General features: G+C 41.9%; 3 protein-coding genes and 1 pseudogene across 5 annotated transcripts; all 4 read right to left on the bottom strand.

The window, feature by feature from the left end:
• Nucleotides 1-515: 515 nt before the first annotated feature.
• Nucleotides 516-5,573, bottom strand: LOC311136607 (collagenase 3-like). The gene is made up of 10 exons (XM_084170798.1): nucleotides 5,447-5,573; nucleotides 4,822-5,066; nucleotides 4,297-4,445; nucleotides 2,684-2,812; nucleotides 2,330-2,491; nucleotides 2,006-2,141; nucleotides 1,709-1,842; nucleotides 1,352-1,511; nucleotides 1,122-1,225; nucleotides 516-907 (listed from the first exon to the last, which is right to left on the bottom strand). The coding sequence occupies exons 1-10, from the start codon at nucleotides 5,546-5,548 to the stop codon at nucleotides 807-809; spliced, it is 1,422 nt and encodes a 473-aa protein (XP_084026924.1). The 5' UTR covers nucleotides 5,549-5,573; the 3' UTR covers nucleotides 516-806.
• A 14,681-nt stretch (nucleotides 5,574-20,254) lies between these two features.
• Nucleotides 20,255-25,357, bottom strand: LOC311136037 (collagenase 3-like). Its single transcript, XM_084170102.1, has 10 exons — nucleotides 25,229-25,357; nucleotides 24,604-24,848; nucleotides 24,079-24,227; nucleotides 22,449-22,577; nucleotides 22,016-22,177; nucleotides 21,692-21,827; nucleotides 21,395-21,528; nucleotides 21,038-21,197; nucleotides 20,808-20,911; nucleotides 20,255-20,593 (listed from the first exon to the last, which is right to left on the bottom strand). The coding sequence occupies exons 1-10, from the start codon at nucleotides 25,328-25,330 to the stop codon at nucleotides 20,493-20,495; spliced, it is 1,422 nt and encodes a 473-aa protein (XP_084026228.1). The 5' UTR covers nucleotides 25,331-25,357; the 3' UTR covers nucleotides 20,255-20,492.
• Nucleotides 25,358-43,828: 18,471 nt separating this feature from the next.
• On the bottom strand, nucleotides 43,829-45,981 carry LOC311136292 (protein BTG3-like; annotated as a pseudogene). Its single transcript has 2 exons — nucleotides 45,957-45,981; nucleotides 43,829-44,402 (listed from the first exon to the last, which is right to left on the bottom strand). The product of its transcript is annotated as a protein BTG3-like (transcript).
• An 829-nt stretch (nucleotides 45,982-46,810) lies between these two features.
• On the bottom strand, nucleotides 46,811-70,835 carry LOC311136708 (alkaline ceramidase 3-like). Of its 2 annotated transcripts, XM_084170954.1 has the most exons (12): nucleotides 70,460-70,742; nucleotides 57,825-57,950; nucleotides 54,706-54,816; nucleotides 52,249-52,301; nucleotides 51,949-52,001; nucleotides 51,524-51,605; nucleotides 51,391-51,426; nucleotides 50,341-50,399; nucleotides 49,992-50,093; nucleotides 49,785-49,889; nucleotides 49,489-49,534; nucleotides 46,811-49,375 (listed from the first exon to the last, which is right to left on the bottom strand). In XM_084170954.1, exons 2-12 carry the CDS (start codon nucleotides 57,925-57,927, stop codon nucleotides 49,322-49,324), a joined length of 804 nt encoding a protein of 267 aa, XP_084027080.1. In that variant the 5' UTR covers nucleotides 57,928-57,950; nucleotides 70,460-70,742; the 3' UTR covers nucleotides 46,811-49,321. The 2 variants fall into 2 exon arrangements, with proteins under 2 accessions (XP_084027080.1, XP_084027079.1); XM_084170953.1 differs by lacking the exons at nucleotides 46,811-49,375; nucleotides 49,489-49,534; nucleotides 49,785-49,889; ... (6 more) ...; nucleotides 54,706-54,816; nucleotides 57,825-57,950 and adding an exon at nucleotides 64,320-66,074 and having other exon boundaries at nucleotides 70,460-70,835.
• Between the last annotated feature and the right edge of the window lie 1,254 nt (nucleotides 70,836-72,089).

Raw genomic sequence — 72,089 nt, 5'->3', positions numbered from 1 at the left:
GTAGCGTGAAAATAATAAAAGACCTAGCAGTCTAGGCAGACCAGATCAATGTCACACACCATATAATGTTCTTAAATAATTAGTTTAGTTATACCTTGTGGTATGCTACATCAGTGTGCTGCATGTAGGAGATTGAAATGGGTGTGCCACAGGATTTCTTCATTGTTATTCTCTATCTATCTTATTATATTAGCCATTCCATTTGTTATGCTTTCATGTACCTTAATATAGATACACATTCTACTGCAAATGTTTGTCTGTGGAGATTGAATAGCTGTGTGATCAATTGTATACACTTGTCAGCAACGGGTGTAACTGAAATAGCAGAATCCACTAATTTGAAGGGGTGTCCACATACTTTTGGCCATGTAATGTGTCTGTTGGTTGTGTATTTGTTTAAGTGAATTGTTTGGTAATGTCGTCTGAGGTTTCATCAGAAATGGGTTCAAATTAACATCTCTGTTTCATAATGTTTCCACCATAAGTCCACCATAGTAAAAGCCAAAACAAAGAAATCACTAAAACTTGGAATTTATTTGAATATGCAAAGTGTACAAATATGTTTGGCCTACATTCAATACATTCATTTTTTCAGCTTATTTAGGTTACAATTTAGTCAAGAAAAATATAAAATAATTTAGATACATAAATAGATATTTAAATAGATATGTGGCAATATTAGTTCCTAGAAAACTAATACAATCTCACAAAAATACAACAACTTCATGTTAGAAACAACTTTGTCATTTGCCTAAATTAATCATTGTTCACAGCTGCTGCTTAAACGTCTCATTATGGTCGATGGTCTAACAAGGCAGGAAGTAGCTGTTTCCTAGCACACGGAGCTGTCTTCTGGTCCCCATGTTGTATTCAAACACGTAGGGGCCACTATAGAGGTAGGTGAAGCCTGTAAAACCATATAGGGTAGAGAGGTTAGCAACATGCCACACTGAGAACCTATCAATGCTCAAGAAAATCTAAAATAGGACTTAATAGGACTATTCAGGGGATTTTCTTATATTCAATGAAAACTTTAGAAGGTAGAAAATAATATTTTTTATATTTACGTCTCCTTGGCTTGTAATGCACAGTTGTGTGCTTAGATGCTGTATCACGCTCACCTCGGACTTGGAAGGCTGCAGTCACTTTGCTTGTCATGCCTGGGAACTGTTCATCCACACGCTTGGGGAAACCTCTGTCCATGCTTTTCATTTCCTCATCATAACTATGATAAAATAAATATTAGTGAGATTGTGATGCTCTTGACATCAATATCTAATGGCAACATACAGTACATAGAAAAGTGACAATACATTTTATAGCTTGTAATGATAAACTAGTCTCCACAAACCTGTAGTAGTAGTCGCCAACGAAGAACAAGGTCTTGCGAGAATCTTCATCGTACAGTGCGGCGTCAACTTTCTTCACAGTCCTGGGCAGACCCAAGCTCTTCAGGTTTCTGGGATACCCGGGGACGATGTCATAGCCATAGAGAGCCCAGACCTGACGATCTGCAGGGACAGTGACAGAGTATTACTGAGATATGACTCCAATTAAACAGGTTAATGTATTCACACAGTATTCATTACAGGCATATAGGGAGGCTAGTGCTGATATGGTTCTAGCCTCCACAGTTGTTGTCTAGACACCATGTGGAGACTACAGCCATACAAGGGCTAATTTGAGGCAATTGGTGACTCTGCAATACCTTTAAAGAGGAACACTCTGTCAGATAGCATGCTCTCATAAGCTGCATTGATGTTGTTGGGGAGTTCGGGCCAGAAAGTCTTGATGAGGTTCTGCTGTGGTTTGCTGCTCTGAGGGTAAATACGCCAGAAGAACCTGAAGATGGAGGGAGGACATCAGGACGTTAGAGCTCTGGATCACAGATTACACGGCAACCATTTTGTTTCTCTGGGAAACAGTGTCATTCATTGGCTGTGTCTGAGCTGTAGGTTACCATAAGTCACTGAACATCTGATCTAGGCTATATGATGTACTGTACCTGCCCTTGAAGAACATCTTCTCCCCACGCAGAGTGGTGACAGCATCCAGGACCAGGGTGGGGTCACAGGCATCAGGGGTGGAAGCGGGTGTAGGGTCGGGCTTATCTGGGTTAGGGTTAACATCTGGGTTTGGGCCTGGAGGACACAGATACTCATTAGTTCCAATTCCAATATTGGACAGTCTCATAAATGAGTTACTTGGAGATCAATAATATAACGTATTTTGCATGAGCCTTTTTGTTAGTCAGTCAAAAGAAGTGGAATACAGCAATATAAAGCTAAACCAAACAGGGCAGAAAGAGAAAAGATAATTCAATACTGACCGTATATGTACTGGATGCCGTTGACATCATCACGAGGCAGAGAGAAGGTTCTGGGCTCTGTGTAGCTGTACACTGGGAACATCAGCGCTCCAGGGTCGTCGGAGTGGCTGAGACCCAGGGAATGGCCAAACTCATGGGCAGCCACCAAGAACAGGTTGTACCCTATATGATGAAAATACATCATTCTTCTACTATTTTGTGGCAATTTTCATGACATTTACATTTTAGCAGACGCTTTTAACAAGGACACATCGATATATTTTTCACCAAGTCGGCTTGTGGATTCAAATCAGCAACCTTTCGGTTACTGGCCCAACGCTCTAGAGGGATAGAGGTAGAGATAGAGGGTCTCACCTCTGGTTGAGCTGAAGGTGAAGTACTCGTCATCGTCAAAATGAGCATCTCCTCCAATGTCAGCGCCGGGGGCGAAGGCATGGGCCAGGGTGCCTTCAGGGCCATCGAAGGGGTAGAAATCACCATGATCTACACAGACAGGAGAAATAATAGTATGAGCCATCAGAGATGAGGTGGTCCTCTGTAGCTCAACTGGTAGAGCACGGCGCTTGTAACGCCAAGGTAGTGGGTTCGATCCCCGGGACCACCCATACACAAAAAATGTATGCACGCATGACTGTAAGTCGCTTTGGATAAAAGCGTCTGCTAAATGGCATATTATTATGAGGACAAATGCATAATGTATATAACAAAATGAATTATTAATGTTTGTTTCTCAAACCGATGCACTTACATGGGCCCAATGTAACACCCCAGAGGGTGACATAAGGCAAAATGACTCTAATAACACCCTTTCAACTCATCAAACTGTGTAAAGACAGATTACAGTGAGGGGGACAAGCAGTGTTATGATACTGATGCCATTGTGGATGTGTTTGTTTATGAGTGGTGTTGATGTTGGTTATGTAAGTGGTATGGGGCGGAGGGTGCCCCTCTGTTCAATGGCTTTTAGCCAGGGAATACTGTCATAATGTCTGAATATATCTGCACTGTGCTCTGACAGGAGGAATGTAAAGAGTGGATCCTCCACAGGTATCTCCCTCCCTCCCTTTCTAACCCTGCTACTCAAACATCCTGAGAGCCTTTTAAGTGTCTGTCTGTCTTTCATTTTTCAGTTTTGAAGAACAACTCCAGCCTCCCTAGCACCTCATTTATCACCTGATTTACCTCACAAAAGGTGCATTTTAGTAGCTGGTGCAGGGCTCCTAATGAAATGGCACAAGTTGGGGGGTGGGCCTTTCCTCTTTTACATTTACATTTACGTCATTTAGCAGACGCTCTTATCCAGAGCGACTTACACAGTTAGTGCATACATTATTATTTTTAGAATATTTAATTTTTTTATTTTTTTATTTTTTTTCGCCATGCTCTACCAACTGAGCTACCTCCCTGCCGGCCATTCCCTCCCCTACCCTGGACGACGCTGGGCCAATTGTGCGCCGCCCCATTGGTCTCCCGGTTGCGGCCGGCTACAGCAGAGCCTGGATGGATGGGTTACTGAACCCATCCATCCAGGCAAGGGGGGAGGCCGATGATATCAGAGTGCACCGATCAAACCAGCTCATTTAATTGCCAACTCGTTGAATTTAGCAATTGTCTAAAAAAACACTATTTTGCTCAAAACATATTTTTTCACCCTTAAGTGTGTGTACTTTACTGTACTTTTTATACCTGGAATTATGTTTTTCCAACAGAGAAATTAATATATATATATACATGGAGTGGATCTTTAAATGTGTGCATTCTTAGCGTACATGTACAGTATGACATGTTGGTGCATCAGACCTATGGTCTTGTACCAATATTATTGTTATAATAGCTTATTAGTAGCTTTGACAAACATATTCAGTAACCCATCCAAGTACTTCCATGTTACACTTTCTAAATATTTAAGGAATTCTGTTTCAGTAGGTCACATTAACATTGTGTTAGGTAAGATACAAGTTTCTTACTTCTGTTGCCGAAGGAGATCATGATGTCAGCGGTGCCGCTGTAGATACGGGTGAACCTCAGGGGGGAGACCTTGGCCCACACCTGTAGTGCTCTCTCTATGGAGTTGTCCACTTCAGCCACAGACATGTCAGGAGTGTAGTTCTCAATTCTGAAGAAGACAATAGACCAACAGTCAACATTAGAAAAATATTTCTCAATGTAGAAAATGTTTTTTGGTTTGTTCAGCAAACCCTGACTTTGGCCTATCACTCATAGTGTCTCTGTGTATAATTTGATGTTTGCCAATACAAAACCTTTGATTGACACATTATTTTTTTTTTAATTTTAGTCATTTAGCAGACACTCTTATCCAGAGCGACTTACAGTGGTGAGTGCAACAAACAGTTTGGTGTAGTTGAGTGTTTTTCTCAAAATGTAAAGACCACCTAATTGGTATTGCAACTAACTAAATGTTATCATTACAAACCCTACTTTTGCTAAGTGTCAATTCACCATGGTCAACTTGTTTTTCTCACTCTTCTCACCTGTAAGTAAGCTGGTTTGTCTGCCACTTAAGGTTATCGAAGGTGGTGAATCGGCTGAGTTGGACGTCAGGTACCCCGCAGCGTGGCTTCTTCATCATCGTCACGGTCTCAGCGTCCAAGGTTCCTGTCACCTTGAGGCCAAAGAACCTCTGCATCTCGCTGACTTTCCTGCTCCGCTGGCTGGGCCCCCGTCTGAACATCGGACCTGTCTCCTCCGTCAGGTTAAAGAACCTCTTTAGGTACGTCTACAGAAAACACAGCAAGCATGAAGTTATAATGATAGTACATTATAGTGCCATTTACTACAGTTATGCATTTAATCTCCTCTGGTATGTGTACAAGGCTCACACAGCAAGAATTCAATTACAGAATGACTTTATTGTGTTATGAGTATAGCAACTAACTAAGCAAGGATTTCAATAGTTCTTGCTCTTCAACACAACCAATTATAATATATATATATTTTTTTTTTTGTTTTCCTTTATTTAACCAGGTAAGTCATTGAGAACACATTCGACCTGACTGATCCATATGAAGTAACATGAACACATCTGTTCCATCATAATATTTTCAGTTGTGAAACCCATAAAGACCCTCCTTCCAAAATATTTGACAAAAAGCATACCTCTGCTAGGGCTTCATCTTCTTCAGTAGGTGGCGATACTGGCAAAGAGTAAACCACTATTGCCAGGCTGACTAGTAGTAAGCACAGATTTAAAGTCTTCATGATGCTTCTTCCTTGAGAGCGTCTTGTTTGTGTGGTGTGTGGCCAGGGGTTGTCTTATATAGGCTTAAAGCCTGGGGAGTTGGGTAATGTCTCAGTGAGTAATCACTGTCAAAACCCTCATCATCAAACAAGAGGAAGGAAATCAAGGTAATGTAAAAGGTGATGACAGATCAGCAAACACATTTTCCATAACAAAGGAATTATGACAAAGACAAAAACACTGCCTTAATCTACTGTATTTACACATTGTCATATTTGTTATTTGTCACATAATCAAGTCATTGATTGATCGTTATGTTAATCATTTATGTCCCAATGGAAATATGTACTTTTTTTATCTAGATCTAACTGATCATTATGTACTATAAGTTGGAAGAAAGAATACTGCCAAAAATGTATTCAGACACAAAAAAAGCTTTAAATAATGCTTTAACAAGCTTTAAATATGCTGACATACCAATCTACAGTATTTGATATTTCACATTCTACATTATCACCAAGTGTGTGTGAATTTTTGTTGTTGTACTGGAATGTATCACTCCCTCAGAAAGGTGTGTTATTGCATGTATAAGAAAGAAGGATTATTTCGATCATCTAAAGTTCAGACAGGAAATGACACATATTTGTTTAATCATTTATTAGAAAAGATTACAATACATGCAATACATTAGTCTTGGCGTTAAGGTCTCTGCTCCTTCGTAGTATCTCCCCTGCAAACAACAATGAGTCGTTAGGATGTCACGAAATGGTCGCCTAAAGTCATCAGGACGTTGTGTCATGGTCCCCTGGAGGTTTTGTCTAGTTCCCTGTTGGTCCCAGGGATGTCCCCGGGGACGTTGTAGGAAGTTCTTGGGACTTTGTGTCATAGTTCCCTGGAGTTTTTTGTCTAGTTCTCAGTTTGTCCGGAGGACGTCACCTGATGGTCGCAAAGAAATGCCCCCCCACCCCACCCCCATCCTAGTTTAGTAACACATTACCCCTTGTTACTGTTGCAAAGCCCATCAAGGCCCTGATTGGTGAACCACTGATCCAGTCACAGCTCTTAAAATCATATCAAATCAAATTGTATTGGTCACACACATATATTTAGCAGATGTTGTTGCGGGTGTAGCGAAATGCTTGTGTTCCTAGCTCCAACAGTGCAGTAGTATCTAACAATTCACAACAATACACACACATTTTAAAGTAAAATAATGGAATTAAGAAATATATATTATAATATATTATAATGTCTGGGTGGTATTGACTAAAATACAGTAGACTACAGTATATACATAGGAAATGAGTAAAACAGTATGTAAACATTATTAAAGTGACTAGTATTCCATTTAAAGTGACCAGTGATTCCATGTCTATGTATATAGGGCAGCAGCCTCTAAGGTGCTGGGTTGAGCAACCGGGTGGTAGCCGGCTGGTGATGGCTATTTAACAATCTGATGGCCTTGAGATAGAAGCTGTTTTTCAGTCTCTCGGTCCCAGCTTTGATGCACCTGCACTGACCTCACCTTCTGGATGATAGCGGGGTGAACAGGCCATGGCTCTGGTGGTTGATGTCCTTGATTATCTTTTTGGCCTTCCTGTGACATCAGGTGTTGTAGGTGTCCTGGAGGGCAGGCAGTGTGCCCCTGGTGATACATTGGGCAGACCGCACCACCCTCTGGAGAGCCCTGCGGTTGCGGGCTGCAGTTGCCGTACCAGGCAGTGATTCATCCCGACAGGATGCTCTCAATTGTACATCTGTAAAAGTTTGTGAGGGTCTTAGGGGCCAAGACACATTTCTTCAGCCTCCTGAGGTTGTAGAGGCGCTGTTGCGCCTTCTTCACCACACTGTCTGTGTAGGTGGACCATTTTAGATTGTCAGTGATGTGTACGCCGAGGAACTTGAAGCTTTTCACCTTCTCCACTGCGACCTGTCGATGTGAATTGGTGCGTGCTCTCACTGTTGTCTCCTGAAGTCCACGATCAGCTCCTTCGTTTTGTTGAGGGAGAGGTTATTTTCCTGGCACCACTCCGCCAGGGCCCTCACCTTCTCCCTGTAGGCTGTCTCGTCATTGTTGTTAATCAGGCCTACCACTGTTGTGTCGTCTGCAAACTTGATGATTGAGTTGGCGGCGTGCGTGGCCACACAGTCATGGGTGAACAGGGACTACAGGAGGGGGCTGAGCACGTACCCTTGTGGGGCCCCTCTGTTGAGGATCAGCGTAGTGGAGGTGTTGTTTCCTACCTTCACCACCTGGGGGTGGCCCGTCAGGGCCCCGAGCTTAATGATGAGCTTGGAGGGTACTATGGTGTTGAAATCTGAGCTATAGTCAATGAACAGCATTCTTACATGGATATTCCTCTTGTCCAGATGGGATAGGGCAGTGTGCAGTGCAATGGCGATTCCATCATCTGTGGCTCTATTGGGGCGGAATGCAAATTGAAGTGGGTCTAGGGCAGGGGTGTCAAACTCATTTTAGCTCAGGGGCCACATGGAGGAAAATCTATTCCAAAGTGGGCCGGACCGGAAAAATCATGGTATATATAACTTAAAAACAACAACTTCAGATTGTTTTCTTTGTTTTAATACGATCAACATACAACATAAAGATGGAGCCTGAGGACAGTGTGTCCAAAATAGTACAAGCACAACATCACTATTAATCATAAAACACGTCAAGTTTATTTGAAAATTCGAAAGAAAAAGAACACACAAACACACAATGCCTCAGTGATTAACAGAACTGTTTCACAGATCACAGAACTATATCAGGGTGTCATTTCTCAGGCAGAAATGTAGATAAAAATAATGAAATCCTGTTCCCCCAAACAAGTGCAAGAACCACAGAGTCAAGAATAGGTTAAATATACAAATAAAATAAAATCAATTAAAAACAATAGCACATCAACATAAAAACATATAAACATAAAGCTGGAGCCTGAGGACAGTGTCCAAAAGCACAACATCACTATTAATCATAAAACACCTCGTTATTTGAAAGTTCTGAGGACAAAGAACACACAAACACACAATGCCTCAGTGATTCACAGAAGTATATCACAGATCACAGAACTATATCAGGGTGTCATTTCTCAGGCAGAAATGTAGATAAAAATAATGAAATCCTGTTCCCCCAAACAAGTGCAAGAACCACAGAGTCAAGAATAGGTTAAATATACAAATAAAATAAAAACAATTAAAAACAATAGCACATCAACATAAAAACATATAAACATAAATCTGAAAGCGTTGCTCAAACTCCCGTAACAGTCCAGTTATTTTATAAATAAATAAATACAGAAATTGGTCATTTAGCAGACGCTCTTATCCAGAGCGACTTACAGGAGCAATTAGGGTTAAGTGCCTTGCTCAAGGGCACATCGACAGATTTTTCACCTAGTCGGCTTGGGGATTAGAACCAGCGACCTTTCGGTTACTGGTACAACGCTCTTGTCTGCCACATGTTGGGTCGCGCACACATTTTTCAGACAGGGGAAGTGAGCTGCATCACCACCGGCAAGTTGCATCTCCCACAATGACAGCTTCAACTTGAAAGAACGTATGCTGTCATAATACTGCGTGACAACTTTGTTGCGCCCTTGCAGCTGTTTGTTCAATTTATTCAGGTGCTATGTAACATCCACCATAAATGCAAGGTCCGGCATCCATTCTGCGGAACGAAATTCTAACACTGGTTTGCCCTTTTCTTCCATGAACTGTTCAATTTCTTCTCGTAAATCAAAGAAACGCCTCAGCACAGCACCTCGGCTTAACCATCTTACCTCAGTGTGGTATGGCAGGCCATAGATGTGGTCTTTCTCTCTGAGAAGGCTGTCAAACTGACAGTGATTCAGGCTTCTGGATCGGATGAAATTAACAGTTTGGATGACCACCTTCATGACGTTATCCATCTTTAATGACTTGCAACACAAAGCCTCCTGGTGCAAAATACAGTGAAAAGTCAAAAAATCACGTCCTCCATTTGCAGATTGCACTTTCTCTCTGAACTTTGTCACAACGCCTGCTTTTTTCCCGATCATTGAGGGCGCACCATCTGTAGCCAGGCTGACAGCGCGGGACCAGTCCACTCCGACCCTGTCCAGCGCGCCAACGAGTGCGGTAAAAATATCAGCTGCTGTCGTTGTATCTGTCATCGGCACCAACTCCACGAACTCCTCGTGACGGTCAATGTGTCATCAACTCCGCGGATGAAAAAATGGCCAGTTGTGCAACATCTGTAATGTCCGTGCTTTCATCAATTGCAACCGAAAACGCAATAAATGACTTTACTTTTTGCTTCAACTGGCTGTCCAAATCCACTGAAAGATCGGAAATCCTGTCTGCAACTGTGATATTTGCAAAAGCCTGCCGCTTTTCAGGGCACACAATCTCCGCTGCCTTCATCATGCATGTTTTTACAAATTCACCCTCACTAAATGGTTTTGAAGCCACTGCGATTTCATTAGCAATGAGGTAGCTAGCTTTCACTGCAGCGTCACTGATGTCTCGGCTGTGAGTAAACACAGACTGCTGTTTCTTCAGACCCGCCAACAGTTCATTCACCTTCTCTCATCTCCGCTGTCCTTGAAAGTTGTCATATTTGTCGGCATGAAGACTCACATAGTGGCGACGAAGGTTATATTCTTTCAGCACTGCAACATGCTCTGAACACACCAAACATACAGCTTTCCCATTCAATTCCGTGATTAAATAGGATGACCATTTTTCTTGGAACACTCTGCACTCTGCGTCCACTTTTCTCTTTTTTGACAGAGACATATTGGGGCAATGAGGGTGCCAAAGCACATAATGTAAAAAGTAGAAGCCGTAATAAATATCGCGGGCAAAACAAAGTAGCTCATTGGCTGCACGTGCTTGACCTACTTGCTCTGCCCCGGTATAAACAGTTTGCTTGCTTAACACAATTGCTATTTCGCCATCCAGTGGACGCAATTGGAACAGCAGTTTATTTTATTGAAAAATTGCAGCGCATTTTTATACTTAAAAAAAAAAAAAGTTATTATTATTATTATTTATTTTTTTTAAATCATCTCGCGGGCCGGATTAAACCCGTTTGCGGGCCTGATTCGGCCCGCGGGCCGTACGTTTGACACCCCTGGTCTAGGGTGTCAGGTAAGGTTGAGGTGATATGATCCTTAACTAGCCTCTCAAAGCACTTCATGATGACAGAAGGGAGTGCTACGGGGCGATAGTCATTTAGTTCAGTTACCTTTGCTTTCCTGGGTACAGGAACAATGGAGGCAAGTGGGGACAGCAGACTTGGATAAGGAGAGATTGAATATGTCCGTAAACACTCCAGCCAGCTGGTCTGTGCATGCTCTGAGGACGCGTCTAGGTATGCGGTCTGGGCCGGCAGCCTTGTTAGGGTTAACACTCTTAAATGTCTTACTCACGTCAGCCACAAGAAAGAGCCCACAGTCCTTGGGAGCGGGCCGCGTCGGTGGCACTGTGTTATCCTCAAAGCGGACGAAGAAGGTATTTAGCTTGTCTGGGAGTAAGACGTCGGTGTCCGCGACGTGGCTTGTTTTCCCTTTGTAATCCGTGACTGTCTGTAGACCCTGCCACATACGTCTTGTGTCGTTGAATTGCGACTCCACTTTGTCTCTGTACTGATGTTTTGCCTGTTTGATTGCCTTACGAAAGGAATAATTACACTGTTTGTATTTGACCATATTCCCAGTCACCTTGCCGTGGTTAAATGCGGTGGTTTGTGCTTTCAGTTTTGCGTGAATGTTGCCATCTATCCACGGTTGCTGGTTTGGGTAGCTTTTAATAGTCACAGTAGGAACAACATCCCCCGTGGCCGTGTATACGTCAATGTTATTCTCATAGGCAACCCGGAAAATATCCCAGTCCGCGTGATCAAAACAGTCTTGAAGCAAGGATTCTGATTGGCCAGACCAGTGTTGAAATGACCTTAGCACGGGTACTTCCTGTTTGAGTTTCTGCCTATATTAAGGGAGGAGCAAAATGGAGTCGTGATCTGATTTGCCGAAGGGAGAGCCGGGGAGGGCCTTGTAGCCATCCCAGAAGGGGGAGTAGCAATGTTCGAGAGTTTTTGTATCGTGAGTACTACAGGCAATGTGTTGATAGAACTTCGGTAGCGTTTTCCTCAAATTTGCTTTGTTAAAATCCCCAGCTACAATAAATGCGGCCTCAGGATATGTGGTTTCCAGTTTGCATAAAGTCCAGTGTAGTTCCTTTATGGCCGTCGTGGTATCGGCTTGAGGGGGGATATACACGGCTGTTACTATAACCGAAGAGAATTCTCTTGGGAGGTAATACGGTCGATATTTGATTGTGAGACATTCTATGTCAGTATGAAGAAAAGGACTTGAGTTCCTGTACGTTATCACAATCACACCATGAGTAGTTAATCATGAAACATACACCAACGCCTTTCTTCTCCCCAGAGAGTTTTTTATTAATGTCTGCGCGATGTACTGAGAACCCAGCTGGCTGTATGGATGGGGACAGTATATCCGGAGAGAGCCATGATTCCATGAAACAGAGTATGTTACAGTCCCTGATGTCTCTCTGGAAGGAGATCCTCGCCCTGAGCTTGTCTACTTTATTGTCCAAGGACTGAACATTAGTGAGTAAAATACTCGGAAGCGGTGGATGGTGTGCACGCCTCCTGAGTCGGACTAGAAGTCCACTCCGAATACCTCTTCTCCGCCGGCGGCATCTTGAAGCAGCCTCTGGGATAAGTTAAATTGCCCTGGGGGGTACGAACAAAGGATCCAATTCGGGAAAGTCGTATTTCTGGTCATAACACTGGTGCCGCTCTCATATCCAAAAGTTATTTGCGGCTGTATGTAATAACACAAAAAAACGTTCTGGACTAATAATGTAAGAAATAACACAACAAAACTAAATACGGCAAAGTTGCTTAGGAGCTAGAAGCAGAGCTGCCTTGTCTGTCGGCGCCATCTTCTTTGTCTTTTGGCAATGCTAGAGACACCCACACAAACAGTGCTTTTAACATAGTGTTTTCAACTTAGATATTTGACACTTTTACATACATGATTACATTATGTATGTTTATTGTCACGAGAATTTCTATCTCTAATTAATCAAACTGAATGCTCTGAATAATTCCTAGAGGGTGTAAGGCTCTGGTTTAATCATGAATTAAACAAAGGTCCACAACCGGCAAGAATGATCTGTATGTTTAATCATGGAGAGCTCTGCCGCCAAAAAACACATATACAGCTTTTATACCACTTCACACACAAAGGCACTTTGCTCCGCCCACCTTTAGGAGGCCTTTAACCAGTTTCTCAGTCCCCTTCATCCTGGAATGTTTGTCTCAGCAGTTTCTAACTCACCCCCTCTGTTAGTGGGTTTATAATGATAACTCTAACACAGTTCACACAGTCATCATCAGTAATGGGGTTAACAATTTGAGTCATAATCATAATGCTTCTATCATTTATTCATACAGTAATTATTATTTAACATGTCCTCACCTGGGATTTTAACTCACAACCTCTTGGTTCACGGCATTCCGGTCTTCCTCCTACGCCACCATGTCTGTATCAATGACTGATTTCACCTGTAGGCCTATTCCTACACTTTGCACTTCAAAGTAAATATCAGCTCTGTTAAAAATACACTGAAGACAAATGATTGTATTTATGATAATGATTCAGGAGTAACATTAAAATAGAATAATATGCACCACTAACATTAGACAACTATACTGAAAACCCAAACTCAAATGGCTGAAATAGTCAGTTAAATCATGCAACGTTCTTAGAAAGTTCTCAGAACATCAGTGGGATAATCGTCGCTCTAATACCCTTAAGGGACCTAATGGGAACGTCACCCAAATGACCTCAAGACATCCAGTTTTCTGAGTAGGCTGTCAACACCTCATTTCATTTTTACGCTGTTGGCTTTCATTCATTGTTAGCTGGTATACAATCTAGCTGTGGGAAAGTACACTTATGTTTCAGTAAGCATCTGCAATCTTCGGGCAACGAGAGGAACTATCCTTCCCACATATGTCTCAATGGTCTCAGCAGGTGATGGTGACAGGCAATAGCATCAGTCAACCTTATAGACATTATTTGTATTGTATGCTCCAATGCAATAATGATGCAAGTCATAACTCTTCCAGTATTTGAGTGACTGACTGAGATTGATCAAATCAATATCGATGGTTAAATGGTTCCCTAAAGTGTTTGGGGGGGGGGTGGGTCAGTGACACAGACACAAGCAATCCCGTCATTACAGTATGACACATAATCATGCAACACCTTTCATCAGACAGCACCCCGTCAATTCAACCCAGGATTTCAAATCAAGTGTTTAATCGCTGACAGCTGTGGGAATCTGTAAAAAGACATTGCCGAGTCTATTTAATGAGAACCCTGTGAATGGTATAAGTTTCCTGTGATGTAAACCAACTTGTTGTGATTTTCACCAGAACAGAATGACACATCTATTTCATGCGTATGACTACGTTCCTCTATTGAGTGTTCCCTAATTTGGATAACAGTCTCTGGGGTGAAGCCAGGTAGAGTGTAAGGCTTTGAGCAGAAGATGGATCAGCCATCTCCCCTCTTTAGTGTGTTGTCATTAACTTGTCCTGTACAGTCCAGCAACTCATTGGCAGGCCCCGTGGCAGTCACATGTTTGCATTTGGGGTCATATTTATACTGAACGTTCCCCTTGAAGAAGTAGATGAAATCTGTTGGAAATAGAAAAGGTAGTTCAGTATGTGGAGTGTGATGACATTCAAAATCAGGCAGAACTCAAGTTCTATGGTATGTATTTATGGGTTCGGGAAGGACTTAGAAATGAATCAGATTTTCATGGATGCAATTTATATACAATAGCTACCTTCATATACAATGGCTGCATCCAGGGGTGTATGTATGCCTGGCCACTGTTGGGCAGTAGGTTAGGGAGAGCCCTCTTTTATCCTTCTCTGCTCCTCATCGTACCTGAATATCATTCAGAATCAGAACTGCCCCCAGGTTATGATACATAGTACATGTAGCCTAATATCCATTATGGTTGAAACCAAAATGGTTCCCTCGTCGAACACAATAAACTGACGTATTCTGTGAGTAAAGAGTTTCTTGATCCATTGTTCCAGATGATGCAATAGAATTGTTATTATATGTTGTGACTATATTGGACATTACCACGTTACCCACATATGTTGAATCAGTATATGTGACATTGTTAGTGGGCAGATAAAGAGGAAGTCTAAGGGGATGTCTCTCATGGGAGCCAAAGTAAAGTCAGTCTAAAGGGAGTCAGTCTTAAAGGAGTCAGTCTATGGCAAGTCTTAGATAGGTCTAAGGAGTACCTCCAGCACTCGTGCCCAGTGAAGAACACTGTGAGGCAGGCAATGTGAAAGTGAAGTGCAGCATCTATAGCCTTCATCCTGGAGGGGAAGCCAAAGTCTGAGATGTTTCTGCGGTAGCCCTCTAGGAGATTTAGCTGCTTCACTGCCCAGTACTGGGAGCATGAAAGATACAAAAGTAATTACCATTCACTACATAAAACAAACATGTCATGTGTTAATTCATCACATTATAAAGTACATACACACAACGCTCTTGTCAATTACTGTCACTCTCCTATTATTGAGTTGCAACAGCAGGATATTTATTGACCCATCAAAGCACCTGTTGTCTGGACCAGTTAATTTGTTGCTAAATTATTCCTGTGCAGTGCTAAAGTACCTTTGAAAAACAGCATGTTGTTCATCTCAGTGTTTTCATAGGCAATGTAAGGAGGCACTGTATATCTGACCACAGGCTGGTGATCTGGGTGATGCCTGTCTCATCAAAGTGAGGATACCTATGCCACATAAATCTGACAAAACATTGCTTTGAGTTGTTATGGGGTGTCTGCCAGCACAGCAGTATCTATCAGCAACCCAATTAATTTTATCTCTGGGATGTCAACCAACATATTATGTCAATCTACACAATCTCCTCTGTCTTGCCAGACTCATAAACATACCTGACCTTTTCTGAAGACAAGGTTTGGGAAGGTACCTTGTAGTAAATTTATGCATGTCTTGCAAATTCAGAAACACTTATGTGTGCTAGTTTTGTGCTTTACTTTTGTGCAATCTCTATACCATATTAAACTAAATTCTACTACAGCATTTGGAGTTGCTTCAGATGGTAATTTATGAATGGCAGTTTGACTTTAAGTTTGAAGTTGTGGTGGTTCTCAGTAAGTACCTGTACACAGCTTCCCATTGCAACCCAAGCAAAACATACTGAGGCAAAAATAACCTTGTTTTATGCTCAAATAAAAGTTAAAGGGCAACTCCCCCACTTTTCAACTCATTATTCGTTGCTGGTTTTGAAAATAACAGTTTTTCTTCCTTTTAATTCTATGTCACAGAAAAACATTTTTTTGTACATTTCTTCTTATCTTTTTAACCACAGATCATAGAAACGCTCTGTTTTCACATATGTACACTGGTTTGGTGCTGGAGATAATGAACATGTGTTTGAAAAGTGGCAGAATGGGGGAGTTGCCCTTTAAGTAGAAGTCAAGTAGAGCAAAATGGAAAAGAACAAAATTGCAGCCAAATGCTGTCTATACAATACAATACTTGCTTTATTGGTCGATTTGCCCAGATATTCTTTATGCTGCCGAGCAGCGCCCCTGGAGCACTTAGGAGTAAAGTGCCTTGCTTAAGGGCACAAAAGCATTATGTAGGTTACAGGATATTGAAGCCCTTTCGCTCACTCCCTGCAGAATTCCCTGCAGGCGGCTTTTGAATTCGAACCAGCAACTCTCCAATTACCAGCCCACCTTCCTAACCTCGAGGCTACCGCTCCACTTGAGGTAGTATCCAGCGCCAAAGCGTTCAACGTGACATTCCAAGGCAATCTAAAATGGGACATGCAACCATCTTCACATGCAACCCACCCCCCGACCCTCTGACAGTCGACGTCTGCTTTGTCCGTCCAGTGCTCGATTATGCCACTCCGGTGTGGCACCCTGGTCTCACAGCCCCCCAACATAACCTACTTGAAAAGATAAAAAGGCATGCAAACAAAATCATCATGGCCCCCACCTACACGTCCCACAAATCTGCATACAATGAACTGGGCTTGCAATCCTTGGAGTCACGCCGCACCCACCTCTGCAGATCCTTTCCCAGAAGATTGCAAAATCCCAGGATTTAAAGCAATAGCTGCCTCCTCAGACGAGAGGACATGTTAGTGGCAGATCCACATGATCCAGTCACAAACTAAACCTTCCCCAACTGAAAGTCACGAACACAATCCTATTGGTTGTCTGATGTAGGCTGGGAACTGGTAACTGGAAGAATGTCGCCGGAGGGGATGGCTGCCGTTTTATGGGCTCCTAACCAATTGAGCTATTTTATGTGTTTTTTGCTTTGTCTGTAACTTAGTTTGTACATAATGTTTCTGCCACCGTCTCTTATGACCGAAAATAGCTTTTGGATATCAGAACAGCGATTACTCACCTCGAACTGGACAAAGAGTTTTTCTTTAACGAGTGGGACGCGTAGGATTTACTAATGCTATCTGACCAGGCACAAATCCCCGTCATTCGCATGAAAAAGAGACGCCGATCCGGGTGCCTTGTGAGAATTCATCGGCGAGTGGGTAACCCGCCTCTACCATCTGTCCTATTGGCCAACGCGCAATCATTGGAGAATAAACTGGATGAGTTCTGTTCGACACTATCCTACCAACAGGACATTAAAAACTGTAATATCTTATGTTTCACAGAGTCGTCATGGACGACATGGATAATATACAGTTGGCTGGGTTTTCCGTGCATCGGAAGACAGACCAGCTACCTCCGGTAAGACGAGGGGTGGTGGTCTGTGTATATTTGTTAATAACAGCTGGTGCGCAAAATCTAATATTAAAGAAGTCTTGAGGTTTCGCTCACCTGAGGTAGAGTACCTCATGATAAGCTGTAGACCACACTATTACTAAGAGAGTTTTCATCTGTATTTTTTGTAGCTGTCTATTTACCACCACAAACCGATGCTGGCACCAAAACCGCACTCAACGAGCTGTATAAGGCCATAAGCAAACAAGAAAATGTTCATCCAGAGGCGGGGCTCCTAGTGGCTGGGGACTTTAATGCAGGAAAACTTAAATCCGTTTTACCTCATTTCTACCAGCATGTCTGTAATACCTACATTTTTCAAGCAGACCACCATAGTCTCTGTGCCCAAGAATGCCAAGGTAACCTGCCTAAATGACTACCGACCTGTAGCACTCACGTCTGTAGCCATGAAGTGCTTTTTAAGGCTGGTCATGGCTCACATCAACACCATCATCCCAGAAACCCTAGACCCACTCCAATTCGCATACTGCCCCAACAGATCCACAGATGACGCAATCTTTATTGCACTCCACACTGCCCTTTCCCAGCTGGACAAAAGGAACACCTATGTGAGAATGTTGTTCATTGACTACAGCTCAGCGTTCAACACCATAGTGCCCTCAAAGCTCATCACTAAGCTAAGGACCCTGGGACTAAACACCTCCCTCTGCAACTGGATCCTGGACTTCCTGACAGGCCTCCCCAGGTGGTAAGGGTAGGCAACAACACATCTGCCACGCTGATCCTCAACACGAGGGCTCCTCAGGCGTGCGGTATCACCAACAAACTATCATTGTCCAAACACACCAAGACAGTCGTGAAGAGGGCACGACAATGCCTATTCCCCCTCAGGAGACTGAAAAGATTTGGCATGGGTCTTCAGATCCAGTTTGGCAACTGCTCGGCCTCCGACCGCAAGGCACTACAGAGGGTAGTGCATATGGCCCAGTACATCACTGGGGCAAAGCTTCCTGTCATCCAGGACCTCTATACCAGGTGGTGTCAGAGGAAGGCCCTATCTCCATCACAGTTTCATCAAAAATGGTGTCATATTGGCTTAGATGTGATGTTAAGAAGATGTGATGGTAAGAAGATTTGAATTTAACATTAGCATTGATCAATGCCTACCTACAACACAAACCAAAACGACGAGTGTAAATGATGTATACCAAAGTCGGATGCATACCAAATTTGGTTAGGGTTAAAAACCTCAAATCGAGTATGAAGAACTTTACTTCACTCTGTGATCAAACAAATAAACACAAGTTAGGTTGGTGTGTTTTAGCTGGCTATTGCCATTAGGAAAGTACTGTAGTGCTGTGAGAGAGGGGGTGCTGGACAACAACATTGGCCAGGAAATACGTGAGTCAGTTGTTAGATCTGGATTGGAAAACTGTGGGGAAAATCTGGAATCCCCCAAATGACGTGTATTCAATCTGACACCCACTCCTAAACAAGAGCCCTGTGATATGCACGAGTGTCAATCTAAAGTAGTTTAAGTATGCTTTGAAGGACAGGCTAAAGTACAAGAATAGCCAGAGGGGAGAGAGGTTTCCCTACAAATGTTTGCTCATGCCCAGACAGGCAAGACTAAGGATGCATTACCATTATACTGTATGGCTAGCTTCTGACGTCCTGATGCGGAGTACAGTACATTTGCATACAGCCTCTAACATACTGGATGCACACTGAAATGTACACAACATGTATAAACATTGGAAAAGGAGTGAGAAGAAAATGATTATATTGTTCGCTTATTAATTAAAGTTGCGGATTAATTAAATCCAAGCAAGCATTCAGAAGTATTCCAAAATCTGGATAAATCACTGTGGAATATTTTCTTGTGGGAGAAACTTGTTAAACTGATCTTAACCTACTATAAGTAACTTCCCAGATGAGTACAGTGTGTTTCTTTTGAGTTCAAAGAGCGGAAACAGGGGATTACGCAATTCTAAAAACTTAATTGACAAGAGGATATTTCTTATAAGGCAGGATCTTTGCTCCATTACCTTGCACCTGCATCGTCAGAATGCCTTATACTGATGTGACAACTGATAACCTGTTTCTAATGTTTCGTAACATATAATTGGTATCTGTGCAACATTTACCTCTGATTTTCTCCTGTGTCACTTGACTATAATGGTGGTTAGACCAAGCAAAGCAGTGCATGGGGTGGCTGATTCATATCTAGAAAATAGTTTTCTCTAGCCTGGGGACTGTCACGCAAGTTCATGGTTTCTTTCCACTGCTCATACTCATTGGCCTTTGTATTTTATTACAAGAGGGACATTGTGTGATATGGCCATAGCAGTTCTGAGTTTTCTCATAGAAATTGTAGCGTGAAAATAATAAAAGACCTAGCAGTCTAGGCAGACCAGATCAATGTCACACACCATATAATGTTCTTAAATAATTAGTTTAGTTATACCTTGTGGTATGCTAAATCAGTGTGCTGCATGTAGGAGATTGAAATGGGTGTGCCACAGGATTTCTTCATTGTTATTCTCTATCTATCTTATTATATTAGCCATTCCATTTGTTATGCTTTCATGTACCTTAATATAGATACACATTCTACTGCAAATGTTTGTCTGTGGAGATTGAATAGCTGTGTGATCAATTGTATACACTTGTCAGCAACGGGTGTAACTGAAATAGCAGAATCCACTAATTTGAAGGGGTGTCCACATACTTTTGGCCATGTAATGTGTCTGTTGGTTGTGTATTTGTTTAAGTGAATTGTTTGGTAATGTCGTCTGAGGTTTCATCAGAAATGGGTTCAAATTAACATCTCTGTTTCATAATGTTTCCACCATAAGTCCACCATAGTAAAAGCCAAAACAAAGAAATCACTAAAACTTGGAATTTATTTGAATATGCAAAGTGTACAAACATGTTTGGCCTACATTCAATACATTCATTTTTTCATCTTATTTAGGTTACAATTTAGTCAAGAAAAATATAAAATAATTTAGATACATAAATAGATATTTAAACAACAACTTCATGTTAGAAACAACTTTGTCATTTGCCTAAATTAATCATTGTTCACAGCTGCTGCTTAAACGTCTCATTATGGTCGATGATCTAACAAGGCAGGAAGTAGCTGTTTCCTAGCACACGGAGCTGTCTTCTGGTCCCCATGTTGTATTCAAACACGTAGGGGCCACTATAGAGGTAGGTGAAGCCTGTAAAACCATATAGGGTAGAGAGGTTAGCAACATGCCACACTGAGAACCTATCAATGCTCAAGAAAATCTAAAATAGGACTTAATAGGACTATTCAGGGGATTTTCTTATATTCAATGAAAACTTTAGAAGGTAGAAAATAATATGTTTTATATTTACTTCTCCTTGGCTTGTAATGCACAGTTGTGTGCTTAGATGCTGTATCACGCTCACCTCGGACTTGGAAGGCTGCAGTCACTTTGCTTGTCATGCCTGGGAACTGTTCATCCACACGCTTGGGGAAACCTCTGTCCATGCTTTTCATTTCCTCATCATAACTATGATAAAATAAATATTAGTGAGATTGTGATGCTCTTGACATCAATATCTAATGGCAACATACAATACATAGAAAAGTGACAATAAATTATATAGCTTGTAATGATAAACTAGACTCCACTAACCTGTAGTAGTAGTCGCCAACGAAGAACAAGGTCTTGCGAGAATCTTCATCGTACAGTGCGGCGTCAACTTTCTTCACAGTCCTGGGCAGACCCAAGCTCTTCAGGTTTCTGGGATACCCGGGGACGATGTCATAGCCATAGAGAGCCCAGACCTGACGATCTGCAGGGACAGTGACAGAGTATTACTGAGATATGACTCCAATTAAACAGGTTAATGTATTCACACAGTATTCATTACAGGCATATAGGGAGGCTAGTGCTGATATGGTTCTAGCCTCCACAGTTGTTGTCTAGACACCACGTGGAGACTACAGCCATACAAGGGCTAATTTGAGGCAATTGGTGACTCTGCAATACCTTTAAAGAGGAACACTCTGTCAGATAGAATGCTCTCATAAGCTGCATTGATGTTGTTGGGGAGTTCGGGCCAGAAAGTCTTGATGAGGTTCTGCTGTGGTTTGCTGCTCTGAGGGTAAATACGCCAGAAGAACCTGAAGATGGAGGGAGGACATCAGGACGTTAGAGCTCTGGATCACAGATTACACGGCAACCATTTTGTTTCTCTGGGAAACAGTGTCATTCATTGGCTGTGTCTGAGCTGTAGGTTACCATAAGTCACTGAACATCTGATCTAGGCTATATGATGTACTGTACCTGCCCTTGAAGAACATCTTCTCCCCACGCAGAGTGGTGACAGCATCCAGGACCAGGGTGGGGTCACAGGCATCAGGGGTGGAAGCGGGTGTAGGGTCGGGCTTATCTGGGTTAGGGTTAACATCTGGGTTTGGGCCTGGAGGACACAGATACTCATTAGTTCCAATTCCAATATTGGACAGTCTCATAAATGAGTTACTTGGAGATCAATAATATAACGTATTTTGCATGAGCCTTTTTGTTAGTCAGTCAAAAGAAGTGGAATACAGCAATATAAAGCTAAACCAAACAGGGCAGAAAGAGAAAAGATAATTCAATACTGACCGTATATGTACTGGATGCCGTTGACGTCATCACGAGGCAGAGAGAAGGTTCTGGGCTCTGTGTAGCTGTACACTGGGAACATCAGCGCTCCAGGGTCGCCGGAGTGGCTGAGACCCAGGGAATGGCCAAACTCATGGGCAGCCACCAAGAACAGGTTGTACCCTATATGATGAAAATACATCATTCTTCTACTATTTTGTGGCAATTTTCATGACATTTACATTTTAGCAGACGCTTTTAACAAGGGCACATCGATATATTTTTCACCAAGTCGGCTTGTGGATTCAAATCAGCAACCTTTCGGTTACTGGCCCAACGCTCTTAACCGCTAGGCTACCTGACACTTCACCCAAGATTGTCCTACAATTGAAACAGGGTAAATGTAGTAAATTAAGTCATGTTCCACATTTATTGTTGTGATAGAGGGTCTCACCTCTGGTTGAGCTGAAGGTGAAGTACTCGTCATCGTCAAAATGAGCATCTCCTCCAATGTCAGCGCCGGGGGCGAAGGCATGGGCCAGGGTGCCTTCAGGGCCATCGAAGGGGTAGAAATCACCATGATCTACACAGACAGGAGAAATAATAGTATGAGCCATCAGAGATGAGGTGGTCCTCTGTAGCTCAACTGGTAGAGCACGGCGCTTGTAACGCCAAGGTAGTGGGTTCGATCCCCGGGACCACCCATACACAAAAAATGTATGCACGCATGACTGTAAGTCGCTTTGGATAAAAGCGTCTGCTAAATGGCATATTATTATTATTATTATGAGGACAAATGCATAATGTATATAACAAAATGAATTATTAATGTTTGTTTCTCAAACCGATGCACTTACATGGGCCCAATGTAACACCCCAGAGGGTGACATAAGGCAAAATGACTCTAATAACACCCTTTCAACTCATCAAACTGTGTAAAGACAGATTACAGTGAGGGGGACAAGCAGTGTTATGATACTGATGCCATTGTGGATGTGTTTGTTTATGAGTGGTGTTGATGTTGGTTATGTAAGTGGTATGGGGCGGAGGGTGCCCCTCTGTTCAATGGCTTTTAGCCAGGGAATACTGTCATAATGTCTGAATATATCTGCACTGTGCTCTGACAGGAGGAATGTAAAGAGTGGATCCTCCACAGGTATCTCCCTCCCTCCCTTTCTAACCCTGCTACTCAAACATCCTGAGAGCCTTTTAAGTGTCTGTCTGTCTTTCATTTTTCAGTTTTGAAGACCAACTCCAGCCTCCCTAGCACCTCATTTATCACCTGATTTACCTCACAAAAGGTGCATTTTAGTAGCTGGTGCAGGGCTCCTAATGAAATGGCACAAGTTGGGGGTTGGGCCTTTCCTCTTTTACATTTACATTTACGTCATTTAGCAGACGCTCTTATCCAGAGCGACTTACAGTTAGTGCATACATTATTCTTTTTAGAATATTTTATTTTTATTTATTTATTTTTTCGCCATGCTCTACCAACTGAGCTACCTCCCTGCCGGCCATTCCCTCCCCTACCCTGGACGACGCTGGGCCAATTGTGCGCCGCCCCATTGGTCTCCCGGTTGCGGCCGGCTACAGCAGAGCCTGGATGGATGGGTTACTGAACCCATCCATCCAGGCAAGGGGGGAGGCCGATGATATCAGAGTGCACCGATCAAACCAGCTCATTTAATTGCCAACTCGTTGAATTTAGCAATTGTCTAAAAAAACACTATTTTGCTCAAAACATATTTTTTCACCCTTAAGTGTGTGTACTTTACTGTACTTTTTATACTTGGAATTATGTTTTTCCAACAGAGAAATTAATATATATATATATATATATATATATACATGGAGTGGATCTTTAAATGTGTGCATTCTTAGTGTACATGTACAGTATGACATGTTGGTGCATCAGACCTATGGTCTTGTACCAATATTATTGTTATAATAGCTTATTAGTAGCTTTGACAAACATATTCAGTAACCCATCCAAGTACTTCCATGTTACACTTTCTAAATATTTAAGGAATTCTGTTTCAGTAGGTCACATTAACATTGTGTTAGGTAAGATACAAGTTTCTTACTTCTGTTGCCGAAGGAGATCATGATGTCAGCGGTGCCGCTGTAGATACGGGTGAACCTCAGGGGGGAGACCTTGGCCCACACCTGTAGTGCTCTCTCTATGGAGTTGTCCACCTCAGCCACAGACATGTCAGGAGTGTAGTTCTCAATTCTGAAGAAGACAATAGACCAACAGTCAACATTAGAAAAATATTTCTCCATGTAGAAAAAGTTTTTTGGTTTGTTCAGCAAACCCTGACTTTGGCCTATCACTCATAGTGTCTCTGTGTATAATTTGATGTTTGCCAATACAAAACCTTTGATTGACACATTAATTTTTATTTTATTTTAGTCATTTAGCAGACACTCTTATGCAGAGCGACTTACAGTGGTGAGTGCAACAAACAGTTTGGTGTAGTTGAGTGTTTTTCTCAAAATGTAAAGACCACCTAATTGGTATTGCAACTAACTAAATGTTAACATTACAAACCCTACTTTTGCTAAGTATCAATTCACCATGGTCAACTTGTTTTTCTCACTCTTCTCACCTGTAAGTAAGCTGGTTTGTCTGCCACTTAAGGTTATCGAAGGTGGTGAATCGGCTGAGTTGGACGTCAGGTACCCCGCAGCGTGGCTTCTTCATCATCGTCACGGTCTCAGCGTCCAAGGTTCCTGTCACCTTGAGGCCAAAGAACCTCTGCATCTCGCTGACTTTCCTGCTCCGCTGGCTGGGCCCCCGTCTGAACATCGGACCCGTCTCCTCCGTCAGGTTAAAGAACCTCTTTAGGTACGTCTACAGAAAACACAGCAAGCATGAAGTTATAATGATAGTACATTATAGTGCCATTTACTACAGTTATGAATATAATCTCCTCTGGTATGTGTACAAGGCTCACACAGCAAGAATTCAATTACAGAATGACTTTATTGTGTTATGAGTATAGCAACTAACTAAGCAAGGATTTCAATAGTTCTTGCTCTTCAACACAACCAATTATAATATATATATATATCTTTTTTTTTCCCCCTTTATTTAACCAGGTAAGTCATTGAGAACACATTCGACCTGACTGATCCATATGAAGTAACATGAACACATCTGTTCCATCATAATATTTTCAGTTGTGAAACCCATAAAGACCCTCCTTCCAAAATATTTGACAAAAAGCATACCTCTGCTAGGGCTTCATCTTCTTCAGTAGGTGGCGATACTGGCAAAGAGTAAACCACTATTGCCAGGCTGACTAGTAGTAAGCACAGATTTAAAGTCTTCATGATGCTTCTTCCTTGAGAGCGTCTTGTTTGTGTGGTGTGTGGCCAGGGGTTGTCTTATATAGGCTTAAAGCCTGGGGAGTTGGGTAATGTCTCAGTGAGTAATCACTGTCAAAACCCTCATCATCAAACAAGAGGAAGGAAATCAAGGTAATGTAAAAGGTGATGACAGATCAGCAAACACATTTTCCATAACAAAGGAATTATGACAAAGACAAAAACACTGCCTTAATCTACTGTATTTACACATTGTCATATTTGTTATTTGTCACATAATCAAGTCATTGATTGATCGTTATGTTAATCATTTATGTCCCAATGGAAATATGTACTTTTTTTATCTAGATCTAACTGATCATTATGTACTATAAGTTGGAAAAAAGAATACTGCCAAAAATGTATTCAGACACAAAAAAAGCTTTAAATAATGCTTTAACAAGCTTTAAATATGCTGACATACCAATCTACAGTATTTGATATTTCACATTCTACATTATCACCAAGTGTGTGTGAATTTTTGTTGTTGTACTGGAATGTATCACTCCCTCAGAAAGGTGTGTTATTGCATGTATAAGAAAGAAGGATTATTTCGATCATCTAAAGTTCAGACAGGAAATGACACATATTTGTTTAATCATTTATTAGAAAAGATTACAATACATGCAATACATTAGTCTTGGCGTTAAGGTCTCTGCTCCTTCGTAGTATCTCCCCTGCAAACAACAATGAGTCGTTAGGATGTCACGAAATGGTCGCCTAAAGTCATCAGGACGTTGTGTCATGGTCCCCTGGAGGTTTTGTCTAGTTCCCTGTTGGTCCCAGGGATGTCCCCGGGGACGTTGTAGGAAGTTCTTGGGACTTTGTGTCATAGTTCCCTGGAGTTTTTTGTCTAGTTCTCGGTTTGTCCGGAGGACGTCACCTGATGGTCGCAAAGAAATGCCCCCCCCCCACCCCCATCCTAGTTTAGTAACACATTACCCCTTGTTACTGTTGCAAAGCCCATCAAGGCCCTGATTGGTGAACCACTGATCCAGTCACAGCTCTTTAAATCATATCAAATCAAATTGTATTGGTCACACACATATATTTAGCAGATGTTGTTGCGGGTGTAGCGAAATGCTTGTGTTCCTAGCTCCAACAGTGCAGTAGTATCTAACAATTCACAACAATACACACAAATTTTAAAGTAAAATAATGGAATTAAGAAATATATATTATAATATATTATAATGTCTGGGTGGTATTGACTAAAATACAGTAGACTACAGTATATACATAGGAAATGAGTAAAACAGTATGTAAACATTATTAAAGTGACTAGTATTCCATTTAAAGTGACCAGTGATTCCATGTCTATGTATATAGGGCAGCAGCCTCTAAGGTGCTGGGTTGAGCAACCGGGTGGTAGCCGGCTGGTGATGGCTATTTAACAATCTGATGGCCTTGAGATAGAAGCTGTTTTTCAGTCTCTCGGTCCCAGCTTTGATGCACCTGCACTGACCTCACCTTCTGGATGATAGCGGGGTGAACAGGCCATGGCTCTGGTGGTTGATGTCCTTGATTATCTTTTTGGCCTTCCTGTGACATCAGGTGTTGTAGGTGTCCTGGAGGGCAGGCAGTGTGCCCCTGGTGATACATTGGGCAGACCGCACCACCCTCTGGAGAGCCCTGCGGTTGCGGGCTGCAGTTGCCGTACCAGGCAGTGATTCATCCCGACAGGATGCTCTCAATTGTACATCTGTAAAAGTTTGTGAGGGTCTTAGGGGCCAAGACAAATTTCTTCAGCCTCCTGAGGTTGTAGAGGCGCTGTTGCGCCTTCTTCACCACCCTGTCTGTGTGGGTGGACCATTTTAGATTGTCAGGGATGTGTACGCCGAGGAACTTGAAGCTTTTCACCTTCTCCACTGCGACCTGTCGATGTGAATTGGTGCGTGCTCTCACTGTTGTCTCCTGAAGTCCACGATCAGCTCCTTCGTTTTGTTGAGGGAGAGGTTATTTTCCTGGCACCACTCCGCCAGGGCCCTCACCTTCTCCCTGTAGGCTGTCTCGTCATTGTTGTTAATCAGGCCTACCACTGTTGTGTCGTCTGCAAACTTGATGATTGAGTTGGCGGCGTGCGTGGCCACACAGTCATGGGTGAACAGGGACTACAGGAGGGGGCTGAGCACGCACCCTTGTGGGGCCCCTGTGTTGTGGATCAGCGTAGTGGAGGTGTTGTTTCCTACCTTCACTACCTGGGGGAGGCCCATCAGGGCCCCGAGCTTAATGATGAGCTTGGATGGTACTATGGTGTTGAAGTCTGAACTATAGTCAACGAACAACATTCTTACATGGATATTCCTCTTGTCCAGATGGGATAGGGCAGTGTGCAGTGCAATGGTGATTGCATCATCTGTGGCTCTATTGGGGCGGAATGCAAATTGAAGTGGGTCTAGGGTGTCAGGTAAGGTTGAGGTGATATGATCCTTAACTAGCCTCTCAAAGCACTTCATGATGACAGAAGTGAGTGCTACGGGGAAATAGTCATTTAGTTCAGTTACTTTTGCTTTCCTGGGTACAGTAACAATGGAAGCAAGTGGGGACAGCAGACTGGGATAAAGAAGAGATTGAATATGTCTGTAAACACTCCAGCCAGCTGGTCTGTGCATGCTCTGAGGATGCGGCTTGGTATGCGGTCTGGGCCGGCAGCCTTGCGAGGTTTAACACTCTTAAATGTCTTACTCACGTCGGCCACGGTGAATTAGAGCCCACAGTCCTTGGGAGCGGGCCGCGTCGGTGGCACTGTGTTATCCTCAAAGCGGGCGAAGAAGGTGTTTAGCTTGTCCGGGAGCAAGACGTCGGTGTCCGCGACGTGGCTGGTTTTCCCTTTGTAATCTGTGACTGTGTGTAGAGCCTGCCACATACATCTTGTGTCGTTGAATTGCGACTCCACTTTGTCTCTGTACTGATGTTTTGCCTGTTTGATTGCCTTACGGAGGGAATAATTACACTGTTTTGTATTCAACCATATTCCCAGTCACCTTGCCATGGTTAAATGCGGTGGTTCGTGCTTTCAGTTTTGCGTGAATGCTGCCATCTATCCACAGGTTTTGGTTTGGGTAGGTTTTAATAGTCACAGTAGGAACAACATCCCCCGTGTCCGTGTATACGTCAATGTTTTTCTCATAGGCAACCCGGAACATATCCCAGTCCGCATGATCAAAACAATCTTGAAGCATGGATTCTGATTGGTCAGACCAGCGTTTTAATTACCTTAGCACGGGTACTTCCTGTTTGAGTTTCTGCCTATATTAAGGGAGGAGCAAAATGGAGTCGTGATCTGATTTGCCGAAGGGAGAGCGGGGGAGGGCCTTGTAGCCATCCCAGAATGGGGAGTAGCAATGGTCGAGAGTTTTTGTAGCGCGAGTGCTACAGGCAAAATGTTGATAGAACTTCGGTAGCGTTTTCCTCAAATTTGCTTTGTTAAAAGTCCAGTAACGTTCCTTTTAGGGCAGTCATGGTATCGGCTTGAGGGGGAATATTACTATAACCGAAGATAATTCTCTTGGGAGGTAATACGGTCGACATTTGATTGTGAGACATTCTATGTCAGTATGAAGAAAAGGACTTGAGTTCCTGTACGTTATCACAATCACATGTTAATCATGAAACATACACCACCGCCTTTCTTCTTCCCGGATAGTTTTTTATTCCTGTCTGCGCGATGTACTGAGAACCCAGCTGGCTGTATGGACGGGGACAGTATATCCGGAGAGAGCCATGATTCCATGAAACAGAGTATGTTACAGTCCCTGATGTCTCTCTGGATGGAGATCCTCACCCTGAGCTCGTCTACTTTATTGTCCAAGGACTGAACATTAGTGAGTAAAATACTTTGAAGCGGTGGATGGTGTGCATGCCTCCTGAGTCGGACTAGAAGTCCAATCTGAATATCTCTTCTCCGCCGGCGGCATCTTGAAGCAGCCTCTGGGAAAAGTTAAATTGCCCTGGGGGGTACGAACAAAGGATCCAATTCTGGAAAGTTGTATTTCTGGTCATAACACTGGTGAGTTAGCGCCGCTCTGATGTCCAAAAGTTATTTGCGGCTGTATGTAATAACACAAAAAACGTTCTGGACTAATAATGGAAGAAATAACACAAAAAAACGAAATACTGCAAAGTTGCTTAGGAGCTAGAAGCAGAGCTGCCTTGTCTGTTGGCGCCATCTTCTTTGTCTATTGGCAATGCTAGAGACACCCACACAAACAGTGCTTTTAACATAGTGTTTTCAACTTAGATATTTGACACTTTGACATACATTATTACATTACGTATGTTTATTCATACAACCTCTTGGTTCACGGCATTCCGGTCTTCCTCCTACGCCACCATGTCTGTATCAATGACTGATTTCACCTGTAGGCCTATTCCTACACTTTGCACTTCAAAGTAAATCTCAGCTCTGTTAAAAATACACTGAAGACAAATGATTGTATTTATGATAATGATTCAGGAGTGACATTAAAATAGAATAATATGCACCACTAACATTTAGACAACTATACTGAAAACCCAAACTCAAATGGCTGAAATAAGTCAATTAAATCAATGAGAGATCAATCAGATTAACTGATAACTAAAATAGCAGTGCAGATGGTTTTCTTTTGCAGAGATGTATTATAGGTAAGGAATGTGTAGGGGACTTCTGAAATTCTACAGATTGTTTTGAAAAGTCAGTACAAAGTGATCATGTCAAATGTAATCACTTATTTAGCTGAACAGCATAACACATACCTTAAAACATCCATACCATTTCATGACTTTAATTATAATGGTTTGGGACACCTGGGACCATCACGTGACAAAACCTCCAGGGGACCATGACACAACGTCCCAAGAACGTTCAGGGGACCTTCATGGGACCATGACACATTGGCCCTAGAACGTCATAAAGACGTCCCCGGGACAAACCGGGAACTATGACAAGATCCCCCAGAGAACGTTCCCTTGGGACCATCACGCAAAGTCCTAACCACTAGTAAATAGAAAGTCCTGAGAACATCCTAAAAACGTCCTCACATGGTCCTGACATGGTCCTCCATGATGTCCTGGTAACTTACAGGGAACTACACAAAGGTCCCCTAGAGAACGTTCCTTTGAAACCATCACGTGACAGAAACCTCCAGGGGACCATGACACAACGTCCCAAGAACGTTCAGGGGACTTCCAGGGGGCCATTACACAATGTCCCAAGAATGTCCTAAAGACATCCCCAGGACAAACCTGGAACGGTCCCCCAGAGAACGTTCCCTTGGGACCATCACGCAACATCCTAAGGACTAGTAAAATGAAAGTCCTGAGAATGTCCTGACATTGTCCTCAGTGACGTCCTTAGAAGATACAGGGTACTAGAAAAAGGTCCCCCAGTGAATGTTTCCTTGTGACCATCATGCAACGTTCTTAGAATATTCTCAGAACATCAGTGGGATTACCGTCGCTCCAAAACCCTTAAGAGACTTAATTGGAACGTCGCCAAATGACCTCAAGATGTAGGCTATCAACACCTAATTTCATTTTTACGCTGTTGGCTTTCATTCATTGTTAGCTGGTATACAATCTAGCTGTGGGCAAGTACACTTATGTTTCAGTAAGCATCTGCAATCTTTGGGCAACGAGAGGAACTATCCTTCCCACATATGTCTCAATGGTCTCAGCAGGTGATGGTGACAGGCAATAGTATCAGTCAACCTTATAGACATTATTTTAATTTTATGACCCAATGCAATAATGATGCAATTCATAATTCTTACAGTATTTGAGTGACTGACTGAGATTGATCACATCAATATCGATGGTTAAATGGTTCCTAAAGTATTTTTTGGGAGGGGTTCTACCCCTATGACACAGACACAAGCAATCCCGTCATTACAGTATGACACGTAGCCTTCCGGTGAGAGCGGAACACTTTTGTGGAGGCCACTTCCATTTGATGAAAACTTCCACAAGATTGTAATTATTGTTTCAATATAATGACAGAGCATTTCACACTCAATATATAATAATTGTATAGTTTATACATTTTATATATAATTTATTTAACAGAACAAATGCACAATAATCAGTAGACAGTGTATCAATGCTAGACAGTAGTTCCTGGGCTGTTAGACTTTTTTGTAGACTTTTTCTAACATGACGCTTTATTTATTGTATCATTTGATATGGTAAACATGCCATCATTGTCAAGTAGAGTCACATCACATAATCATTCAACACCTTGAATCAGACAGCACCCTGTCAATTCAACTCAGGATTTCAAAACAAGCATTTAATCGCTATTTCATAAGTTTCCTGTGATGTAAACCAACTTGTTGTGGTTTTCAGCAGAACAGAATGACACCAATCTATGTCATGCTTATGACTACGTTCCTCTATTGAGTCTTCCCAAATTTGGACAACAGTCTCTGGGGTGAAGCCAGGTAGAGTGTAAGGCTTTGAGCAGAAAATGGATCAGCCATCTCCCCTCCTGTACAGTACAGCAACTCATTGGCAGGCCCCATGGCAGTGACATGTTTGCATTTGGGGTCATATTTATACTGAACGTTTCCCTTGAAGAAGTAGATTAATTCTGTTGGAAATAGAAAAGGTAGTTGAGTATATGGAGTGTAATGACATTCAGGCAGAACTCAAGTTCTATGGTATGTATATATGGGTTCGGGAAGGACTTAGAAATGAATCTGATTTTCATGGATGCAATTTATATACCATAGCTACCTTCATATACAATGGCTGCATCCAGGGGTGTATGTATGCCTGGCCACTGTTGGGCAGTAGGTTTGGGAGAGCCCTCTTTCATCCTTCTCTACTCCTCATCGTACCTGAAGATCATTCAGAATCAGAACTGCTCTCAGATTATGATAACAGTACATGTAGCCTAATATCCATTATGGTTGAAACTAACATGGTTCCCTTGTTGAACACAATAAACTGACATATTCTGTGAGCAAAATAGTTTATTGATCATCCATTGTTCCAGATGATGCAATAGAATTGTTAGCATATGTTGTGACTATATTGGACATAACCACATTACCCACATACAATGGCTTGCTAAAGTGTTCACCCCCCTTGGCATTTTTCCTATTTTGTTGCCTTACAACCTGGAATTAAAATGGATTTTGGGGGGGTTTGTATCATTTGATTTACACAACATGCCTACCACTTTGAAGATGCAAAATATTTTTTATTGTGAAACAAACAAGAAATAAGACAAAAAAAACAGAAAACTTGAGCGTGCATAACTATTCACCCCCCCAAAGTCAATACTTTGTAGAACCACCTTTTGCGGCAATTACAGCTGCAAGTCTCTTGGGGTATGTCTCTATAAGCTTGGCACATCTAGCCACTGGGATCTTTGCCCATTCTTCGGCAAAACTGCTCCAGCTCCTTCAAGTTGGATGTATTCCACTGGTGTACAGCAATCTTTAAGTCATACCACAGATTCTCAATTAGATTGAGGTCTGGGCTTTGACTAGGCCATTCCAAGACATTTAAATGTTTCCCCTTAAACCACTCGAGTGTTGCTTTAGCAGTATGCTTAGGGTCATTGTCCTGCTGGAAGGTGAACCTCCGTCCCAGTCTCAAATCTCTGGAAGACTGAAACTGGTTTCCCTCAAGAATTTCCCTGTATTTAGCGCCATCCATCATTCCTTCAATTCTGACCAGTTTCCCAGTCCCTGCCGATGAAAAACATCCCCACAGCATGATGCTGCCACCACCATGCTTCACTGTGGGGATGGTGTTCTCGGGGTGATGTGAGGTGTTGGGTTTGCGCCAGACATAGCGTTTTCCTTGATGACCAAAAAGCTCAATTTTAGTCTCATCTGACCAGAGTACCTTCTTCCATATGTTTGGGTATTTTTTTCTTTAAGCAATGGCTTTTTTTCTGGCCACTCTTCCGTAAAGCCCAGCTCTGTGGAGTGTACGGCTTAAAGTGGTCCTATGGGCAGATACTCCAATCTCCGCTGTGGAGCTTTGCAGCTCCTTCAGGGTTATCTTTGGTCTCTTTGTTGCCTCTCTGATTAATGCCCTCATTGCCTGGTCCGTGAGTTTTGGTGGGCGGCCCTCTCTTGGCAGGTTTGTTGTGGTGCTATATTCTTTCAATTTTTTTATAATGGATTTAATGGTGCTCCGTGGGATGTTCAAAGTTTCTAATATTTTTTTATTACCCAACCCTGTTCTGTACTTCTCCACAACTTTGTCCCAGACCTGTTTGGAGAGCTCCTTGGTCTTCATGGTGCCGCTTGCTTGGTGATGCCCCTTGCTTAGTGGTGTTGCAGACCCTGGGGCAGAACAGGTGTGTATATATACTGAGGTCATGTGACAGATCATGTGACACTTAGATTGCACACAGGTGGACTTTATTTTACTAATTATGTGACTTCTGAAGGTAATTGGTTGCACCAGATCTTATTTAGGGGCTTCATAGCAAAGGGGGTGAATACATATGCACGCACCACTTTTGCGTTATTTCTTTATTATAATTTTTGGAAACAAGTAATATTTTTCATTTCACTTCAACAATTTGGACTATTTTGTGTATGTCCATTACATGAAATCCAAATAAAAATCAATTTATATTACAGGTTGTAATGCAACAAAATAGGAAAAACGCCAAGAGGGATGAATACTTTTGCAAGGCACTGTATGTACAGTGCATTCGGAAAGTATTCAGACCCCTTTACTTCTTCCACATTTTGTTACATTACAGCCTTATTTTAAAAATGGATTAAAAAAAAAATCCTCATCAATCTACATACAATACCCCATAATGACAAAGCAAGAACAGGTTATTAGTAATGTTTGCACATTTATTAAAATCAAAAACAGAAATACCCTTTACTATAAGACTCGAAATTGAGCTCAGGTACATCCTGTTTCCATTTATCATCCTTGAGATGTTTGTACAACTTGATCGGAGTCTTCCTGTGGTAACTTTAATTGATTGGACATGATTTGGAAAGGCACACACCTGTCTATATAAGGTCCCACAGTTGACAGTGCATGTCAGAGCAAAACCAAGCCATGAGGTCGAAGGAATTGTCCCTAGAGCTCCGTGACAGGATTGTTTCGAGGCACAGATCTGGGGAAGGGTACCAAAAATAGTCTGCAGCATTGAAGGTCCCCAAGAACACAGTGGCCTCCATTATTCTTAAATGGAAGAAGTTTGGAACCACCAAGACTCTTCCTAGAGCTGGCCGCCTGGCCAAACAACAATCGTGGGAGAAGGGCCTTGGTCAGGGAGGTGAACAAGAACCCTATGGTCACTCTGACAGAGATCTAGAGTTCCTCTGTGGAGATGGGAGAACCTTCCAGAAGAACAACCATCTCTGCAGCACTCCACCAATCAGGCCTTAATGGTAGAGTGGCCAGACGGAAGCCACTCCTCAGTAAAATGCACATGACAGCCCTCTTGGAGTTTGCCAAAAGGCACCTAAATGACTCTTAGACCATGAGAAACAAGATTTTCTGGTCTGATGAAACCAAGATTGAACTCTTTGGCCTGAATGCCAAGCGTCACATCTGGAGGAAACCTTGCACCATCCGTACTGTGAAGCATGGCGGTGGCAGCATCATGCTGTGGGAATGTTTTTCAGCGGCAGGGACTGGGAGACTAGTCAGGATCGATTGAAATATGAATGGTGCAAAGTACAGAGAGATCCTTGATGAAAACCTGCTCCAGAGCGCTCAGGACCTCAGACTAGGGCGAAAGTTCACCTTCCAACAGGACAACGACCCTAAGTACACAGCCAAGACAACGCAGGAGTGGCTTCGGGACAAGTCTCTGAATGTCCTTGAGTGACCCAGCCAGAGACCGGACTTGAACCCGATCAAACATTTCTGGAGAGACCTGAAATAGCTGTGCAGCGATGCTCCCTATCCAACTTGACAGAGCTTGAGAGGATCTGCAGAGAAGAATGGGAGAAACTCCCCAAATACAGGTGTGCCAAGCTTGTAGAGTCATACCCAAGAAGACTCGGGGCTGTAATCGCTGCCTCAACAAAGTACTGAGTAAATGTGAATAAATGTCTACAAACCTGTTTTTGCTTTGTTATTCTGTGGCATTGTGTGTAGATTGATGAGGGGGAAAAAACAATTTAATCCATTTTAGAATAAGGCTGTAACGTAACATAATTTGGAAAAAGTCTGAAGGTCTGAAAACCTTCTGAATGCACTGTATTAATGGGTTCGGGAAGGACATAGAAATGAATCTGATTTTCATGGATTCAATTTCTATACAATAGCTACCTTCATATACAATGGCTGCATCCAGGGGTGTATGTATGCCTGGCCACTGTTGGGCAGTAGGTTAGGGAGAGCCCTCTTCCATCCTTCTCTACTCCTCATCGTACCTGACGATCATTCAGAATCAGAACTGCCCTCAGGTTATGATAACAGTACATGTAGCCTAATGTCCATTCTGGTTGAAACCAACATGGTTCTCTTGTTGAACACAATAAACTGACGTATTCTGTGAGTAAAAGAGTTTCTTGATCCATTATTCCAGATGATGCAATAGAATTGTTAGCATATGTTGTGACTATATTGGACATTACCACGTTACCCACATATGTTGAATCAGTATATGTGACATTGTTAGTGGGCAGATAAAGAGGAAGTCTAAGGGGATGTCTCTCATGGGAACCAAAGTAAAGTCAGTCTAAAGGGAGCCAGTCTTAAAGGAGTCAGTCTATGGCAAGTCTTAGATAGGTCTAAGGAGTACCTCCAGCACTCGTGCCCAGTGAAGAACACTGTGAGGCAGGCAATGTGAAAGTGAAGTGCAGCATCTATAGCCTTCATCCTGGAGGGGAAGCCAAAGTCTGAGATGTTTCTGGGGTAGCCCTCTAGGAGATTTAGCTGCTTCACTGCCCAGTACTGGGAGCATGAAAGATACAAAAGTAATTACCATTCACTACAAAAAACAAACATGTCATGTCTTAATTCATCACATTATGCAGTACCTTCATACAACACTCTTGTCAATTACTGTCACTCTCCTATTATTGAGTTGCAACAGCAGGATATTTATTAGAGTTCAATGTGTCAAATCGGAGGGCCTGTTGTCTGGACCTCTGGCAGTCTCTATGGGGGTGCCACAGGGTTCAATTCTCGGGCCGACTCTATTCTCTGTGTATATCAATGTTGTCGCTTTTGCTGCTGGTGACTCTCAGATCCACCTCTACGCAGACGACACCATTTTGTATACATCTGGCCCTTCATTGGACACTGTGTTAACAAAACTCCAAACGAGCCTCAATGCCATACAACACTCCTTCCGTGGCCTCCAACTGCTCTTAAACGCTAGTAAAACTAAATGCATGCTCTTCAATCGAACGCTGCTTGCACCCGCCTGCCCGACTAGAATCACTACTCTCGGCGGGTCTGACTTAGAATATGTGGACAACTACAAATACCTAGGTGTCTGGTTAGACCGTAAACTCTCCTTCCAGACTCACATTAAGCATCTCCAATCCAAAGTTAAATCTAGAATCGGCTTCCTATTTCGCAACAAAGCCTCCTTCACGCATGCTGCTAAACATGCCCTCGTAAAACTGACTATCCTACCGATCCTTGACTTCGGCGATGTCATTTACAAAATAACTTCCAACACTCTACTCAGCAAATTGGATGTAGTCTATCACAGTGCCATCCGTTTTGTCACCAAAGCCCCATATACTACCCACCATTGTGACCTGTACGCTCTCGTTTGCTGGCCCTCACTACATATTCGTCGCCAAACCCACTGGCTCCAGGTCATCTATAAATCTCTTCTAGGCAAATCCCCGCCTTATCTTATCTCATTGGTCACCATAGCAACACCCACCCGTAGTATGCGTTCCAGCAGGTATATCTCACTGGTCATACCCAAAGCCAACACCTCCTTTGGCCACCATTCCTTCCAGTTCTCTGCTGCAAATGACTGGAACGAACTGCAAAAATCTCTGAAGCTGGAGACACTTATCTCCCTCACTATCTTTAAGCATCAGTTGTCAGAGCAGCTCACCGATCACTGCACCTGTACACAGCCCATCTGTAATTAGCCCATCCAACTACCTCATCCTCATATTGTTATTTACATTGTTATTTATTTTGCTCATTTGCACCCCAGTATCTCTATTTGCACATACTCTTCTGCACATCTATCACTCCAGTGTTAGTACTAAATTGTAATTATTAATTATTATGGCCTATTTATTGCCTTACCTCCATAACTTACTACATTTGCACACACTGTATATAGATTTTCTATTGTGTTATTGACTGTACGTTTTGTTTATTCCATATGTAACTCTGTATTTGTTGTTTTTATCGCACTGCTTTGCTTTATCTTGGCCAGGTCGCAGTTGTAAATGAGAACTTGTTCTCAACTGGCTTACCTGGTTAAATAAAGGTGAAATATATATATTTTTTTAATTGACCCACCTGTTATCGACCAGTTAATTTGTTGCTAGATTATTTCTGTGAGGTGCTACAGTACCTTTGAAAAACAGCATGTTGTTCATCTCAATGTTTTCATAGGCAGCGTCAATGTAAGGAGGCACTGTATATCTGACCACAGGCTGGTGATCTGGGTGATGCCTGTCTCATCAAAGTGAGGATACCTATGCCACATAAATCTGACATGACATTGCTTTGAGTTGTTATGGGGTGTCTGCCAGCACAGAAGTATCTATCAGCACCCCAATTAATTTTATCTCTGGGATGTCAACCAACATTTTATATCAATCTACACAATCTCCTCTGTCTTGCAAGACTCATAAACATACCTGACCTTTTCTGAAGACAAGGTTTGGGAAGGTACCTTGTACCATATTTGTGCATGTCGTGCAAATTCAAAAAAACTTTAGTGTGCTAGTTTTGTGCTTTACTTTTGTGCAATCTCTATACCATATTAAACAAAATTCTACTACATCATTTGGAGTAGGTGAATTAGAACGTTGCTTCAGATCAGTAATGGTAATTTATGAATGGTCTGGCAGTTTGACTGTAAGTTTGTAGTTGTGGTGGTTCTCAGTAAGTTCAGTTACAATAACTGAACACAACTTCCCATTGTAACCAAAGCAAAACATACTGAGTCAAAAATATCCTTGTTTTATGCTCAAATAAAAGTTAAAGGGCAACCCCCACTTTTTAACCTCATATTCATTATCTCCAGCACCAAACCAGTTTCTACACATGTGAAAATGGCGCATTTCTACATTTTGTAGAAATAAATATAACATTAAAAAGTTATACCTGATGACATCATCAAAAGTTAAAACATTTTAAAAACAATGATTTTCAAACACTGATATTTGTGGTGACGTGGGGAGCAAGAAAATACCCTCCCTCTGGCTAGAAATTCGTTGCTGGTTTTGTCACAGTAAAGTATTGTTTAGGACCTTATCTTTTTAACCACATATCATAGAAATGCTCTGTTTTCACATATGTACACTGGTTTGGTGCTGGAGATAATGAATATGAGGTTGAAAAGTGACAGAGTGGCGGAGTTGCCCTTTAAGTAGAAGTCAAGTAGAGCAAGATTTAAAATAAGAAAATTGCAGCCAAATGCTGTCTATACAATACAATACATGCTTTATTGGTCCGTTTGCCCAGATATTCTTTATGCTGCCGAGCAGCGCCCCTGGAGCATTTAGGAGTAAAGTGCTTTGCTTAAGGGCACAACAGCGGTAGGTAGTTTACAGGATATCCAAGCCCTTTCGCTCACTCCCTGCAGATTTCCCCGCAGGCTTCTTGGGGATTCGAATACCGGCCCACCTCTCGAACCTCGAGGCTACCGCTCCACTTGAGGTAGTATCCAGTGCCAAAGCGCTCAGCGTGACATTCCAAGCCAATCTAAAATGGGACATGCAACCATCTTCACATGCAACCCACCCTCTGACAGTCAACATCTGCTTTGTCTGTCCAGTGCTCGATTATGCTGCTCCGGTGTGGCACCCAGGTCTCACAGTCCACCAACACAACCAACTTGAAAATATCAAAAGGCATTCAACCGAAATCATCATGGACCCCACCTACACGTCCTGTGAATTTGCATACAATGACCTGGGCTTGCAGTCCTTGGAGTCCCACCTCTGCAGATCCTTGCCCAGAAGCTTGCGAAATCCCATGATTAAAGCAATGGTTGCCTCTTCAGATGAGAGGCCATGTCAGTGGCAGATCCAAACGATCCAGTCACAAACCTTCCCCCTACTCAGACTGACAGATATTACAACAGCCCTTTGCCTTACTTTGTAAGACTGCTTAATGCTGCTTAACTGTAATATTGAACACCTTATCTCAAATACCAGTAACTTCACAAACAAATTCATATTATATTTACTTACGTAGGCCTGCACTATAAAACCATGAAAACTGTGACACGTTTATAACCTAAACGTCAGTGTTTAAAATGTAAACATAAGGCATTTAGATTTGCCAATAAGTGTCCTCGTCTTAGACACAGGCATTTAGAATGCAAGATTAAACATGATAGTCAGCTTTTTCCAGGCAGTTTTCAACCAGGAGAACACCTACAGTGAGGGAAAAAAGTATTTGATCCCCTGCTGATTTTGTAAGTTTGCCCACTGACAAAGACATGATCAGTCTATAATTTTAATGGTAGGTTTATATGAACAGTGATAGACAGAATAACAACAACAAAAAATCCAGAAAAACGCATGTCAAAAATGTTATAAATTGATTTGCATTTTAATGAGTGAAATAAGTATTTGACCCCTCTGCAAAACATGACTTAGTACTTGGTGGCAAAACCCTTGTTGGCAATCAGAGATCAGACGTTTCTTGTAGTTGGCCACCAGGTTTGCACACATCTCAGGAGGGTTTTTGTCCCACTCCTCTTTGCAGATCTTCTCCAAGTCATTAAGGTTTCGAGGCTGATGTTTGGCAACTCGAACCTTCAGCTCCCTCCACAGATGTTCTATGGGATTAAGGTCTGGAGACTGGCTAGGCCACTCCAGGACCTTAATGTGCTTCTTCTTGAGCCACTCCTTTGTTGCCTTGGCTGTGTGTTTTGGGTCATTGTCATGCTGGAATTCCCATCCACGACCCATTTTCAATGCCCTGGCTGAGGGAAGGAGGTTCTCACCCAAGATTCGACGGTACATGGCCCCGTCCATCGTCCCTTTGATGCGGTGATGTTGTCCTGTCCCCTTAGCAGAAAAACACCCCCAAAGCATAATGTTTCCACCTCCATGTTTGACGGTGGGGATGGTGTTCTTGGGGTCATAGGCAGCATTCCTCCTCCTCCAAACACGGCGAGTTGAGTTGATGCCAAAGAGCTCGATTTTGGTCTCATCTGACCACAACACTTTCACCCAGTTCTCCTCTGAATCATTCAGATGTTCATTGGCAAACTTCAGACGGGCCTGTATATGTGCTTTCTTGAGCAGGGGGACCTTGCGGGCGCTGCAGGATTTCAGTCCTTCATGGCGCAATGTGTTACCAATTGTTTTCTTGGTGACTATGGTCCCAGCTGCCTTGAGATCATTGACAAGATCCTCCCGTGTAGTTCTGGGCTGATTCCTCACCGTTCTCATGATCATTGCAACTCCACGAGGTGAGATCTTGCATGGAGCCCCAGGCCGAGGGAGATTGACAATTATTTTGTGTTTCTTCCATTTGCGAATAATTGCACCAACTGTTGCGATGTCACCTTCTCACCAAGCTGCTTGGCGATGGTCTTGTAGCCCATTCCAGGCTTGTGTAGGTCTACAATCTTGTCCCTGACATCCTTGGAGAGCTCCTTGGCCATGGTGGAGAGTTTGGAATCAGATTGATTGATTGCTTCTGTGGACTGTTGTCTTTTATACAGGTAACAAACTGAGATTAGGAGCACTCCCTTTAAGAGTGTGCTCCTAATCTCAGCTCGTTACCTGTATAAAAGACACCTGGGAGCCAGAAATCTTTCTGATTGAGAGGGGGTCAAATACTTTTAATTTATTTAATACTATACAAAGATAAATAACTGAAATTTTTCTAAACTAATCAAATTTGTAGGGGTTGGATTTATTGCACCCGTTACTGAGATGGTTGTTCCAGTTTAGATATTTTAGGCAGTCTTGGATAATAAATTATTCACCATAGCAGTCATTCTGAGTGCAGGTTGTGAGTGATGAAATATTCAAATTCTTGGAAATCATCCCTGGATTTTGATAGGAATTACTAACACTTCACAAACTAGTGTATTGTGACTTGCATGTCTGATGTGGCCCATGAGCCAGGATTTTCAGACCACAATGTTGAGGATAACTAGGCCATAACTAAAGGCCTTATGAAATCTATAATATGTGGTCATAAAGGATTTACTTTAAATTTAAACACATAAACTAGCTCCAGGAATCTAAGTTATTGAATGCAACAACCATGTCTCTCACTTTCACTCGAAAGGCATGCTGGGAAATACGGCTTTACACCTTACAGTGTTAAAACAACACCCCCAGTGTTTAGTGTTTAAAACCTAAACACCTTGTGCTGAATAAATTTGTTGATGTGTTTAAAAAATGTTACAGCGAATAAACATGTTCTGGTGTTTGGATTGTAAAAACTGTGACGCATTTTCATTGAAATTCTAAATGCCTTGCCATGTTTAAAAAGTGTAACAGAAAAGTGTTTAGTTAAGTGATCAGATCCTGAACAGTTGGTTTTACAGTGTATGTATGCTGCAATTCAGATTTAAACTGCAAATGAGTACAATTGTATCAAAGCCATTAACTACACTATATATACACAAGTATGTGGACACCCCTTCAAATTAGTGGATTCAGCTATTTCAGCCACACCCATTGCTGACAAGTGTATAAAATCAAGCGCACAGCCATGCAATCTCCATAGACAAACATTGGCAGTAGAATGACCTTACTGAAGAGCTCAGTGACTTTCAACGTGGCACCGTCATAGGATGCCACCTTTTCAACAAGTCAGTTCGTCAAATTTCTGTCCTGCTAGAGCTGCCCCGGTCAACTGTAAGTGTGAAGTGGAAACGTCTAGGAGCAACAACCGCTCAGACTCGAAGTGGAAGTTCACACAAGCTAACAGAACGGGGCCGGCGAGTGCTGAAGCGCGTAGCGCGTAAAAATCGTCTGTCCTCGGTTGCAACACTCACTACCGAGTTCCAAACTGCCTAATGAAAGCACAAGAACTGTTCGTCGGGATCTTTATGAAATGGGTTTCAATGGCCAAGCAGCCGCACATAAACCTAAGAACACCATGCACAATGCCAAGCGTCGGCTGGAGTGGTGTAAAGCTCGCCGCCATTGGTCTCTGGAGCAGTGGAAACGCGTTCTCTGGAGTGATGAATCACGCTTCACCATCTGGCAGTCCGACGGATGAATCTGGGTTTGGCGGATGCCAGGAGAATGCTACCTGCCCGAATGCATAGTGTCAACTGTAAAGTTTGGTGGAGAAGGAATAATGGTCTGGGGCTGTTTTTCATGGTTCGGGCAAGGCCCCTTAGTTCCAGTGAAGGGAAATCTTAACGCAACAGCATACAATGACATTCTAGTCGAATCTGTGCTTCCAACTTTGTGGCAACAGTTTGGGGAAGGCCCTTTCCTGTTTCAGCATGATTATGCCCCCGTGCACATAGCGAGGTCCATACAGAAGAGGTTTGTCGAGATCGGTGTGGAAGAACTTGACTGGCCTGCACAGAGCCCTGACCTCAACCCCATTGAACACCTTTGGGATGAATTGGAACACCGACTGCGAGCCAGGCCTAATCGCCCAACATCAGTGCCCGACCTCACTAATGCTCTTGTGGCTGATTGGAAGCAAGTCTCCTTAGCAATGTTCCAACATCTAGTGGAAAGCCTTCCCAGAAGAGAGAAGGCTGTTCTAGCAGCAAAAGGGGGACCAACTCCATATTAATGCCCATGATTTTGGAATGAGATGTTCAACAAGCAGTTGTCCATATACTTGTGTTCATGTAGTGTATTTGAACAATCTATGAATCTGGGTATTCCAGACATGACTCAGTTCCTAATTGGCAAGCTCTCAATAAGTGACTCACACCTGTCTCACCCACACTGCCCTATTTACATTTTAGTCATTTAGCAGATGCTTTTATCCAGAGCGACTTACAGGAGCAATTAGGGTTAAGTGTCCCGTGTAGCTCAGTTGGTAGAGCATGGCACTTGCAACGCCAGGGTTGTGGGTTCGTTTCCCACGGGGGGCCAGTATGAAAAAAGAAAAATTATGCACTCACTAACTGTAAGTCGCTCTGGATAAGAGCGTCTGCTAAATGACAAATGTAAGTGCCTTGCTCAAGGGCACATCGAATATTTTTTTACCTAGTCAGCTCAGGGATTCAAACCTGCAACCTTTCGGTTACTGGCCCAACGCTCTTAACCGCTAGGCTACCTGCTGCCCATTAACTATTGCTTGCTCTAGTGGTTATCCTCAACAGCTCAGGTAACTTGGGCACCTGGAACAGGCTTATACTAACGTCAACACTTGCTACAGTGGTCCCTAACAGTAAGCCAGGCCTGGAGTGCCACCCCAGTACCCGTGACCCCCTCTCTGGCCAGGCAGAGCCCAGCCGTTGTGTCTGTGAAGGGGTGGGTCTGCCTTGTTGTCTGAAGCCATAGTGAGGAGGACATGGAGGGACGTTATATCCTTTACCGGGCTTCTTCTGCGTGGGCACAGGAGGACGCCACAAAGGAGCAGCTGAGTAGATCACCTGGTATGTGTGATGATTTTGGGGGAAGGAAAGGGGAGGACGGGTTTCCCTGAGACCACTATCCTCATCTGAGGTGGAACCGGAGTGGTAGTCAGATGTCCCCCTCTCCACAGCGCTGGTCACCTTCTTAGTCACATCCTCATCACCAAAGAAACTGGCCACCGTGAAAGCATGGTTCTTCTCTCCATACCTGCAGCACACCTCCCCTGGGCAGGCCAAGGTCCTTGTACTGAACCCCACTCTCCTGGCAGGCCCGTAGCAGCTCTGGATCCTCCCTCTGCAACCTGTTCAGCCGAATACACCTGAAGGCCTGTCCTTTGCTGGGGTTGTCAGGGGACCGTGCGTATGGAACATTTTGGGGAACTTTTATTTAAGCTAATGAAACATGGGACCAACACTTCACATGTTACGTTTATATTTTTGTACAGTTTACATAAGTTTGCTTTCTGACCCTTCACCCTATTTGGCCACAAAATATGTTTATTGTCCCCCATGATCTGTCGCCATCCGTTAGTACGTTAGTCACATGTGATATCTCAGACAGCACTGGCCCGATTTTGATTAAACTTGAGTGAATTATGCGTCTTGCCATAGAGATCCGGTATTTACTAAATTACACTGAAGGCGGGAGCTTTAGTGATTAACTGAAATGTGTTAGTCACGCGATATTCGTGAGGGACGACATGTTTACTGTTGCCTTGTTTAACCTTTAATCTCTGTTGCAAGAGAGAACAGGAATGAATATGAACCTTGGAACAAAAACAATCAATAAGATGTAGAGACAGAGAATCATAATATGTAATTTAATGTACTGTATGTACCAGGTTTCTATGTGAGTGAAACTATTCTACCTACACCATGTTGTTTCCAGCTGACTCTTAGATTACATATTAACTGAAACACCAGGTGTACAGGTAGCACACTTCCAGAGCTCTGCCCAGTGATACTACCGTCTCAGAGCAGGGAGTGTTTATAACACAGGAAGAATGGCTCAGGGACTTTATCAGATTGGTCACCACTACTGAAAACTTCACTGGGGTGTTGTTGTTGTTTTTTTTTAACCTCATTTCCACACAGTTCTACAGTACATGCATTGGTACTTGCTCAACTAAATACAGGGACAAAACTGAGATGCACAAGATACATGATCAAATCTAATTGCAATCAATACTGGTTGTATTTTGTGGTTTTGTCTTGTTTATTTGCATTTAATTCATAGTTTTCACTATCTAATGTGTTAGATCATTCTAATCTTGTATTCTCAGTCGTTGAACCCAGAAACCCTTTTGATTGCAAAAGGCCCATAGAATTCACAAAACTAAGAGTAATAATAATAATTGTATATTTTATATATTATACAGATAATCTCAAAGACCCTTAAAAACAAAAAACTAAATGACATGTAGTTCTTGGGCTGGACAATAGTCTTTGGCAGAGTGTTAATCTGATAAAATCCCTATCTATGAAAAACAAAAATATACTGTAATTACTAAGGCAGGTAATACACACATTTCACAAAAAACACTAGAGAACCTGCTGGGAAAATGGGATAGTGATTGTGTGTGTTTAGTGTTGAACAGCTTGTTGATTCGATGAGAAGGAGCAGGGGCAGATTAGCTGTGTTGTAATTCTTTGGTGGAACAGATTTGTTCTGACTTGCCTCTAGATTCTGTACTGTAAACACTCCCATATCTGTATTGTGAACACGTTTTTTAATGAGGTTTGCAGTAGAAAATAATCACACTTCATATATTTTTTGTCACCCAGTGCATGTTTCAGACTTGTCTGATCAGACTCTAAAGTCATGGTAACTCAAAGGAAAGAGTCATTGTAATGTTTTGGGGAGATTATTCCTTGCATTAAGTGTTTGACTCTTGGATAACGCATACTCCTGACGAACACACACAGTTTGTTTACCTTGGACAGTAGTGGAATTCCACATCACTTTGCAGTTTCATGTCAACACAACAGCCAGACATCATTATACTCCTACATACTCACATGACAGTGAGTCAATATTGCCTAGCCTATGTACTACACATTTTACAAGTGAGACAAAGAGGAGAGGGGAAATTATGTAATACTTCTCTCAGTAAAGCTTTCAGACAATCAGCTTAGACAACCTTATACAATCTTCCCCTCAAAAATTGATATTTTGCTCGGGGCTGTTAGCTCTTACTCCTCAAACACTTTGAATGAATGTAGCACTTTACAGTACATCTTGAATGTTGTTCACTTCCAGTAAGTAGTTCATTGGACGTCAGCTAGGGCATTCAGGAAAATATGCCGTCTCTTTAATGGCAGTAAACCAAACAGTGACGTAGCTCACTACTACTACCTGACACCTCAAAAGTGCATGACCCAACACCTGTATCTCTGACTAGTTACGATTATGATCCATAATGATAAGATATATAAAACTGGTGGCAGACATGGTATCAAAACCATGAGTCATTCATGGGTGTTTCTTTAGTGATCAGTATTTTTCCACTGTATTCATCACCACACAAGCATAGCATGCTACGGTAGAAGCATTGGGTGTGTTGTAAACCTGAGATCTTTTTCTGTTAACACTGCCACCCTGAGCCTAGATTATGAATAACATAACTCTGAGCATCAATTGGTAAAGGTTTGAACATTTACCAACTAAACAAACACAATATATAGACGGGTGTGATTCTGTCATCTACAATCATCAGATTGAGTTTTTTATGTAAAACTACAGTAGGTTCTGGCTATCGATTAGATAACAGATGACATCAAACAAAATACATTTGTTAACGTATTATGTAGCTATAATGTTAGATTGGAACATATAGTTGAATCAGACAAGACAGGTTATGAATGATTTTTACATGGCCATTCGCATCATCCAAAACCTTGGCAGGGCTATTTGCACTGACTTTATCACAGTAGACAAGTGTTCCTAAAACACACTGGTGATTTTATTTAAGCAGTTTAGATTGATCGTGAACATCAAGGCAACTTGAAATAAGGCGCCCTTATCAGTAATAACCGTTCACCCTCCAACTCTTACAAGCAGTGATTTAAGGTCATTAAATACATTGTCATTTCTAAATGACAACTGTACTGACAACTACTTATCTCTCCTTCATATTTAGTGCTGCTTAACATAAACATTATTGTAACCTAATCTGAGGTTTGAGAACAACAACAATGCGAATGTAACCCTAATTAAAACAGTGTTATGCATGTGTCACAATATCTGAGCATGTAGCAGTTCAGGTACTCCATAATATCTGAGGTTCATGGGTTCTTGTATCACACTCTGTATCCACTTCATATCTGTGTTATTCCATTACTTAAGATACACATAGTATATTATTCCCATACATAAGTACATTACATTTTCACATTTGAAGATCAAAGTCACATGAAGTTTCACATAGACAAATCCCCAAAATGCTGCATTGTAAGCTACAGCATTTCCCCAATATGTTTACATTTGTGACCCGTAAGAGTTAAACAAATAAAACTGAAGGATGTTTAGCAGGCAAACCTTTCACAGAACAGGATCCTTCGGCAAATGAACATATAACCTAAAACTGAAATATGGCAATCCATGCCATCTAGTGGCCATAAGGACTGAGTGTTTGTCCAAATCTATCATTACAAAAGATATACATTTACATTTACATTAAGTCATTTAGCAGACGCTCTTATCCAGAGCGACTTACATTATTATTATTTTTTTCATACCCCCTGTGGGAATCGAACCCACAACCCTGGCGTTGCAAACGCCATGCTCTATCAACTGAGCTACATCCCTGCCGGCCATTCCCTCTCCTAACCTGGACGACGCTGGGCCAATTGCGCGCCGCCCCATGGGTCTCCCGGTCACGGCCGGCTACGACAGAGCCTGGATTCGAACCAGGATCTCTAGTGGCACAGCTAGCACTGCGATGCAGTGCCTTAGACCACTGCGCCACTCAGGAGACATGAACTGAGTGGTACAGTAGATACTAACAGGTTCAGAAGTGTCATGCTTGGGACAAATGTGTGTGGGATAATACAGGACAATGATAATAATTTAAATATTGCAGACATGTAGATACCTGTATTCATTGCTAAGACAAAGTATGGATATCAATTGATATCAGTATGAAAAATGTATGCACTCACTAACTGTAAGTCGCTCTGGATAAGAGCGTCTGCTAAATGACTAAAATGTAAATGTAATTGGCAAATCCATCCAAAAAGAAACCACTCCAAATGATCCAGTCGGGGTCAGTGGTCAGTCAAAACACTATTTTCTCATCCCTCATTCCTTGTTTTGACAGCAACACCAAAGCTTGTGCAGATATATGCATTTTAGGTAAGCCTTTATGATATTTTGTGTTTGGAAATAAAAAGAAACCGTAGGTTTTTTTTTTTTTTTTTAAGTACACATGAAAAGAATGACACTGTGATATAAATGGTACTTAATCCCCACTATGATATAAATGGTACTCAATTTTGTGCAGTGGAACAATCTTTAGATGAAATTGTATCATCTCCCTTCGATTTGTTAATAATATTAAAGTACATCATCAAAAACACAATCTCAGAGCAACTTCAGATTTTGCAAATACATGTATAATGCAGATCCACACTTGGCATACATCAAATATATGCAATTTAAGTCAGAGTTTCTGTGTGACCAAGCCCTTGCAGAGGACATAAATGGCCAAGGTAATTGATATTAAACCTTTTCCTGCGGTCTCTGTTTCAGTCCCATCTGTGACCAGCACACTGCATCATCTAGACCAGATAACAAACCTGGTCTAAACAACCATGACAAAAACAGCCAGCTAATGCAGACTACCTGACGTTATTATGGTTTGTGAATATGCTAAGGTGTTATATTGAATGTTATGATAGATACAATAGTATGATATATATGAGAGAGAGAGCGAGAGAGAGAGCGAGCGAGAGCAAGAGACCAACCATATTCCAGGAAATATCCATGTTGGAGCAAATTTAAACAAAAAGTCACTACAACATCACCACCAAAATCTAATAATCTACTATATTGTGATCGATGAAAGATTAATTAATTAATTCCATGTCAACTCTCAACGCTATACTGCACTTGGCAAATCGTCACAGTGCAGAACCAAAGGGTCCCCGGAGTGGTAGGTTGGGGTGTAGCCTGCCTGCCCTCTGGTAGTGGGGTGCATGTGTCCCATAGACAGCAGAGGGGGGTTGGCAGACTGGCAGGTCAGGTCCCTGTGCTGATGCCTGTTGAATGGCAGTCACCATCCTTCATGGTCCCCAGTCACTCAGCTAGTCTTTTGAGCCTCAATGTGCAACATGGGCCACACTCCACATAGGAACTGATTGAACACATTGTAGACCAGTGTTAGGTTAGTGTTGGTATTGTGGTGCCATTTACACAAGCATAGGACTGGGATGTGTTGAAGAACTGGGAGGATGAGAGCACGCTTACCTTTACTTTTGGTCTGTGTTTGAGAAAGGTTGACCTTATCTGGAGGCTACATGACAACAGAACATATTTGATTTTTTAGTGACACATTGTTGTAGGAATCATCTAAATCAGTCATTGCACTTAAGTCATAAACTACTCAAGATACCAGTCTGTTTTTAATCTAACAATGACGATGTTCTTGAAGCAGCATAAATCAATTTAAGTGGGAACAAATACAGCCAGCTAATGCAGGCTGTACATATACAAATACAAAGAGCGGATCCTTTATAAGGCCTATAGATCTATTCATGGCTTACCTGAAGAGTATGTGTAGGTAGGAGCCCAGGCCTGTGAGGATGTGCCACCAGGCATGGAACTGTGTCACCGCCCCAACAACAGGGGGCAGTCGCTGTCTGGTGGATCTAAAAGGAGAGTGTGGAGTAGAGAATTTTACATTTTGATTCTGTCTACAAATGGATGTCCATATTCTGTTGGCAGCATTTGTCAGTTGGTTGTATATTTACCTGAGTGAGTCACAGGCCAGATTATCAATGTTCCACAACAGAAACCCCAGCAGGAAGACACTTAGGGAGATGTAACACATAGGTTTGAGCCAGGGGTACACCCTGCAATGGAAACACATGGAGTCAGATGAGATGTATAAACATTGTTATAACATAGCCCTACTTTGTACTGTAGTTTCTGAAAATGTTGTCATCCAGAATCACAAATATCAGGATACCAGCAGCATCCAGTGAGTGAGTGGCTATTATACAATTCATACATTGTAAGGATAATAAATGTACTCTTGACCTTAGTTATCAGTTCATTACCTAAACTACTTGGCCACGTTGCTGCCACACTGCCACTTACCATGTAACTATGAAGATAGAGCGCATCACCAAGCAGGCTACAAGTGCACCATACATGACCTGAGGGGTGAGGACACAAAGAACACACGTTGAAAAGCAACCAAATCTAGACCGGTCATATTTTACAGTAGCCTAAACTTGGTGTTTTCAGAACAGAGGTGAAATGAAGTGTGAGGTATATAATGCACACGTTTTCAACCAGTCTGCTCAACTCCAAGGACCTTGATAGACAACACTACCGTACAGCATGTACAAGGTCTAACCACCAGGTTGTGCTAAATCCATGCTCAAATAAAGACTGCTCTTTTGTGTACTCGAGTATCTAAATGGGTACTGCAGCAAATCAACTCCCTGCATCAGTTTGCTAAGAATCCGTTGAAATAATATGCTGACATGCTGATCTAGAGCTCATTCCCACCTGCCATCTAACTGTCTCCGGGGACCACAATGGAAATAAGCCTTCGGGCTTTAATGTGTTTTTATCCTCAATCATTTTTTATGTATGTAATGTTGTCTCCGGCTGGAGCAGCCTACTGCTTTTAATTATCTAATCAATTCAATCAATCAATTCCATGTCCTCTAAAACTGACTGTTGTGGGCATGTTTATGGCTAAATGTGTGCCACCATGGAGTGGTGGGGTTTAGTAAGCAGAGGGCTCTGAAGTGTAAACAAAGGTTGCTTTGTCACTTTGTTTCTGTTGTTGTGGAGCAACACAGACGCTTCTCTAGACTCTCAATATCCACAGCCTCACTGACTATTGTGACAGTATGCTAGAGAGGAGTTTATAATACAACTGTAACCTGGAGTTGTAAGATTAGGCTGAGCCATAGTCAAAAGGTATTGTGCGTCATTGTCAATACAAAATATTAGATTCCTGAACAGAGACATTTGCACGGACATGCCACAATAGCAATCTAACTAGATCTAACAGGACCTCTAGTCCGGCTGTTCCCACAGTTAGCCAGGGGCAATATTTACTAATGAAACAGTGAACTCTAATAGCAAACAAAGAGCATGCTCACTGAAGAGTGAAAATCTACTCTCTCTTACCTGGTGAAAGACTGGCTCTTTCCATTGTAAGTACACCTGGGAAAAAGAGAATTGGGATAGTGACATTAATCATTGACATATAGTCATGGAATGAAAAGGGACAAAACAGTTGTGGGAAATATGAGACACTCACCACACTGACTGAGACACTGAAGATGAATAACAACGTGATAGGGAATAAACCCAGAGTGTTTTTTTGCTTGAAGCATTCATATCTGCAACAGAAAAAAATTAATGAATTTCTCATTCCTCTAATAAAACATATTTGTAGTTATAGACATAAGGCTTTTGAGAGGGATGAGAGCAAGATGAAAGATGACCCAGTTAAAATGGAGGAAGTGCAAGTGGCACTGAATCCATAGACATCAGCTCAGTTACATGTCATCTACAGCCACGAGAAAGATGTGTTTTCTTAGGATAGATCAATTGTAGGATTGGATTCACTTTTCATTGATCACATGTATACTGCCCTCAAATTACTTTCAGTGGGCTTTGGGCCTGAGCTGCTCAATGGCACTGTGAAAGCTGGAGTGCAAATCCATTATGTCGGGCACTTACAGACAGTAGACAAAGACACAGGTGCTGTAGATCATTGGCAGCTCGTCCAGCAACTGTGGGGGACAGACAGCAGAGACACAGATAGAGATGTATAATGGGATGGTCGGCGCAAGCCTTACTTATAAGGAGAGTTGAAAAACAGTTTCATGAGCATTCTGCGGGAAACGATGAGGTGACATTTTTAATGTCCTTAACAGCTGAAAAAGTCCATGTGATTATGAGAACACAATGATCTATGGTGGATGCATACAGTTTGCTGACAAATCATGATTTATTTTTAGATACTAAAAGTCAGCTCACCTGCATCTCATATTGCAGCGTCATATGGAAGCACCAGGAACCAATGCCAACAGCTGGAACAGAAGAGATCACATCAAACAACCAGCAAGAAGCATAGACATTCAAACCCATCTCTCAAATACAGGAAAGCATCTTGATAATGCAATTTCAAACATTGTCTAATAAAACTCTCACTTTAAAAATACTAACTTTGCCAAATCCTTGTGACTAAGGTTATACTAAAGGTTATATATGTATACTCAGATATGAGTAAATGATGCTAATCAATCCAGATGTCTATGGAACACTTTAATCTGAAGGCGAAAGAAACGCACACCTACAGTGGGGAGAACAAGTATTTGATACACTGCCGATTTTGCAGGTTTTTCTACTTACAAAGCATGTAGAGGTCTGTAATTTTTATCATAGGTACACTTCAACTGTGAGAGACGGAATCTAAAACAAAAATCCAGAAAATCACATTGTATGATTTTTAAGTAATTAATTTGCATTTTATTGCATGACATAAGTATTTGATCACCTACCAACCAGTAAGAATTCCGGCTCTCACAGACCTGTTAGTTTTTCTTTAAGAAGCCCTCCTGTTCTCCACTCATTACCTGTATTAACTGCACCTGTTTGAACTCGTTACCTGTATAAAAGACACCTGTCCACACACTCAATCAAACAGACTACAACCTCTCCACAATGGCCAAGACCAGAGAGCTGTGTAAGGACATCAGGGATAAAATTATAGATCTGCACAAGGCTGGGATGGGCTACAGGACAATAGGGAAGCAGCTTGGTGAGAAGGCAACAACTGTTGGCACAATTATTAGAAAATGGAAGAAGTTCAAGATGACGGTCAATCACCCTCGGTCTGGGGCTCCATGCAAGATCTCACCTCGTGGGGCATCAATGATCATGAGGAAGGTGAGGGATCAGCCCAGAACTACACGGCAGGACCTGGTCAATGACCTGAAGAGAGCTGGGACCACAGTCTCAAAGAAAACCATTAGTAACACACTATGCCATCATGGATTAAAATCCTGCAGCGCACGCAAGGTCCCCCTGCTCAAGCCAGCGCAGGTCCAGGCCCGTCTGAAGTTTGCCAATGACCATCTGGATGATCCAGAGGAGGAATGGGAGAAGGTCATGTGGTCTGATGAGACAAAAATTGAGCTTTTTGGTCTAAACTCCACTCGCCGTGTTTGGAGGAAGAAGAAGGATGAGTACAACCCCAAGAACACCATCCCAACCGTGAAGAATGGAGGTGGAAAAATCTTTCTTTGGAGATGCTTTTCTTCAAAGGGGACAGGACGATTGCACCGTATTGAGGGGAGGATGGATGGGGCCATGTATCGCGAGATCTTGGCCAACAACCTCCTTCCCTCAGTAAGAGCATTGAAGATGGGTCGTGGCTGGGTCTTCAAGCATGACAACGACCCGAAACACACAGCCAGGGCAACTAAGGAGTGGCTCCGTAAGAAGCATCTCAAGGTCCTGGAGTGGCCTAGCCAGTCTCCAGACCTGAACCCAATAGAAAATATTTGGAGGGAGCTGAAAGTCCGTATTGCCCAGCGACAGCCCCGAAACCTGAAGGATCTGGAGAAGGTCTGTATGGAGGAGTGGGCCAAAATCCCTGCTGCAGTGTGTGCAAACCTGGTCAAGACCTACAGGAAACGTATGATCGCTGTAATTGCAAAAAAAGGTTTCTGTACCAAATATTAAGTTCTGCTTTTCTGATGTATCAAATACTTATGTCATGCAATAAAAGGCAAATTAATTACTTAAAAATCATACAATATGATTTTCTGGATTTTTGTTTTAGATTCCGTCTCTCACAGTTGAAGTGTACCTATGATAAAAATTACAGACCTCTACATGCTTTGTAAGTAGGAAAACCTGCAAAATCGGCAGTGTATCAAATACTTGTTCTCCCCACTGTATTTAGGCGAGGTGCTGGCTAGCGGAGTAGAACACTTGAAAAAGAAAAGGAGAGCCGCACACTCTAGGAGCTCAGATGCAATAATTTAACAACCAACGTTTCGATAGACAAGCTGTCTTCATCAGGGTACAATTACATAGTTTCAAAGGACACACAGGTGTCTGTAATCATGGCCGGGTGTGGCTTGAATTAATTGGTTAATTTACAGATATAAATAGAACATATAAAAAGCATGAATGGATAACATACGATCATAGATACAATTTGGCTACATAGGCCTACAAATTGTAAATGTTTGTAGGCATATGTAGCCAAATTGTATCTATGATTGTATGTTATACATTCATGCTTTTTATATGTTCTATTTATATCTGTAAATTAACCAATGAAATCAAGCCACACCGGCCATGATTACAGACACCTGTAATTATACCCTGATGAAGACAGCTTGTCTGTCGAAACGTTGGTTATTAAATTATTGCATCTGAGCTCCTAGCGTGTGCGGCTCTCCTTGTCTATGGAACACTTACCTGCCAGTCCAAGGAAGGAGTAGACGTAGCGGAACTCTAGGCCGTCTTTATACGTCTGGATGGCACCGTAGATAGGAGGCAGGATCATAATCAGGTTACTGACAGTGTTCCCTGTACAACAAGATAACAGACAGAGCAACTGTCAGCGGAAGACAATACAACATGTACTGTGTGATAGCAAACAACAACCACACTCATTTGGTGTATATGTGTAGAATTTCCTGAGTGTCTCTTAGCAGACAGAAAACAAGGTTTTAGAGAAAGAATCGTGTTTACATTCTGTAAGCAGGTCCAATTTATACGTTTGTAAGATTTAGACTGGTGAAATTAGTTTTATTTAGTCATTCATTTGAAGATTTCACCACTCCCAGCGATGGTTAGTGATCAAGTTAGGAACAATCAAACCATTTAACATATAGACTGATGGGAAATGGACATGCTAATGATTAGAATGGAGCTTCTTGGGGCTTATACAGTATGCAAGAGGTAAAACACTACAAGAGCTCCCTGGCTAACTCAGTTATTTGTTCCTCTTACATCCAGAGCTTGGAGCCTTTGAAATCTCAGATGTGGAGCATTGTTTACATTGGGGGAGGCAACCTGTCTGCCAACACTCTTACAAATCTAGGTACTCAGGAATGTAGGTTGGATGTCTGTTGTACATGATTTATGTTTTACATTAGGCTGGCGTTGTACATTACATACACACCTGTATATGTATCTGTATGTATGTGTGTCTTTCAGAGGTGTTGGGTTAAAAGCAGAAGTCAAATTTCGGTTGGACATTGTGTGCAATTTACCAATAAAGTGATCGTAATCTTAATCTTGTGTTGTACATTAGGCTGACTGATTTCAGCACAAATAACAGCAGGCATGCCCCAAGGTGCTGTATTCAGTAAAATGCCAGGAACTTTCCTGTTTAACGTTTCTGTATGTTTAATTTAGCAAACGAGGAGAATCTCCTGTTTAACGTACTCTGACCTACCTTGATGTGCAAGCAGCGCTACTATTGTTCTCCTCTGCTGAGGTTTTGAAATATGTGATCTAGCACACACACAATAGCACAAAAATTGTGGTGGCCTCTTTCTTTGTCTGTCTTCCACATCAAATTTACTGGACATTGCACATTCTAGGCCTTTTATTCTACAATTTGGGACCCCATTTAAAAGCCAAACCAACCATTGCCTAAAACTCTCCTAGTCGTGTGGACAGCCTGATCTCATAGACTAGACGTAACACAGTAAATGTAAATCCGGGACACTCAAAATAGTATGATATGTTACATTTGGTATGGTTACATAAGACATGGTTACTTAAGGCAAAAAATTTAAGTAGGGTAGTTGGTCAGGGTGGATGAATGGGTGTATAATGCGAATGTCTAGAAACCCAAAGGTTGCAAGTTCGAATCTCATCACGGACAATTTTAGCTAATTAGCAACTTTTTAACTACTTACTAATTTATTGCTACTTTGCAACTACTTAGCATGTTAGCTAACCATTCCCCTAACCCTGACCTTAACCATTTTAGATAACCCTTCCCCTAACCCTAACCCTTTAACCTAACTCCTAAACTTAACCCTAACCTTAACCCCTAGCCTAGCTAACATTAGCTAGCTAGCTAACGTTAGCCAGCTAGCTAACATTAGCCACCTAGCCACCTAGCTAGAATTCGTAACATATCATATGTTTTGCAAATTCATAACATATAGTACATTTTCCAAATTTGTAACATATTGTTTGTTTTGCAAATTCGTAACATATCAAACGAAATGGGTGCTGGACATCCACAAAACAATACATTCCATACGAAACTTAACATATCATACTAAATGGAGCATCTCTGCATTACTTACATAATAATACAAAATGCTCTGAGACCAGGTTGCAACAGACTGTGGTGTATCAGTAACACTTTACATGGTGACTTAAGTAATACAGTGTTACTACATATTTATAAGAGCAATGTAAGTGTTCTGTTATCAGTTCCATGCCTTTTTTATTCATATGATGCATGTGAAATTCATTTACATTTTAGTCATTTAGCAGACACTCTTATCCAGAGCGACTTACAGTTAGTGAGTGCATACATTGTTCATACTGGCCCCCTGTGGGCATCGAACCCACAACCCTGGCGTTGCAAGCGCCATGCTCTACCAACTGAGCTACAGTGTTTTCACCTTCCCGAAGGAGAGAAGACAAGGGGTGTTGGATCACTCAGTGTAATGTGAGTCATGTGTGAGTCAGAGAGAGAGAAAGGTAAAAGAGCAGTAGTCCAACACAATTAACTATGACCCACTTGACATAGTTCCACCTTAAATACAATGGTGGATCATGAAGTATCTCCCGAGTGGCGCAGTGGTCTAAGGCACTGCATCGCAGTGCTAGCTGTGCCACTAGAGATCCTGGTTCGAATCCAGGCTCTGTAAGTCGCTCTAGATAAGAGCGTCTGCTAAATGACGTAAATGTAATGAAGTGCCCTTTGCAGCCAGTTCAGACCTAACACGTCAGTGGGCGTTGTTTCCTCAGAAAGCCTAGTGCCTGCTGCACTCATAATCCTTTATCACTCTCATGTATCATTCAGAAAGGTATCCAAAAGCAAATCACGAATGCCGAGTAGCCGGCTTTCATCTTGGAATGGAGCTCTTAGTCTTAAGGTTAATTATCATTAATAGAAACATGTTGTGCTGTCCCAGAATTAAGCTGAAGATGTCTTGTAGCGACTTTAATGTGCCGTGAATCAGTGTATAGCTAGCTCATTGATATAGCTAGATAGCCTATTAAAGTAATAGCAAAGGTACTTGAACGGGCGGTGCTGCAGCTGCAAATGAAGTTCTGACTCATTATCGGGTCTGCATCGTGGCATCGCACACGCAACGTACTTACCGGTATAAAACATCACCGATAAAATGTATCAGTTATAGTTGTAGGCCTATTAAAATAAAAGATAGGTTGCTGACGCGAGCGTACGGGAATGTCGATGTCACCACCAGGCTCATTGTCATGATGTTTACCTATTCCCGAGACGGCCTTCTGCAAGGATCCTCATCCGTGTTTATTGCATTCGTTTTCGTTTACTAAAACTCCAGTTTAGCCATACCCATAGTGTCAGATGTACTTACAGAATTCTGCGATGTAGAAAGAGACGACATAATTCTCCTCACACCAATCCAGCGTTGAGGTTGGCCGCCCCCAGTACCCCAGTCTGTCTGCGGAGGGAGCCATGATGGAAAAAACGAACGGGAGAGCTGTGTGTGTGAGGGAGGAGTGCAGAATCTTTAGTAGCCTACTAATGGATTAATGACTGAGAGGCTCCCTCCATTCCCTCAGTTACAGTTAACCTGAGCACAGTTGTGGTTTGGTTGGGCAGGTTACTGCAGAAACATGCCTACAGGCACAACAGTATTTTCCTTACTCCTTTCCTTTCTGCATATTTAGTTGGAAAATAAATGTATCAAAGGAATAGCCCACTTTCTGGTACTCATCCTGGCAAATGGTGCAAAATTGTGCTTTTTAATTTATTAATATGTTATTACTGTGTAATTACAATTTTACCATATTATTTCTAAAAACCTGGTGATTTATATACCATAATACATTTTTGGACTGTTAAATGAGTAATATAAACTGTCATAACCCATCAGAACCCAAAATATGCTTGTTTTACTCTGTTAGTAAACAATGCAGGCCTTACTGTAAACACACACTGTATAGCCTCAAAACATGGTTAAAACTATCATTTGTATATCATTGACGGTCAGTCCTTGCATCCATAGCTCTGTCTATGAATTTGTTATTGTTTGGACTGGGAAATATACACTGCTTTGATCCTGACAAAGGTTTAGAGGACCAGTACAAATAGAGGACGCAGGAAGCTGTGACATACTAGCCAGTAATACCAGTTTACAGACAGTTTATTACATTGAGATAATGAAGGTAGCCACATTGTTTTGTATGGTAAGGCAGCTAGCTATTCTGTAAACAGAAAGCCATTGACATTTGTTCAGCCTACTTGTCCATGAAGACAATACTCTTCAAGTAGGCTACAAACAGTAAAAACCAATTGTGTGTTTGATTACCAGTTATACAAATAATAGCCTAAGCAGTCATCTGGAAACAAAATACTTAAAATCTCTAGGATCATTATAACACACTGCCTGTGCTCATAGTGTCATTGACACAATGTCTGAAATTAAATTTTGCAGAAAAAAAACTACTATCTGGCTGTGTTCTTCAAGTCCTACTAGCAACATATTTTACTGAGGATATTGTTTTGCTTGTGCAAATTTGGTTACATGATGCATAATCTAATGTTTAGTTCAACTGCTATGTTTAGCCAAACATTTCATATAATTCAGCTAGATCAGGGCAATCTATCCTCTGAGGAACATGTTTTCAATAATTATTATTTATTCTGCTTTCAATGTAACACCAGGATGTGACAAAATCCCTCTGACATGTCTGGTCTCCATCTGTTAGTCTGTTCACTGCTGTGGCCTGAAGAGAGAAATCCACGAATTGGATCAGTGTCACATCCTGTGCGTTAGTGCCTGTGCTGCTTTTTCCCCTTCTCTTCTGAAAACACTGAACCCAGACCTCTGACTTATTCATTGGAGTCCCACCTACGAAGATAAATATCAATGTGAAGAGTTTATTTCCAAAACCCTATATCCACAAATGTTTCACATTTGTGTGTTTTCATCAGAAATGATTGCTTATGGGTACCTTCATGTGTGTGTAAAATATTACTGTTCTCAAATTTTTTATTCATCGATTTTAGATGAAAATCTGTATTTTTCTTGCAAAACGCTATATACAGTAGGGAGAACAAGTATTTGATACACTGCCGATTTTGCAGGTTTTCCTACTTACAAAGCATGTAGAGGTCAGTAACATTTATCATAGGTACACTTCAATATGTCAACAAAATCCAGAAAATCACATTGTATGATTTTTAAGTAATTAATTTGCATTTTATTGCATGACAAAAGTATTTGATCACCTACCAACCAGTAAGAATTCCGGCTTTCACAGACCTGTTAGTTTTTCTTTAAGAAGCCCTCCTGTTCTCCACTCATTACCTGTATTAACTGCACCTGTTTGAACTCGTTACCTGTATAAAAGACACCTGTCCACACACTCAATCAAACAGACTCCAACCTCTCCACAATGGCCAAGACCAGAGAGCTGTGTAAGGACATCACGGATAAAATTGTAGACCTGCACAAGGCTAGGATGGGCTACGGGACAATAGGCAAGCAGCTTGGTGAGAAGGCAACAACTGTTGGCGCAATTATTAGAAAATGGAAGAAGTTCAAGATAACGGTCAATCACCCTCGGTCTGGGGCTCCATGCAAGATCTCACCTCGTGGGGCATCAATGATCATGAGGAAGGTGAGGGATCAGCCCAGAACTACACACAGGACCTGGTCAATGACCTGAAGAGAGCTGGGACCACAGTCTCAAAGAAAACCATTAGTAACACACTACGCCGTCATAGATTAAAATCCTGCAGCGCACGCAAGGTCCCCCTGCTCATGCCAGCGCATGTCCAGGCCCATCTGAAGTTTGCCAGTGACCATCTGGATGATCCAGAGGAGGAATGGGAGAAGGTCATGTGGTTTGATGAGACAAAAATAGAGCTTTTTGGTCTAAACTCCACTCGCCGTGTTTGGAGGAAGAAGAAGGATGAGTACAACCCCAAGAACACCATCCCAACCGTGAACCATGGAGGTGGAAACATCATTCTTTGGGGATGCTTTTCTGCAAAGGGGACAGGACGACTGCACCGTATTGAGGGGAGGATGGATGGGGCCATGTATCGCGAGATCTTGGCCAACAACCTCCTTCCCTCAGTAAGAGCATTGAAGATGGGTCGTGGCTGGGTCTTCCAGCATGACAACGACCCGAAACACACAGCCAGGGCAACTAAGAAGCATCTCAAGGTCCTGGAGTGGCCTAGCCAGTCTCCAGACCTGAACCCAATAGAACATCTTTGGAGGGAGCTGAAAGTCCATATTGCCCAGCGACAGCCCCGAAACCTGAAGTATCTGGAGAAGGTCTGTATGGAGGAGTCGGCCAAAATCCCTGCTGCAGTGTGTGCAAACCTGGTCAAGACCTACAGGAAACGTATGATCTCTGTAATTGCAAACAAAGGTTTCTGTACCAAATATTAAGTTCTGCTTTTCTGATGTATCAAATACTTATGTCATGCAATAAAATGCAAATTAATTACTTAAAAATCATACAATGTGATTTTCTGGATTTTTGTTTTAGATTCCGTCTCTTACAGTTGAAGTGTAGCTATGATAAAAATTACAGACCTCTACATGCTTTGTAAGTAGGAAAACCTGCAAAATCGGCAGTGTATCAAATACTTGTTCTCCCCACTGTATATCCATTGTTTAACTGGAATGGAATGGAATGTTTGTATCTTGTATATTTGCAGTGGTGTAAAGTACTCAAGTAAAAATACTTTAAAGTACTACTTAAGTAGTTTTTTGGGGTATCTGTACTTTACTTTACTATTTATACTTTTGACAACTTTTACTTTTACTTCTCTACATTCCTAAAGAAAATAATGTACTTTTTACTCCATACATTTTCCCTGAAACCCAAAAGTACTCGTTACATTTTAAATGCTTAGCAGGACAGAAAATGGTCCAATTATCCTGGTCATCCCTAATGCCTCTGATCTGGCGGACTCACTAAACACAAATGCTTTGTTTGTAAATTATGTCTGAGTGTTGGAGTGTGCCCCTGGCTATCCATACATTTAAAAAACAATAAAATTGTGCTGTCTGGTTTGCTTAATATAAGGAATTTTAAATTATTTGTACTTTTACTTTTACTTTTGATACTTAAGTATATTTTAGCAATTACATTTACTTTTGATACTTAAGTATATTTAAAACCAAATACTTTTAGACTTTTACTCAAGTAGTATTTTACTGGGTGACTTTCACTTTTACTTGAGTCATTTTCTATTAAGGCATCTTTACTTTTACTCAAGTATGACAATTGGGTACTTTTTCCACTGAGCTATCTTAAGATTAATCCATTTACTGCAAGTCGCTCTGGATAAGGCCATCTGCTAAATGACAAAAATCTCAAATGTAAATGTTTTACATACAGATACAGTATACAATGCATTCGGAAAGTATTCAGACCCCTTGACTTTTTCCACATTTTGTTATGTTACAGCCTTATTCTAAAATTGATTAAATTGTTTCCCCCCCCCCTCATCATCTACACACAATACCCCGTAATGACAAAGGAAAAACAGTTTTTTTGAAAAACTTAAATATCACATTTACATCAGTACTTTGTTGAAGCACCTTTGGCAGTGATTACAGCCTTGAGTATTCTTGGGTATGACGCTACAAGCTTGGCACACCTGTATTAGGGGAGTTTCAACCATTATTCTTTGCAGATTCTATCAAGCTCTGTTAGGTTGGATGGGGAGCGTCGCTACACAGTTATTTTCAGGTCTCCAGTAGATGCTCGATCAGGTTCAAGTCCGGTCTCTGGCTGGGCCACTCAAGGACATTCAGAGGCTAGTCCTGAAACCACTCCTGCGTTGTATTGGCTGTGTACTTAGGGTCATTGTCCTGTTGGAAGGTGAACCTTCGCCCCAGTCTCGGGGTCCTGAGGGCTCTGGAGCAGGTTTTCATCAAGGATCTCTCTGTACTTTGCTCCATTCATATTTCCATAGATCCTGACTAGTCTCCCAGTCCCTGCCGCTGACAAACATCCCTACAGCATGATGCTGCCACCACCATGCTTCACCGTAGGGATGGTGCCAGGTTTCCTCCAGACGTGACGCTTGGCATTCAGGCCAAAGAGTTTAATCTTGGTTTCATCAGACCAGAGAATCTTGTTTCTCATGGTCTGAGAGTCCTTTAGGTGCCTTTTGGCAAACTTATGCGCCTTTTACTGAGGAGTGGCTTCCGTCAGGCCACTCTACCATAAAGGCCTGATTGGTGGAGTGCTGCAGAGATGGTTGTCCTTCTGGAAGGTTCTCCCATCTCCACAGAGAAACTCTGGAGCTCTGTCAGAGTGACCATCGGGTTCTTGGTCACCTCCCTGACCAAGGCCCTTCTCCCACGATTGCTCAGTTTGGCCAGGCGGCCAGCTCTAGGAAGAGTCTTGGTGGTTCCAAACGTCTTCCATTTAAGAATGATGGAGTCCACTGTGTTCTTGTGGACCTTCAATGCTGTAGACATTTTTTGGCACCCTTCCTCAGATCTTTGCCTCGACACAATCCTGTCTCAGAGCTCTACGGACAATTCCTTCGACCTCATGGCTTGGTGTTTGCTCTTACATGCATTGTCAACTGTGGGACCTTATATAGACAGGTGTGTGCCTTTCCAAATCATGTCCAATCAATTGAATTTACCACAGGTGGACTCCAATCAAGTTGTAGAAACATCTCAAGGATGATCAATGGAAAGAGGATGCACCTGAGCTCAATTTCGAGTCGCATAGCAAAGGGTCTGAATACTTATGTAAATAAGGTATTTCTGTTTTTAAAAAACCTGTTTTCACTTTGTCATTATGGGGTATTGTGTGTAGATTGATGAGGATTTTTATTTATTTAATCCATTTTAGAATTAGGTTGTAATGTAACAAAATGTGGAAAAAGTCAAGGGGTCTGAATACTTTCCGAATGCACTGTATATATTTATTTTTACATTTAAATATTGATGTCACAAACGTAGCATTTGTAGTTCTTTATTAAAAATGTAGTTATTTGTTACATTTGACTGTGTAAAACCTAGCAGTACTACTTATTTCTCTGAGAGTGAGGCGGAGATATATAGCGTTTTGCAAAAAAGCATTATTATTTGTCACTCTGAAATGAAACTATCAAGTGATAGATTTTAAACAAATACATGTCTGTCATTGAACAACCCCATGCCATGAAAAAAAAAATAAATACACATAAATCTCTTTCATTATTTCTTTAAACAATAAAAGCTAATTTACCAACATTTATGAAAATGGATGTAGTGTTTTGGAATGAAACTCTTCATGTGTCATCTCAAGTCTCCTCTACAACTAAGGGGATGTGTCCATATTATCGGCAAACATGGCCAGCTTGCCTTTGTCCATTAGCCAAAGGCCACATAGTGAAGTTGATGCAACATTTCATTTGAGATTGGACTGAGCCAAGTGGGTCAGAGTTTATTTGAACCTAAACAATTTCAACCTTTCCTCACTTATCACACCCCGTTGTCCACTCCCTGCATTAGTGGAACTGCATTTTAGGCTTGAGCCCAAATTTCATCCTAAAACTAGGTCTATCACATGCGCTCAACACAAACTGAAGACAGACAGAACACACCCAGTGACTAAACCACAGCAGTGAGAAGAGATTAATTGTCATGTCATTACATGACAGTGCAATTAAAATGTGAAAACGCCTCCTCACAGTGACCACACAACCGCTCGCTGGTGTGAGTCGCTCCTCAACTCTGTAAACGGTGACAAGACTCTCTTACGTTCACATATTTTACATGATGCTACTGACTGTACAGAATGAAACAAACCTTATTATGAGAACCAGTCATAGACTGGACCTTGTGTTGCAGGATCAGAAAAGGGTGTGGAACAAATTGTGTTGCATCCATTTTATTGAAAATTAATGTCTCTGTTTCAGTCATTAACAATAGTTGACAGGCTTCATAGACATAACATAATTTATGTCCAAGGCAATACTGTAGAAAATGTTGCAAAAACATACTTCTAATGTTATCCAAAAATAATAACATTGTAATCACAAGGTATTCTTCTGCCAGCAGAAATTGTTGTGATGTTTAACAATATGAGGCCCTCTAAAACGGTTTATTACATTATTAGTCTGATGGATATTAATGCATCATAACACTGTATGAGATGTCATTATTTAGTTCAATTGAATTAATCCAAAAATAGTAAAGGGATTGAAAACTACAAATCAAGTGCAGGTAATCATTTCTGTCTTTTTCCTTGTAAATCTTCACGTGTCATCATGATGTTATCAAGATGGTTAGTTCAGTTGCCAGCCTAATTTAAAATAATAACATTGGTTTATTAGCCCCTGTGGCCACTGTTCTACACTGGTATTTCATTGCACACTCCCTTGAAGCAGTGGAACAAAAGCTATATTTTGTAAATGAGTGCAACCCTTGATGATGATGCAAAAATCTGAGGACTGAATTTTGAAATATAGTGCGATTACTGTATAAACTGGTTTCACTGTGAGGCTCTCACTGCTTCTCCACCTTCTTCATTTTGACCAACCTGTTAAGGCAGGCAGCCTCATAAAACGATTCCTATGACATCACAGGTCAATTCCTCCCCCCTCTTTGACTGTCCTCCTATCTGTCTGTGGAACTGCCCCTGTCTATGGGTCTTCCAACAGTTTACCTTCTCCCTGAGAACGATGCTTTTGATGCTGGGCAGGAGGTGGAGAATATTGCTAGGCAGAGACACCACCCCTGAGTTGGACAGGTTGAGCTCCTGTAAGGCAGCCAGTCCGCTAAACACCTCAGGGTTAAGTGGTCTCAGCCTGATGTTGTGGGACAGGTCCAGGACCTGCAGGCTGCTCAGCTCACTGAAACTTTGGAGCTGGATGGAGGTGAGCTCAGACAGCCCACTGAGAGACAGGTAAGCCAGATCCCTTAGCCCTGTGAAGCTGTGCCTTTCGATGCTGAGGATGGGGTTGCCGTCCAGGCTCAGAGACCTCAGAGGGAGGCCCTGCAGCTTGGGCACGGCCCTCAGACGATTCCCTGCCAGACTGAGGCTCTGAATGTTAGGAGGGCTTAGCACCTGTAGATCCCTAGTTGTGACCGTGTTCAGCAGGTTATTAGACAGGTCCACGTTGAGAGGTCCTGCACCGTGGCCCTTGTTGGAAAAGACCTCCAGGCTGAGCTCCTGGAGCCTGTTGTCGCTCAGGTCCACCTCGGCCAGGGGCAGGCCAGAGAAGCAGCCGGGGGCCAGCTCCTCCAGGGCGTTGTGGCTCAGGTCCAAGGTCTCCAGGTAGCGCAGCCTGGAGAAGATGCTACTGTTGAGCCTGGAGAGGAGGTTGTTGCTGAGATCCAGGCTGGCCAGGGTGGTGTAGCCCGGCCCAGAGAGCATGGAGTCAGCGATGGTGTGGATGGCGCTGGAGGACAGGTCCAGGGAGGAGGTGTCCAGCGGGATGGAGATGGGGACCACCAGGCCACGACCACGGCCCACCCCACTACAGTCGACCCTGGTCAGGCTGAAGCTGTCGAACAGGCCGAAGCTCTCGACTTCACAGCGACAACCCGGGTGGCAGTCCATCACTGCAGCCACGTAGTGGAGGATGAGTAAGAACCAGACACCCAGGAGACTGGACATAGCAAATCCTGAGGAAGACGCAACATGTTTGATTAAATTATGTTTTCATTTCATTAATTCATTACATTCCTATTCAAGAATTTGGTTATTTAGAAGACCTATATTATTACCATCTTCAAATAAGAACATTTTCCCTCTTAAAATTAATATAATGTCCCTCAAGTCAAGTTCAATCATATGCTCAAATGCACAGAGATATTTAACGTTCAAACTTTTTATATTTCTGTTGTCAAGGGAGATGAGAAATACTGAGGAAAGTACTGTATATTTTCTGTATAAATTGCGATATGGTATTTGGTCAGAGTAAATAACTTTCTATGTGGGTGAAGCATTGGCTTGACTTGACTGTTGTAAATCATACAACTGTCTCTGTGTTCATTCATCCACCATGTATGCATCTATCATAATCTCACATGAAGGGACCACGTTTAGAGCCACTTAATATTTAAAAAAAACACATATCAGTCAAATATCATCATTAATTACCCTTTCCCTTTAATTAACACCAGCAAATATTTTACTAACTAATCTTTTAAAGGGGAACTGCACCCGTTGATTTGGCCTAGTTTTTTGGCGTGCTCCTCAAGAAATGCTGGCGCCCATGACAGAAGCCAAACGTGAGTCGGCTTGGGGGTGTGGTTTGATGTGGATGTTTCTTGGGTGTGTCCGGTGGTAATGGGGCTACCTTGGCAAACATGTCAGGGTGGTCATACCTTCCTGTGTGGTGTCCCGTATACAACAGGAGTTCCTTCCTTGATCCTGGTGCAGAATACACAGGGTTTCTCCCTCCCCATATTGACTGATACCATTCAATTCAATAATAATACAAATACAATACAAGTAAAAGTTGTGTCTAGTAAAATTTTAATGCCAAGTGCCAGGTCTCTCCATTTAGAGACATCAGTGTCAAGTCCGTCTGTCAGTCTCAACTTCATCACATAATCTTGCAAGTGTTTGTGCTGGCTCCATACATGTTTCTGTGAACACATACACACATATACACTGTTTTATTACCAATGGCAGTTAGGATAGGTAATATCTGACACACAAACAGGTACTATGTTAAAGTTTGAATAGGTCAGATAATACCTACGCAATTATGGTATCCCCATAAAACAACTGGCAAACGCATCTACAGTCCTCTCCATCTGTAGAAATAGGCAGAGTTGAGGCAGAGTTCCTCAGTGACGTATGGAATGAAAAGGGTGTTGCAAATAATGGACATTTCTGCTGTACTGTATTATTAGTAATCCCCTTCAGTCCCACATTGATGGACATGGCAGCATAGATCAGCGCCTGGCCCCTCATCAAAGATACTGGTCAGTCACACACAAACACACACACACAGAGCACTGATTAGATTATCAATGGTGGTTATGATTAGCATGGTGGAACCAACCTTATCGCTGCATTCATCTTTCTATTTCACTTCAGATATCTTTTGATATGTGAAGTGAAATAGAATGGTAAATGCAGCAATCAGGCTGGTTCCACCAGGCTAGGTTATGAAGGTGAATTGGGACAAAACTCGAAACTGTTTTGACCTTTGACCAGGTCAAATGTCACCAACCTAATTCAAGTGTCCTCCCTGTTCCATTTATAGGAAGGCTCACAGTGAGGGATCTCTGTGTGAGTCTGAGGGTCCCCTTGCTGACCTTCTCTATGTTGCATGTTTGCCTGCAAACTGGATCTCTTGAACAACTGCAGCTACCTACATAACCAGCAATAGCGTTATCTAACATCGTTAGCTAGCTAGGTTATACCAGAGATGTCATTATATTCCAATAGCTCTGATTATACTCACCAGTCATGGTCAATCCGTGTAGGGCTTTTCAGTCTGCCATCCTTTGAACGCGTTGGGGGCGATGAAACAACGGAGCCCCATTCAATGAAGGGAAGCGGAGTGGGCGCAGGGCGATTTGCACGTGGAGCTTGGCAAAAGGGGTCATGATTTGTTTACATAATTGTAATCCAAACCCAACCTTCATTTACTCACTGACACAGTGAGGTTCCAAACTCTGTTTTAGACGAGACTGACTTTATGACCCAAATTATCTTATTGTAGTCAATTTTGACACTAGAATAAATGTTTCTGCCTCATATCGATGCCACATAGGCCGTTTTCAAAGGGATTATTTGCTTTTTAGGGGCAGTCGCTCTTTAAGTACAATAAACTGCTAAAGCACGCCATCTCAAATACTATAACAACCATCTTCCTTTTCTCTCGCAAGCTACATTTGCACATTGGAGATGTTGCGGATGAATCCTAGGCCTCCGTGTTTATTCAGTATTCACTGAGCATTCTTGTGGCCCTGTGCTCTTTAGTAAATCACACTGCTCAGATGTGTCATCATGTCAACTGGAGGGGTCACACCTGTCCCCATCTCTGCTCCGGGGAGGGATCAGCTGTGCAGTGTGTTTATGTGTGTGCACGCACTATGGAGTCATGGTGAAATACCTGCCAAGGGGGAGCATTGAGCACCAGGTGTGCAGTACAAAGCATGGCTCATTTATTGAAGTCTCCCATATAAGCCAACCAACCCTATCTGAGCTCTGGAACTTGAATGAGCTCTATCTAAATTCACCTAGTATTTTCAATTGTCAATAAAAAAAATTTGAGTATTATTATGTTCCATATTAGATCAATAGAAATGTTTGAAAAAGTTGGTACACACACTGTTGTAGTAGTACACAAAATGACGTAAATGTACACACATCCCACTGGGCCCAGATGTCAGTTCCATGACTAGTTTTTATTTACATTTGGTTGAGTTGTCAACTAACGTGAATTCAACAACAAATCAACAAAACATTCCAATTATGTCATTGGATTTAGATAAAAGGTTGAGCTAAAAAAAATATGAAATTCCTTTACGTTGATTACTTTTTGCAAATCCAATCAGTTTTCCACGTTGATTCAACCTCATCACATTTACTTTTTGTTGTTGAAATGACGAGGAAACAATGATGATTCAAGACGTTTTTACTAAGGGCCTTTTTCTTTGGTTTTATTTAGCAAATGGACGCAGTATGGTCACCCGACTTTACGCTCACCCTTATCTTTGACCAGTGCTGGAAAAAGTACCAAATTGTCGTACTTGAGTAAAAGTAAAGATACCTTAATAGAAAATGACTCAAGTAAAAGTGAAAGTCACCCAGTAAAATCCTACTTGAGTAAAAGTCTAAAAGTATTTGGTTTTAAATATACTTAAGTATCAAAAGTAAAAGTAAAAGTATAAATCATTTCAAATTCCTTATATTAAGCAAACCAGACAGCACCATTTTCTTGTTATTATTTATTTACGGATAGCTAGGGGCATGCTCCAACACTCAGACATAATTGACAAACAAAGCATGTGTTTAGTGAGTCCGCCAGATCAGATGCAGTAGGGATGACCAGGGGTGTTCTCTTGATAAGTGTGTGAATTTCCTGTCCTGCTAAGCATTCAAAATGTAACGAGTACTTTTGGGTGTCAGGGAAAGAATATATGGAGTAAAAAGTACATCATTTTCTTTAGGAATGTAGTGAAGTAAAATATAAAGTATATATAGTAAAATAAAGTACAGATACCACAAAAAACTACTTAAGTAGTACTTTCAAGTATTTTTACTTAAGTACTTTACACCACTGTCTTTCACTTTGAAGGGTAGGCAGGCGATTTTGGGGGGGAATTAACTTGTGCATATACTGCGTGTATTTCCTGTCCTGACAACATTTCTCCTCTCACAGCCTCTATAGATGGATGTGGAGTTGGCCAATAATTCACCAAAATAGAGGAGACCCGTTATTACCACCTCATCTACAATTACCGCATCCCTTTCCTTTCTCTGCTCTACCATTCTCTCACTACCACCATTTTCTTTCACTGTGCAAAGCAACTAAAACTACATCCCGTGTCCTTTCTTTGAGGAGCAAAAGGTGTGTAAAGGCCATTGTATTATCATCTTGACAGATGTTACTTTTTGGTCACCAAATAAAAGGGAAGTTTGAGGATCTTGAATTACATTATTCACTTGACACTAAACAAATCTAAATTCTTTATTGCATGATATGACTTATGTAAGCCATGTATGCTTTGGAATCACTCATGTTCAGATCATTAGCCTACAACAGGGAATCACATCGCAGAATAAACTCCACTCCATTGTGAAAGAAGTTTATGAGGAACTTCATCAGAACCTTCCTTCACCATGGAGTGAAGTTTAGTCCGCCAGGAATCACATAGACAGAAATTGTATCGTTGTGATCCGTTACAATGTTTCAAAAGTCAACAACAATTTTACTTTCCTCCATAGACATAATAGCCTCAGAAAAAAAGGTATATGTTAACTGAGTTTTGAAAAGTTCAGGACACATTCTATGGGTGATTTGAATGCAATGTGAAGTGCTCACCTTTCTTGACGAATTGTACCACGTTTGTGGCAATTCTTCAGTCGATGTCTTTAGATAGATCCCTTTGCGATCGCAAGAGACAGTCTTATGTTAAAACAGACTGTCGTTTACATTTTTTCCTCGTTGTCTACTTCCCCCATCTGCCGTATAACTTTTCACCAGTCCATTCCATGTAACCACTTTCACGCAAGCAGAAGTGTACCGCCCATTTTAACCAATTTCTAACCTCAGTCTTCTCAGATCTTTCTACTTTTGGGGAAAGGCTCGTGCCATGGCTCACGGTGCAAAATCCACTGCGGTCAAGCTATCCTGCAAACAAAAATCCTCGGTCAAGCCATCCGCGCTGTAGAATATTTAGTGCCCGCATGCACTCAACATTATGGTATCACGCGGAATAGCCTATGCTTGACATGGAGAGACGCTCCTATCTCCTGATACTCTTCAGATTTAGTGTCGCCAGTGAATTGTGTGATGATGATGTGATATGTGTATACCCAGTAACTTCATTCAAAGAATAGAGGCAAATTAAATTGACTTTATTCAAACGGACTTTATTCAAACTTTTTTGTTTCGGTTTCGGTAGCAACATGCATCACACGCGGAAGCACAGGCATCCCAGGCAGTAGTTCGGTTAGAACCTATTCAGTGATTGAGATTCCACAGAACTATGATTGCGTTTGGATCTCTTGAAATAGGTCAGAAATACAGTCTTGAAGCAAATAAACATCTAAGCACTTTATAAAGGCACAGATCTGATCAAAATCATATTCTGATTAATATGATTAGATTTTTGTAATGATCATAACCTTTTGTCAAATATGATACTGTATAAGATTTGGATGGTCATGATTTTAATTGAAGAGCTAATTCAAATAGATTGCCAATACAAGTAATTACTGGGTTAGTTTAATATCATATTCCAAAATATATATATATATCCCATATTGGAGAATCAATGAAAATGTAACATACAGTTTCAAATATGTATCGTTTAGAAAATACACATACATCGCATACTTAATAAATAAGCAATAAGTCCCAAAGGGGTGTGGTATATGCCAGTATACCCTGGCTAAGGGCTGTTCTTAGGCACGATGCGAAGCGAAGTGCCTGGATACAGCCCTTAGCCATGGTACAGTATATTGGCCATATACCACAAACTCCTGAGGTGCCTTATTGCTATTATAAACTGGTTACCAACATAAATAGAACAGTAAACAAGTATTTTTGCGTCATTCCCGTGGTGTATTGTCTGATATACCACGGCTTTCAGCCAATCAGCATCCAGGACCCAAACTACCCGGTTTATAATGGCATTTATCCAATGTTGGAGACTCAATTAAAGGACCGTTTCAAATACAGTGCATTCTGATTTTTAAAAAAAAATCCTCATCAATGTACACACAATACCCCATAATGACAAAGCGAAAACAGGTTTTTAGAAATTTTTGCAAATTCATTTAAAATAAAAACAGAAACACCTTATTTACATAAGTATTCAGACATTTACATTTTAGTCATTTAGCAGACGCTCTTATCCAGAGCGACTTACAGTTAGTGAGTGCATACATTATTTTTTTATTTTTTTTCATACCCCCTGTGGGAATCGAACCCACAACCCTGGCGTTGC

The sequence above is a fragment of the Coregonus lavaretus genome, assembly GCF_964263955.1.
Source record: "Coregonus lavaretus genome assembly, chromosome: 10".
In the NCBI taxonomy this organism is placed as follows: domain Eukaryota; kingdom Metazoa; phylum Chordata; class Actinopteri; order Salmoniformes; family Salmonidae; genus Coregonus; species Coregonus lavaretus.
The sequence above is the reverse complement of the archived record's forward strand: the minus strand, read 5'-3'. Positions and strand labels throughout refer to the sequence as shown.

Excerpts from the sequence above, each read along its gene's own strand:
- LOC311136607 (XM_084170798.1), bottom strand. The coding sequence starts at position 5,548 with ATGAAGACTTTAAATCTGTGCTTACTACTAGTCAGCCTGGCAATAGTG. Across the intron at positions 2,813-4,296 it reads GATCTCCTTCGGCAACAGAA|ATCATGGTGATTTCTACCCC; the intron begins GTAAGAAACTTG and ends CTGTCTGTGTAG. Across the intron at positions 2,142-2,329 it reads CGGCATCCAGTACATATACG|GCCCAAACCCAGATGTTAAC; the intron begins GTCAGTATTGAA and ends TGTGTCCTCCAG.
- LOC311136037 (XM_084170102.1), bottom strand. The coding sequence starts at position 25,330 with ATGAAGACTTTAAATCTGTGCTTACTACTAGTCAGCCTGGCAATAGTG. Across the intron at positions 24,849-25,228 it reads AAGATGAAGCCCTAGCAGAG|ACGTACCTAAAGAGGTTCTT; the intron begins GTATGCTTTTTG and ends TGTTTTCTGTAG. Across the intron at positions 22,578-24,078 it reads GATCTCCTTCGGCAACAGAA|ATCATGGTGATTTCTACCCC; the intron begins GTAAGAAACTTG and ends CTGTCTGTGTAG.
- LOC311136708 (XM_084170953.1), bottom strand. The coding sequence starts at position 66,066 with ATGTCCAGTCTCCTGGGTGTCTGGTTCTTACTCATCCTCCACTACGTG.